Source organism: Papaver somniferum, chromosome 9, assembly GCF_003573695.1.
Source record: "Papaver somniferum cultivar HN1 chromosome 9, ASM357369v1, whole genome shotgun sequence".
NCBI classification, from domain to species: Eukaryota; Viridiplantae; Streptophyta; class Magnoliopsida; order Ranunculales; family Papaveraceae; genus Papaver; species Papaver somniferum.
The window spans coordinates 178,068,162-178,132,458 of NC_039366.1; the positions used below are offsets into that span (position 1 = coordinate 178,068,162).

General features: G+C 36.7%; 2 protein-coding genes across 4 annotated transcripts; both read right to left on the reverse strand.

Moving 5' to 3' along the window:
- Positions 1-47,841: 47,841 nt before the first annotated feature.
- Positions 47,842-53,160, reverse strand: LOC113309309 (CBL-interacting protein kinase 32-like). 3 transcript variants are annotated; one of them, XM_026557735.1, is made up of 16 exons: positions 52,699-53,158; positions 52,139-52,196; positions 51,694-51,895; positions 50,938-51,000; positions 50,582-50,653; positions 50,349-50,456; positions 50,162-50,242; positions 49,904-49,957; positions 49,664-49,789; positions 49,490-49,579; positions 49,251-49,373; positions 49,046-49,153; positions 48,830-48,943; positions 48,676-48,732; positions 48,497-48,571; positions 47,842-48,334 (listed from the first exon to the last, which is right to left on the reverse strand). In XM_026557735.1, the coding sequence occupies exons 3-16, from the start codon at positions 51,862-51,864 to the stop codon at positions 48,257-48,259; spliced, it is 1,320 nt and encodes a 439-aa protein (XP_026413520.1). In that variant the 5' UTR covers positions 51,865-51,895; positions 52,139-52,196; positions 52,699-53,158; the 3' UTR covers positions 47,842-48,256. The 3 variants fall into 3 exon arrangements, with proteins under 3 accessions (XP_026413520.1, XP_026413518.1, XP_026413519.1); XM_026557733.1 differs by having other exon boundaries at positions 49,490-49,789; positions 52,699-53,160; XM_026557734.1 differs by lacking the exon at positions 52,699-53,158 and adding an exon at positions 52,537-52,556 and having other exon boundaries at positions 49,490-49,789.
- A 2,566-nt stretch (positions 53,161-55,726) lies between these two features.
- LOC113309310 (COP9 signalosome complex subunit 2) lies at positions 55,727-60,421 on the reverse strand. The gene is made up of 12 exons (XM_026557736.1): positions 60,295-60,421; positions 59,669-59,761; positions 59,275-59,353; positions 58,719-58,959; positions 58,521-58,595; positions 58,303-58,437; positions 57,141-57,328; positions 56,947-57,015; positions 56,765-56,855; positions 56,504-56,638; positions 56,254-56,366; positions 55,727-56,145 (listed from the first exon to the last, which is right to left on the reverse strand). Exons 1-12 carry the CDS (start codon positions 60,302-60,304, stop codon positions 56,052-56,054), a joined length of 1,323 nt encoding a protein of 440 aa, XP_026413521.1. The 5' UTR covers positions 60,305-60,421; the 3' UTR covers positions 55,727-56,051.
- Between the last annotated feature and the right edge of the window lie 3,876 nt (positions 60,422-64,297).

Below are 64,297 nucleotides of genomic sequence, written 5' to 3' on the forward strand. Positions count from 1 at the left end.
AATCCAACATTTTCAACTTAGATTATATTGGATTAGCAAAATATATACAAAAGAAACCAAAAAGTTTTAAAATTTATCTACTGGATTATATACAAAAAATTCACCATACACCAAAAGTCTAAAGAGTTGAGGATCAACCCAAAAGACAAAGTGTAGCGGTTTCAACAACTTCACACATGAAAGAAAAGCACGTGAAGTTGTGAAACCAAATGAGCTACCCCCAAACCTGGATTTTACAGAAGATACAATTTTGAAAACAAAATCGCGCAGTTTTGGGGGTTCATCATGCACAAGATCTAACTCAAAGTGAACTGTGCTATGGACGGGCAAACATGCAATTTCCAACTGTGGTTCCTCAGATGTATTATACTTAGAAGCAAAATAGTCCAAGAGGACTTGGGAAGCACACAGTTCCAAACCTAGGTTGGGGACTCTCAGAAAAGTCGGTTTGTCAATATGGGTACAAACCAAATCTAGGTTGGGTGGAAGGCCATCAGATTGTGACTTATGTAGGACGATAGGCACATCATTATTAATCAAATCAACATCTCCTAAGTCATCTACACATGTCACATCATGCTCACAATCATCAATCAAATTAGCAAGTTCACACTCAGAATCATCAACATCATCAACAGATTCATTCTCATGCATCGGCAAATCAGGAGAAATATCACAATGTGACCTAGGTAGAGAATCAGACACATCAAATATATTTTCATGCATATTAGTGTCTACAGAAGATTCAACTATTCCTATGTCATGCTCATCTTCACAGAATAATTGTACGAATCCCATGTCAATATCAAAATCATATGAATTACAATGAGTATTAGAAAGAACAACATTCATGAAGGTCGAGGGCGAGAAGCCATATGTTATTGAACCAACAGGTTCCACAATATTTTCATGTTCTTCTAACATATCATCATAATCATCATAATCATCATCATGGTAGCATGCATATTGGTCCTCATTAACAGTGGTGGTGTCATTAGTCGATTCATGTTCCTCTAAATTAGGTTCATATTCAACATCATTTACATGAATGGGACTAGACACTTCATTAGGGACAACATACATTTCCTCATGAATTTCCTCCTTTTGTAGGTGAAGCAAAATCTGATCTAAATATGCCTGAATTCGTGATGTAGATCTATCGAAGTTTTGCTCACTGAGTCTGAAAGCTTTTGTGGTGGAGTCTAAATTCATGGGAGTACAAAATTCTTCATGTTCAAATTGTGGTGATTGGTACATGTGTGCATGGTCATTAGGGTTTATAAAAGATTGATCGCAACCCTCAAAGGATTGATTACGGTCCCAATGACTACCATTCTCACAATTTATGGGCATTTCATACCTTGGATTTTCTCTAGATTGCCTAAAATTATGCAAAATATGACAATGCTCAACAGGGTGGTCTAAACTACCACATGCAGGACATGCATAGATTTTAGGTTGCCTAAGAAAATTAGATGTGACAGATTCCTCATGTGATTGCATTTCTAAAGCTGCGATTCGAGCTTCTAATTGATCGATCAGTGATGATTGTGTGAGTGAGGCACTAGCAAAATGTTCATTTTCACGTTGTGGCGAATGATGCATGTGTGAATAGTCATTAGGGTTCATGTATTGAGGCTCGGGACTTTGAAAATGTCCATAATAATTCCTATGACTATTGACATCATGGTCTATGGGAGGTTCATAACGTGAAGTTTGTCCACACGCAAGTTCTCTAAGGGATTTGTTGTATTCCCCAACTGTAGAAAAAGATCTATACATGATTGGCTCAAAAGCTAAGTAAAGAATGTACAAAGCTCAGAATTTGGTTTTTAATGGGTTTGGATTTTTGGGAAGAATTTGGTTTTTAATGTTGGGAGCAAGCCCACATTGGTGGGAGACATTTGGTTTTAATGGGAAAAAGAAAAATTTTGGTTTTTGTGTTGGGAGCAAGAATTTTGGTTTTAGTGTTGGGAGCAAGCCCACATTGGTGGGAGAAATTGTGTTGCCAAGGGAAGGTGAACTAAGCCTACAATGTGTATGCAAACTGAAGCCCAATGTAGCTTTTGAAATAGCCTAACTGTTGCTTGTTTGGTCGGAGGCCCAGTTGGGCTTTCAAAAGTTCAGTTTTTCTAATTTAAAACTACAGGCCCAAATCAGTCTAACATCACAAGCCCACAAGCAATTAAACAAACAAGCCCACAAGTAATTAAGATTACAAGCCCAACATAAAAATGGAAAAAATTATTACAAGCCCACAAATTAAAAATGGAAGCCCACAGGTTGGGTTCTCTTAATGGGTTTAGGCTTACTTGCTTAAGCACAGCCCAGCTGCTCAGTTTGGTTGCAAAAGCCCAGTTGGGCTTTGGATCATCCTAAGCTTTGGCTTTTCTGAGGCCCAGTTGGGCTTTGGTCAACTTGTGCAGCTTACAGCCCAGTTGGGCTTTGGTTCAGTTTCTGCAGCTTCTGCAGCTTACAGCCCAGTTGGGTCAACCCAACAGCAACAGGCAGCTTGGAGAAGGCAGCACCAGCAAGAATGGCTAGCTGCACCAGGTTCACTCCAACTGCACCAGGGCAGCCTAGCAGGCAGCAGTACAACAGTTACAGCTCCAGCAGAAACTGCAGCTTCACAGCAGCAGCTTCACAGCAGCTTCAGCAACACTTGCAGCAGCACAGCAGCAACAGCAGCTTAGCAGCTCCAGCAAGGGCAGCTGCAAGCAAGAGAAACAACACCAGTTCAGTGCAGCAACAATGCCTAACAGTAACAGCCCAACAGGAGTTTCAGCAAGCAGCAAGGCAATGCACCTGTTGGTTTCAGAAGAGAAGAATCAGCAAGCAAGAGCAAGAGCAAAGAAAGAAAAAGCAATTTCGCCGCTACCGAGTCCCCGGCAGCGGCGCCAAAAACTTGGTGGCTCTCTAAAAGAGTCACAGAAATGATTCCTGCAAGTGCACAGGGTCTAGTGTATAGAACAGGGCAAGCAGGGTTTGTCCACAGGGACAAGGTGGGCAAATATTTGCTATTTTTAGTTTCTTGCTTCTTTTGCTAACTTGTTCTTAGGGGCAGTGAACAATGAGGTTGTGTGGTGTTATTAACACCACAGTGGACAATTGATGGGCTGTAAAGACAGCAATGGAACAAGAGAAAAAAAAATTAAGGAAAACAGAAAAACAAAAGTGGACAGTGAAGGTGGATGAATGAAGATGTTATGGATGGAATAGGTGAGAACTAGGGGTTTGAATCCACCTTAACTTCTACAATGTATTCTCCTATAGAAAGTTAAACCCAACTCAACTATGATATGATTCCAAAGCACTAATTGTCTGATTAAGGCACAACTAGTCAAAAGCTTATCTATCTAGCATGAGTTGCAATTTATCAACAGCTTATGCATCTAACTACAATGCATACATGGCATGCAATGTGAAAGTAAGGTGATGACGAACCAAGTTCAAGTAATTCCTAAACTGGTTTAACATTCAAGAGAAATATGACAATGTACTACACAGCAGAGATTAAAGATTCATCCATTCCCTAGCAAGTAAAGCTAGAACATGTTAGACATTAATGGATGACATGATACACATAAAGATTAATTGAAATTGCAAATTAAAAATTAACCCTAAATTAACAGTAAAATTGACATTGGAATTAACCCAATTAGGGGGTATCTCGGCTAACCAAGAACAGTTTTTACATCTCACATCACTTCCCTTTTATACCCAAATAATCAAATTAGGGTTTACACCCATTCTCCCCAAATCAGAAAATTAGGGCTTTTTTAAATTACACAAAATTTACTTACAAACTCCCAAAATTTGCTCGACCCATGCTTCTTGATGTCCCTCTGATGCTCTTCCTGCTCCTATTGTCCCCTAATTTCTAGTTATTTTACTCACCCCAAAACCTAGGGTTTCAGAGGTTGTGAGATGAAGAAAATAACTAGGATAGGGTGTTGTCGGGTGTTGGAGATGGTAGTGGCAGTGATGGAACTGGTGGTGGTGAAGGAAGCTCGAGGTATGGTGGTGGCAGTGGAGGTGATGGTGGCGGTATGGGTGTTTCTGCAGAGGGTATGGAGGAGGAGAGGTCGATGGAAGAAGGGGAAGGGGATGTTTGGCGATGGGTATAGGGTTCGATGGCTAAGGTGTTGAGCGGGTGTATCAAGATGGGTGAACCGCGATCTGAAGCCGCTGGATATGGAGATGGTAGGTGGATCGGACGGCTAAGAAAGAAGCAGCTTGTATCGACCGTAGGATGTAAAATACAACGAAGTCTACGGTGCGAGATTAGGTTAGGTGTTGTAGTGTAAGGCGGAGATATCAAACTTTGATGAACAGCAAGGGAGCAACCGTTGGATTCAACTACCATCTAATCTGAAGGCTTGGAATTTCAGCGCTGTGGTGCTTGGCAGAGACTTCAGATTTTGATGCTCTATGAAGGAGCGACCGTCGGATGCTTCTGAGAACTGATCTGATGGCTGAGAACGGAGGCGCATTTGTGTGTAGAAAATGAGGTTGTGCGCACCATTCTTCGCGGTTTCCTTGCGTAATTTCTCCCGGCTTTTCACTACTTTTCTGCTCTTTTCGCTCCGCGACTCATCCGAACTTTATTTATTACCTAAAAATGCAAAATTAATTAATAAAAATATTTATTCTTGAAAACAATGAAAATACAGAATATGGGATAAAATGTAGAATTAATGCACAAAAGATGAGTTAAAATGCCAACAAAAAGGGATAAATATATGCACTTTTTAGCACTCATCAATAGGTAAGATATAAAAAGTAGTCACAAACATCTTCATCTCATCGTTTGTGATTCCACAATATCTTGTTTCGCTACCATACGACTAAGATTATTGTGAGGTGATTAATTTTTGTAGGTTGTTCTTAGGGAATATAAGTCCGGCATATCAATTGGGTCTTGTTAACCTTGATTTATCAAAAAACGGAACAAAACTCATAGGTATATCTGTGGAATATATATTTATCTATTCAATAGACTTTTCTGTGTGAGACAGATTGGTTTATCAAGTCTTCGACTTTGGGTCGTAGTAACTCTTAGTTGTGGGTGAGATCATCTAAGGGAATCAAGTGCGCAGAATCCGGCGTGTTCTAGAGGCGTAAGGAACGCGACTGTACCTTGATCAGTGTGAGATTGGTTAGGGCTCAACTACATTCCAGTCCGAAGTTAACTTGGAGTAGGCTAGTGTCTGTAGCGACTTAATACAGTGTGGTGTTCAAATCTGGACTAGGTCCCAGGGTTTTTCTGCATTTATGGTTTCCTCGTTAACAAAATTTCTGGTGTCTGTGTTATTTCTTTTCCGCATTATATTTTCTATATAACTGAAATATCACAGGCTGTGCGTAAGTTCAATCAATTGTGAATCCAACCTTTGGTTGTTGATTAAATTGATTGACACCTGGATATTGGTTTTGATACCATCCAAGTTATTTCTTATATTCAATCGGGATCACAAATTCCTATTTGTTTGATTGCAGATTGAATTGAGAAATTGAGATATAACTCTTTGATATACTTTTCTTAAGATTGAATCTGACTATCTAGTTGATTCTCTTGAAAATATATTGGAGTTAGTCCATACAGATTGCTATGTGAAATATTGGGTGTGGTTGTTAAACCCCTGCTTTTTCAGCTTAATTTTGAGAGTAATCAAAACGGGACTAGGTCCTGGGGTTTTTCTGTGTTTGCAGTTTCCTCGTTAGCAAAATATCGTTGTGTCTTTTACTTTGATTTCCACATTATAATTGTTATTATCATTAAGTAAAATACACAAGTACGTTAACTCCGTAATACTTGATAGTGATCCTATAGGGTTTGGTTATTACCGAACCTGTTATCAAGTAACACACTTTGTTGTTATATTGTCTCGATCTTTTTGTTAGAGCATTGCTCGGTCGAACTCACATGCGTTGCTATCTCAAGCATGTTTGTCAATATTAGTGATCAAAACTATAAGTCTTGATTACTAGCCTATTATAGCTAAAGGTCTCGGACTAGGATAGAAAGTGTAGTTGAGCTCAAGACTCCATGGCAATCATCATACAAGACGAAGGACTACTCAAGGAACTGGCGGATCTTCATCGACTAAAAGGTATGTGGAGACTTGAACTTATCTGTCACTCAAAAGTCTATATACTCTATCTCCTATTCTTGAGACAAAAGTCGTTTTGATATATAGACTTTCATTATACACATTTCCTATTTCGAGTCGAGTGTAACTCGCCTATCTATTTCTCGAAATATGTGTTGGTAAGCTTTCGCTTTAGCCAAATTCATCTTTACCTAGTGACGAATGTCATGTTATGTTTCAATCACTTTGGAAATTGTTCTGACGAAAAATGGTCTGTGAATAACGGCTATATAACGTCCTCTGAGAATGTTTCAATGATTGAAATGAGAGTTTAGATTACATTACCATTGGTAGGATATAAGCATTGTTGTGGAAACACATATATGTATAAGTCCTTATTCCTTGAACCAAAGTTTGCGAACTTTGTTGATCAAGAGAAACAGAATATGGCGTGAGCCAAGTCCGTGAACTGGCGGAAGTTCTCGACCCGAGAATTTCTGCTGGAGTTTGTGAACTCCTTCTGTGAGCTTAAGTTCGCGGACTGGGTCCGCGAACTTGATCAGATTATATCTAAAATCGGTTGTTCTTGAACTCATGTTTATATAAACTAAGGAATGTTTTTGCAAACCGTGGCTATCAAGTTCATGAACCGATTCGAGTGAATCAAAACGTTTTTGCTTCGATTGTGTCTTGTGTAGTTATAAAAGATATAAGCAATTGAACAATTCTCTAACTAGTTCATTTGACTTATTTGGACTAGTTATGGTGAAGAAGAATATGGTGGATATGAAAGTGATCATATGGCTAACCATTTGGTTAACTATTGTTGAACCAACAAATGTTAATATTTGGGAACGGTTACGTAAACCCAAAATTGGACATTTCATTTGTGTGTAACAAGATAAGTTTTCGATCCAACGGTTGAGAAATATTAGCTTGAATCTAATTAGGTTTTCATCTAACAGTGAATATTGAATGCTTTGTTAGCAAGCTAACATTGATTGCAAACCCTGATTTGAAAGACTATATAAAGGAGAACTCTAACAACTGGGAAACCTAATCCCCACACCTTACGTGTGATACTAGTTGCATAGCTGGAGTCGATTCTCCTTTAACCTTTGGTTTCTTCTTCTAAAACCAGGTTAACGACTTAACGACTTCATTGGGATTGTGAAGCCAGACCGATACTACTTTTCTTGTAGTTGTGTGATCTGATATTGCATCTTCTATCGTTACGAGTACAATTGTAATAATTGGCTTGAGATTTATATCTCTGATAGGCAAGATAGAAAAGTAATCACAAACGCTTCGTCTCATCGTTTGTGATTCCACAATATCTTTTTTCCTGCGTCGATTAAGATTATTGTGAGGTGATTGATAATACTAGGCTGTTATTCGAGAATATAAGTCCGGTATATCAATTGGTTCCTGTTCACCTTGATTTATAAAAAGACGGAACAAAACTCGTAGGTATATTCGTGGGAGACGGATTTATCTATTACCATAGACTTTTCTGTGTGATACATATTTGTTTATTAAAGTCTTCGACTTTGGGTCGTAACAACTCTTAGTTGTGGGTGAGATCAGCTAAAGGAATCAAGTACGTAGCATCGTGCTGGGATCAGAGACGTAGGAGCATAACTGTACCTTGGATCAGTGTGAGATTGATTGGGGTTCAACTACAGTCCAGACCGAAGTTAGTTTGGGGTAGGCTAGTGTCTGTAGCGGCTTAATACATTGTGTGTTCAATCTTGACTAGGTCCCGGGGTTTTTCTGCATTTGCGGTTTCCTCGTTAACAAAATTCTGGTGTCTGTGTTATTTCTATTCCGCATTATATTTGTTTGTATAATTGAAATATCACGGGTTGTGCGTTGTTCAATCAACTAGGCTATCTGACCTTTTGGTTGTTGATTTAAGTTGATTGACACTTGGATAATGGTCTTTGGTTCCATCCAAGTTATCTCTCTTTGATAAAGACTCGCAGATTTCTATTTGCTTGAGTAAAGATCAAATCGAGAGATTGGGATATAAACTCTTTGATATACTTTTTATCTAGATTAAGTCTGACTGTCTAGTTGATTCTCTAGAAAGTATATTGGAGTATGTCCATACAGATTGCTAAGCGAAATATTGGGTGTGGTTGTTGTACCCCCACTTTTTCAATTGGTATCAGAGCAGGCAAACACGTTCAAGACCTCACAAGTCTGTGTTTGTAGCGATCTGAATCTATGGACAGAGGTGTTATATCAATTAATGTACCACCAGTCTTCGATGGCTCAATTACTTATGGTGGAAAATTGCTATGCGAGCTTTTCTTCAAGCATGTGATTTTCAATCATGGGTATATGTTGTTAATGGCTATAATTATCCCGTCGTGGCAGTTGGAGATGTAAACGTTCCCAAGCCTATTAGTGAATACACCCCTGCCGAGATAAATGCTACAAAGAAAAATTCCGACGGTTTTAATGCCATTATACATGCCATTACCCCAAATCTTCAGCACCATGTGTCAAACTGCACTAAGTCGCAAGAAGCTTGGGATATCTTAGAAACCATTTTTGAAGTTAATGCCAGTGAAAAGGAAGCTAGGCTTCAAAACCTTAATTCCGATTGGGAAAACCTTCGTATGACAGATGAAAAAACATTTGATGAGTTTAATCACAAAGTGTCTAAAATTGTTAATGCATCTTTTGCATTGGGTAAGACTATTCCTGAAAAGGACATTGTGATGAAAATTCTCAGATCGTTGCCATCCAGATACGATTCTAAGAAGCATGCCATCGTTGAGGGAAATAACCTTGATAATCTCTCCATAAATATGCTGGTTGGGAAGCTTAAGATCTTTGATCACGAACATTCATCCAAAACTAAGGATGTTGCATTCAAAGCACAAAAGGACACTAAATTACTTGATAAGAGTAAAAAAGTGTATATATTTGAAGATGATCAATCTGAGACAGATTCATCAGATGAAGATCTTGACAAGTCAGTCTCGATGATCACAAGACAATTTAGGGATCTTCTATTGAAGAGAAGTAAACGGTTCTCCAGAGATAAGCCTAAAACATCAGTTGAACCTCATAATCGTTTTCCTCCTAAAAACAGGGAAACAAATGAAGCTGATGATGAGATATTCCTCAGTGCTTTAAGTGTAAGGGATTTGGTCATTTTGCAAACGATTGTCCAAATCGTAGAAAATACACTGGGAACAAAGGTCTTGCTGCAACTCTTGATGAAATGTCTGACAACTATGATTCTAATGAAGACGAGAAATCAAGTGTTGCACTTCTTGGTGAAACTATTTATTTTGATAATTGTAGCAATACATATATCAATCTTGATATTCTTTCAGAAGATAATCCAACTATTCTAGAAGAAAAAATTGACCCATTTCCTGGAAACTTTGTTTGTAATGTTTTAGGTTCCACCACGTGTCTAGCTGCATGCACATCTCAGAAGCCTGACTTTTATCCTAGTTTGACATGCTCGTATTATTCTCTAAAGGGTCATGAACTTTCAAGGTGTTACAAGTACAAACACCAATTAAGGCACGTCAACAAACTTCAACGAAGAGCAAATCAATTAGCAAATAAGCTTAAACTTGCTCAGAAGACCGTTGAGGTATGTAGGATTTTATTTTCGTCTAAGAAGTTAGTTTCCAAGGATAAACCAAGACCATTAGAAAAGAGAGTATGGTCGAAGCGCTTTGATAGACAGAGGTCTGTGGATTCCTCTCAAGAGGAAAATGGTGGGCAAATTGTTGTTCACCGCAACGCAACTTGATTGTGTTGTTTTGGAAATCTTGTCTCATGTGCATGAACAAAAGAGACATTGATTTTGTACCTCTCAGGCTTTAGGAAAAGTTTTCTTTATTCTTTTCTTAGTTTTTGTTCTTCCCTGTCTATTAACAAAGGAGGGTTATTATCGACAATTCTACTCTTTATAGGGTTGTGAGTTGGACGTGTACGAACCTGTTTAAAGGTTTCGAAACCCTACATTCTTTTTTTTCCTTCCTCAAAACCTCTTTTTATCTCAAGATTACTTGTTGAGTACAATTTGTGATTTCCTCTCACAAACCCACACATATGGATACTCCAAGCATGATGTCTTCTGATGGAAAAGATGTTAATATGATTTTTAAGCCATCAATCATGAAGGAAAAAGAGAAATCTTCGTTATCTCCTATCTTGAAAATAAAAATAAGGAATGTGAGGAAGCCAAGAGTTGTTCCTTCAAACTCTCAGAAGTTTTCTGGTGTTCTTGAAGAGTTGAAGGAGATGCAAAAGGAATTCAACAAATAAAGGCTTTTTGTGTATAAGACTCATGAGATTCAGAAGGCCCTGGTTCGACAACATCAGCCGAGAAGGTTTATTGATATAAACTCCTACCTTAATGAACCTTATGTCCCAATGGTTGTTGACGACAAGGAGTTCGGGGACGATAAAGAATTCTTCAAAGGTCTTATTGCCTAGTAAATCTTCTATTTTCTTGTTTTTATTAGAAGAATAGCTAGAGTTTGGAATAACCATTATTGTGATTACACATAGCTATGTCCAACGTATTCATCTTCTTGTTTTTAGATTTATTGGTTTAAATTCTATATTTGTTTGGAAGATGATTTTTGCAGTATTAATCTTTATGGTTTTATATATTGCAATTTTTTTATGGGATTTGTGTGTTTACGTCCGTGAACTTGACTATCCCATACCTTGTCAAAAGTAAAGTCTTTCGTATGTCGATATGCATGTATTGATAAAAGAATGAATAGACTTTTGAAAAATACAAAAGTTAAGCCTATTATGTCAATTATTGATCGAATATAGGTTAAAATCTTTTGTTTGCAAGGATTATGTCTATTGAATGTCGTTATGAGAATAGTGATGGAAAATAGAATGAATCCTTGTGTATTCCACAGTATTGATCTTCCCTGATCCATATTTTATGTATTACTGTGAGGCTACGTAAAGTGTCTTATGTTGAGCATTGAACAACCAAGTTGATTATTTTTATGATCAGCTATGTTGTTGTTCCATGAGGTACTTTATGTCGAGCATTTTCGACTAAATTAATCATCTTGTTTGGTTATTTAGTTGTTGCTCCGTAAGTTTTCTTATGTCGAGCACGACCAATTAAATTGATTAGTTTGGTTGTGTATTTTGATTAGATTAATTATGGGTTCTCTTGTGATTAATCTAATTGTATATTTTTGAGTCTCCATAAGTTCACTTATGCTGAATATTTGTCGATTAAATTAATCATGGGTTCTCTTGTGGTTAGTTTAATTGAATATTTTGGGTTCAAATTCATACTTGTATGTGATTTGTTATGTCTAAAGAAACCCTTCTTTTCTTTTGAAATTAAGGTCTCTCTTGTTGTTTTTTCGGAAATGACATTTTATAGGGGAGAGTTCTTTTGAACTTGCACTTAATTGCCAAATCTTTGTGGGGAGTGTGGCTGTGGAATATTTTAGGGGTTATCTTGTATCTTTACAAACTCCTTGATGAATGCATTTAGCTTCGGCTTTATGATTGCATCTAAATAAGATGATATACTTTTGCTTTCTTTCGGAAATTTCATTAGGATCCCGTTCTGTACCTTTGCCAATTTTATTGACAAAAAGGGGGAGAATTAATATGTAGTTCACACTACAAATACATATGGTTTTCGGATCATTATGTAAGGGGGAGTGGTTTCCATGTGAGATGGAGTATTGACTAAGGGGGAGTGATACATATCACCATAGTATTGTTGTTGAAGTTGTGATATAATTGAACTTTGACGTTGTGTAATGATACTATGACACTGTATAACAATGATTGAGAACTATTGTTTTCTCGTTGTTATAGCTACGGATTTTCAACAACGATGATGCTAAACTTACAACCTTTGGGATCATTGGAGTACTTGGAAGTGACGAGGATTTCAAGTAATATTGAATATTAGGCATGTGGAGTAGGACCTACAAAAGTTAATTTATTTATTTTTTGTATTCCATATGTATTAATAGTTTTGCCACTAAAATTGACAAAGGGGGAGATTGTTAGAGCATTGCTCGGTCGAACTCGCATGCGTTGCTATCTCAAGCATGTTTTTCAATGTTAGTGATCAAAACTATAAGTCTTGATTACTAGCCTATTATAGCTAAAGGTCTCGGACTAGAATAGAAAGTGTAGTTGAGCTCAAGACTCCATGGCAATCATCATACAAGACGAAGGACTACTCAAGGAACTGGTGGATCTTCATCTACTAAAAGGTATGTGGAGACTTGAACTTATCTGTCACTCAAAAATCTATCTACTCTATCTCCTATTCTTGAGACAAAAGTCATTTTGATATATAGGATTTCATTATACACATTTGCTATTTCGAGCAAAGTGTAACTCGCCTATCTATTTATTGAAATATGTGTTGGTAAGCTTTTGTTTTAGCCAAATTCATCTTTACCTAGTGACAAATATCATGTTATGTTTCAATCACTTTGGAAATTCTCTGACGAAAAATGGTCTGTGAATAACATTTATATAACGTCCTCTGAGAATGTTTCAATTATTGAAATGAGAGTTTAGATTACATAACCATTGGCAGGATATAAGCATTGTTGTGGAAACACATATATGTATAAGTCCTTATTCCTTGAACCGAAGTTTGCGAACTTTGTTGATCAACAAAACCAGAATAGTGGCGTGAGCTAAGTCCGCGAACTGGCGTAAGTTCTCGACCCGAGAATTTCTGTTGGAGTTTGTGAACTCCTTCTGTGAGCTTAAGTCCGCGAACCCAGTCCGCGAACTTAAGCAGGCTATATCTAAAATCGATTGCTCTTGAACTCATGTTTATATAAACTAAGGAATGTTTTTGCAAACCGTGGCTATAAAGTTCATGAACCGATTCGAGTGAATCAAACCGTTTTTGCTTCGATTGTGTCTTGTGTAGTTACATAAGATCTAAGCAATTGAACAACTCTCTAACTAGTTCATTTGAGTCATTTGGACTAGTTATGTGATGTAGTTTTTCGAGTGATAAGTAAAAGTTCGTTCAAAGACTTGTAGAGATTGATTTTAGACTTAATACTAGAAAATATATACAAAATAATGTCACGATATCGAGAGGTACTATGACTCAGGATTCCACCAATTTTCACATTCATATGGTTCAATTAATAATTCTAGACGTTTATAGCTCAAATAATAGTAATTTATTGACTCTAATTCATTGCCGAAAGTATATTTTGAAAGTACTGACTGTAAATCTAGAGCATGAGACATCAAAACATTTAAGCAAGCATGACCCATCAATTGAAATAACAATCACTCAATAAAAATCATAAATCAATTAAAAATCAATGACAGTAAGTCATAAAAGAAATAATAGAATTATCACACGCGTGAAGAATGGCTTCCTCTGTTGTCCCAGTATTGGGGTTTAGCTCTTCATGGTGAAAACACGCTCAAAACAATAACTCATGGCTGAATAGGTGTTTTATTGAAGAAAAATGGTATTACAGCGAATCTGTAGCAGATATAATTGTTACAGAGTCAACTGTTACAGAAATTGTTGAAAACTGAAGATAATAGTTACTAATGTACTGTTACAGGATTCCGAATTTAAGACCCTACAAAACGACTATCCTTTACAGTCTTATGTTCTTCAGCTTCGTCTTCTTCCTGCTCCTGCTGCAACTTCTCCTGCAGCTTGATTCTTAGCTCTGCAGCGTACCCCCAACTCCCGACTCGACCTCTCTGGGACTCGAACCTCCTCTATATACACATCAGGGACATAAAATCCCGAGAATCTCTTTGCCTTTTCTTCTCTTCCAAGTCCCGGAAATTCCTTTTTCACCTCTTTTTTTACGCTATTCTCTTAGCTTTTGACCCAAGCTTACTCTGTATATGGTAGAGACAAACCTTAGGGAAGATATTCTCTCCAAAAATCCCATGAAACTTCCATACAAAACTCCGAACTTTCCCGAGTATTATTCTCATTCCCTGTTTCGTTAAACTTCCCTTTCTAATCGAACTAAATCCATCGTCATCCCTGTTAAGTCGAAACAAACCACCAATCCCAATCCATTCTGATGAAAATATTCGAAAATATCTCTCCCAAATCTTCCAAATATATAACAAACTACCGAGAAACTATCCCGGTTCCCTGTCTTATTGTACATGACCATATCTCCTTTCTTTTTTTCGAACTGGAACCTCACACCAATCCTGTTTTACGTTAACAGGCCCAAGCAGCCCAAATACGAGACAAAAATCCAAGGAAAATTCGTCCAAATCGATTCCAGCATATTACACAGACGATAACTCAGTTTCCCGCCAGAATTCCTCTTTTAAACCGTGAAGAAGGGGGTGCCCCTAACCTCTGCTGGGGTGCCAATAGCCATGGGGTGTAAATAGTAAAGAGAATGCCCCTTATCCACTGGGTGCCCCTAAGTAATTGAGGTACCCCTTATCCAAACTGGGGGGGTCCGAATAGTAAGTTTCTCCCACGAGCACAAAAATAACTTTTCGAGCCAATTTAGCCGCAAAAGCTTATTTCTCCAAAAACACTTATAAAGACATAAAAAGCCAAAATAAGTACAAAATGAGCACAACAAAATAGATAAATGATATCAAAATAGACACATAAATGCGTCTATCAAATACCCCCAAACTTATTATTTGTTCGTCCTCGAGAAAATAAAATCTAGAAAATAAAATCCTAACTCATTGTCGCAGGCATCGTCGATTGCATTTAGCGTATGCAATAATCCTTTAAATCCCTAGGTGTCCCTAGTGGCCGAGTTATAGTCTCGGGAGGGTTTACAAGAGATATACCCACAAAACCTTTATACTCCAGAATCTTGGAAGGCACTAAAGAATCTTCTTGGTTGGCATACTTATTGACTACAGAAGGAAGTACCCTGATGCAAAATTCCAATTGTTGTACACGAGTTCGCACTCAAGCATACTAAAATGCATATATAAGTGACAGAGCTCTACTCAGATAGTCGCACTATGGACATCAATATCCGGAGTCAACAAATCACGTGGATAAATTAAGAAATGGATATAGAGAAAAATGTAGATGGTTTTGATGTTGACTAGGTGAATGTTGTTTCTCATATCTGTCTGAAGGCCACTGCCAAAATGAACCTATCCTAATGGACTGAGATACTAGTCTGACTAATATCAACACAACTTGCATATACAAGGGAACCAGTGTTCGATAATCCTAACTTTAGGTCAACACAACTGGCGTATACAAGGGTACCAGTGGTCGACTTTATTGAATTTATTCCGATTGGTCTAGTGGTCTGGTCTCATTTTTTTTTCTTTTTTCTTTTTTTCATTTTTTTCAACTTTTTTTTTCAACTTTTTTTGGGTATCTCAATCACTCTATTTCACCCTAGCAAGGGTAACAACTTGATTCGTGAGCCCCACCTAATCACTTAGAGAAACATATAAAAAAGAAAACAAAATAAAAACAGAAGTGAAAAGGATTCAACGAGATATGGCGAAACTACCATGTTTTTTTCTAACACCTGAGCTCTGTGCTTTTATGAATAGACTCTTTAGATGTTTCCATCTAATCAGATTAGTCCCTCAACTCCTACAACCAAGATGCTTCCATCCACTTAGATTGGTTAGTGCCATCCTTAATAAGCATAAATTTCTAGGCTCTAGAGTTTATTTATTGCAACTAAAAAGTTTCTCTCATACCCCAAACTTAAATCTAACATTGTCCTCAATGTTTTAATGATAAAATTAAAAGCATGAACAAGGAGAAACTGTTACCATTTGAATCAAAAGAGATAAGGAAAGATATTACCGTGTCGCCTGAATATTGGGTTACCTCCCAAGAAGTGCTAAGTTTAACGTCTTCAGCCAGACTAAGAAAGGATTAGTCACCTTATAAAATCATAAAGTAATAGCTGAAATATCCGTGGGTCATCAAAACAAAATAAAACTACCACAAATAAAAGGAATTTGCAACCTGCCAAGAAAATAAACAAATAAAGCACACCCTTGTCTAGTTTCCTGTTTAAGACAACTACATCTAGTTGTGGTTCAGGTTCAGGTTCTATAACTGGGTCCAAATAAAATATTTTCATGGGTTGGATTTCCTTGTAGCTAAGTTCCGATTCAGGTATTAGAGTCTGGAAAAACTCAAGTAAAAACTTAGAAACACATAATAATAACCTAAATAACTGCGGATCCTTAAAGTCAATAGGTTTTGACTTACTTAGATAACCATAATTGAAATGGTGGTCATTTTTAAACAAATGTGTCGATTCTAATATCCTAAAGTACTTAGGTTTAGTATCAAAACTTAATAGCTGGTACATTTGAAACTCATACGTTCCCACATTTGGAAAAAAAATATTTAGTGGGAAAACAAAGTCAATTTGGGTATCATAGCCTGGGTAAACCACATCAACCAGAGGATGGGTTTCTAAGAACTGAACTTCCCTATGGACATCACTAGGTTCAGAAACATGTGTATGAAGGTAATATTATAAAATGGTTGAGGCACATATGTCAAGTCCCAAGTGAGGGACCTTTCTAAGAGTTAAAGCATATGGAGAATGATAATCACCCTCAAACTTAGAGTTTTCAATGTCTCTAGAAAGACTGGTCACAACTTCCCTAATTTCAAGGTCATCAGATTCCTGAAAATGGTCAATTGATTCTTCTAAGGATTCTTCTAAGTCAGGTTCATCCTCACTCATCTCTACTAGTTCATTTTCTTTGTCTAAGACTAATGTTTCTAAATCACTAGACTCTAAAATAATATTCTCAGAAGAAACTCGTTTCTCTAAACCATTATTAGCTTCGTAATCAAAAGGAAATACTACATCGTCTAAAACGGGGGTATCTCTAGTCAAATACTCGTCCTTATGAATAGGTGAATAATTATTACAATTATTTGCATTTGAACTAGAAACATTATCATTATAAAGCTCAATTGGAGTAACAAATTCCTGATCACTATGCCTACTTATTTCAAATTTTTCATCAACACTATCCTCATCATAATCATCATTATAATAACATGAAAATGGTTGAACCTCATCTAAACAATTAATGTTACTAATTTTATCCTCGTCGTCTTGATTATGCAAATAACTATCCTCATTTTCAAGGGTATTATTGGAAACACTATTGGAAATTAAGATTATTTCGAGCTATTCTTTCGTTCGTCTCAGCTATGAGCTTGAGGGATTCCTCTATAGAAAGTTTTCTTTCGTCATAAACTAAGTTATTCATCTCAGCTATCCTACGTGTCGACTCCTCTAATTTCCTGAGGGACTCTTCTAAAGGAGAAATATAAGAATTTTGCTCGTATGACCGGTGCGTGTGTGGATAGTAATTGGGCTCATCATGGTATGAGCCATATCCTTGAAAAGGTTGATGTTCCCAACCACTATTCACAGTATGGTCATAAAAAGAATAATGTCCATTTTGATCAGTCGGATAATCATTGTATTGGCTATTGTAATACCAGTTCGACATACTTTTGTGTACGTGCAAATGCAGGGTCGACTAAAATTGGGTAAGCTCCGGTTACCTACAGCAAAATATACCCAAAGGTACGAGGCTGGGGTTTTTGGACTTTCAGCTGGTAACTCCCATAAGGCCCAAGGCACGGGTTCAACTTACTAATCCACGAGTTTTCCTAAATTCGGTAGTCTGACGATGCAATTGGTGTGTGCACGTGTGTTAACAAAAGAAAACCCACTGACAGGGGATTCGTGTGTGGATAGAGTCTTACCTCCCGTACCAGACGGGCGATGAATCGTTGAAGTCGACTCAGGCCACCGACTCCAATGTCAGTGACGAACCCGAGGGACCGAGACAGTATCGTAAGCGTCGTCCTTCCCTGCAAACAGTTTATATTTAAATTTTAACCCTTCCTTAGGGTTTTAAAAATATTATCCAAGTCCAAAAATAAAAATGTCCAAAAAGGAAAAGAAAAAAATTACAAAAACCCTATTTACAGTTTCTAAAAATAAAACAAAATAACTATATACAAAATCTTCTTCTTCACTCCTATCGGATTCCTCTTCTCTTTCCTTCTTTGGCGATGCTTTCCTTTTATAACACTTTTTCTTCCCTTGTAGCTTCGCTCCAAATCTGAAAAGAATCGAAAAATACCAAAACACGTAAAAAGAACAAAAAATATTAAAAATAAAAATAAACCTAAAACAAATCTAAATACAAGTCAGCGTCGGCGGCGCCAAAAATTGATGTAGTTTTTCGAGTGATGAGTAAAAGTTCGTTCAAAGACTTGTAGAGACTGATTTTAGACTTAATACTAGAAAATATATACAAAATACTGTCACGATATCGAGAGGTACTAGGACTCAGGATTCCACAAATTTTCACATTCATGTGGTTCAACTAATAATTCTAGATGTTTATAGCTCAAATAATAATAATTTATTGATTCTAATTTATTGCCGAAAATAGATTTTGAAAGTACTGACTGTAAATCTAGAGCATGAGACATCAAAACATTTAAGCAAGCATGACCCATCAATTGAAATAACAATCACTCAATAAAAATCATAAATCAATTAAAAATCAATGACATTAAGTCATAAAAAAAATAATAGAATTACCACACGCGTGAAGAATGGCTTCCTCCGTTGTCCCAGTATTGGGGTTTAGCTCTTCATGGTGAAAACACGCTCAAAACAATAACTCATGGCTGAATAGGTGTTTTATTGAAGAAAAATGGTATTACAGCGAATCTGTAACAGATATAATTGTTACAGAGTCAATAGTTACAGAAATTGTTGCAAACTGAAGATAATAGTTACTAATGGACTGTTACAGGATTCTGAATTTAAGACCCTACAAAACGACTATCCTTTACAGTCTTATGCTCTTCAGCTTCATCTTCTTTCTGCTGCTGCTGCAACTTCTCCTGCAGCTTGGTTCTTAGCTCTGCAGCGTACTCCCGACTCGACCTCTCTGGGACTCGAACCTCCTCTATATACACAGCACGGACATAAAATCCCGAGAATCTCTTTGCCTTTTCTTCTCTTCCAAGTCCCGGAATTTCCTTTTTCACCTCTTTTTTTATGCGTATTCTCTTAACTTTTGACCCAAGATTACTCTGTATATGGTAGAGACAAACCTTAGGGAAGATATTCTCTCCAAAAATCCCACGAAACTTCCATACAAAACTCCGAACTTTCCCGAGTATTATTCTCATTCCCTGTTTCGTTAAACTTCCCTTTCTAATCGAAATAAATCCATCGTCATCCCTGTTAAGTCGAAACAAACCACCAATCCCAATCCATTCTGATGAAAATATTCGAAAATATCTCTCCCAAATCTTCCAAATATATAACAAACTTCCGAGAAACTATGCCGGTTCCCTGTCTTATTGTACATGACCATATCTCCTTTCTTTTTTTCGAACTGGAACCTCACACCAATCCTGTTTTACGTTAACAGGCCCAAGCAGCCCAAATACGAGACAAAAATCCAAGGAAAATTCGCCCAAATCGATTCCAGCATATTACACAGACGATAACTCAGTTTCCCGCCAGAATTCCTCTTTTAAACCGTGAAGAAGGGGGTGCCCCTAACCTCTGCTGGGGTGCCAATAGCCATGGGGTGTAAATAGTAAAGAGAATGCCCCTTATCAACTGGGTGCCCCTAAGTAATTGAGGTACCCCTTATCCAAACTGGGGGGGTTCCGAATAGTAAGTTTCTCCCACGAGCACAAAAATAACTTTTCGAGCCAATTTAGCCGCAAAAGCTTAAAAACACCTATAAAGACATAAAAAGCCAAAATAAGTACAAAATGAGCACTAACAAAATAGATAAATGAGATCAAAATAGACACATAAATGCGTCTATCAAATACCCCCAAACTTATTATTTGCTCGTCCTCGAGAAAATCAAATCTAGAAAATAAAATCCTAACTCACTGTCGCAGGCATCGTCGATTGCATTTAGCGTATACAATAAGCCATTAAACCCCTAGGTGGCCCTAGTGGCCGAGTTATAGTCTCTGGAGGGTTTATAAGAGATATACCCACAAAACCCTTATACTCCAGACCCTAACTATCTACGTAGAACCTTGGAAGGCACTAAAGAATCTTCTTGGTTGGCATACTTATTGACTACAGAAGGAAGTACCCTGATGCGAAATTCCAATTGCTTTACACGAGTTCGCACTCAAGCATACTAAAATTCATATATAAGTGACAGAGCTCTACTCAGATAGTCGCACTATGGACATCAATATCCGGAGTCAACAAATCACGTGGATAGATTAAGAGATGGATATAGAGAAAAATGTAGATGGTTTTGATGTTGACTAGGTGAATGGTGTTTCTCATATCTGTCTGAAGGCCACTGCCAAAATGAACCTATCCTAATGGACTGAGATACTAGTCTGACTAATATCAACTCAACTGGCATATATAAGGGAACCAGTGGTCGATAATCCTAACTCTAGGTCAATACAACTGGCGTATACAAGGGTACCAGTGGTCGACTTTATTGAATTTATTCCGATTGGTCTGGTGGTCTGGTCTCATTTTATTTTTTTTCATTTTTTTCATTTTTCTCTTTTTTTTTCAATTTTTTTTTCTCAACTTTTTTTTGGGTATCTCAATCATTCTATTTCACCCTAACAGGGGTAACAACTTGATTCGTGAGCCCCACCTAATAACTTAGAGAAACATATAAAAAAGAAAACAAAATAAAAACAGGAGTGAAAAGGATTCAACGAGATATGGCGAAACTACCATGTTTTTTTTCTAACACCTGAGCTCTTTGCTTTTATGTATAGACTCTTTAGATGTTTCCATCTAATCAGGTTGTTCCCTCAACTCCTACAACCAAGATGCTTCCATCCACTTAGATTGGTTAGTGTCATCCTTAATAAGCATAAATTTCTAGGCTCTAGAGTTTATTTATTGCAACTAAAAAGTTTCTCCCATACCCCCAAACTTAAATCTAACATTGTCCCAATGTTCTAAAGATAAAACTAAAAGCATGAACAAGGAGAAACTGTTACCATTTGAAGCAAAAAAGATAAAGAAAAATATTACCGTGTCGCCTGAATATTGGGTTACCTCCCAAGAAGTGTTAAGCTTAACGTCTTCAGCCAGACTAAGAAAGGATTAGTCACCTTATAAAATCATAAAGTAATAGCCGAAATATCTGTGTGTCATCAAAACCAAATAAAGCTACCACAAATAAAAGGAATTTGCAACCTGCCAAGAAAATAAACAAATAAAGCACACCCTTGTCTAGTTTCCTGTTTAAGACAACTACATCTAGTTGTGGTTCAGGTTCAGGTTTTATAATTGGTTCCAAATAAAATATTTTCATGGGTTGGATTTCCTCGTAGATAAGTTCCGATTCAGGTATTAGAGTCTGAAAAAACTCAAGTAAAAACTTAGAAGCACATAATAATAACCTAAATAACTGCGGATCCCTAAAGTCAATCAGTTTTGACTTACTTAGATGACCATAATTGAAGTGGTGGTCATTTTTAAACAAATGTGTCGATTCTAATATCCTAAAGTATTTAGGTTTAGTCTCAAAACTTAATAGCTGACACATTTGAAACTCATACGTTCCCACATTTGGAAGAAAAATAATTGGTGGGAAAACAAAGTCAATTTGGGTATCATAGCCTGGGAAAACCACATCAACCAGAGGATGGGTTTCTAAGAACTGAACTTCCTTATGGACATCACTAGGTTCAGGAAAACGTGTATGAAGATAATATTGTAAAATGGTTGAGGCACATATGTCAAGTCCCAAGTGAGGGACCTTTCTAAGAGTTAAAGCATATGGAGAATGATAGTCACCCCCAAACTTAGAGTTTTCAGTGTCTCTAGAAAGACTGGTCATAACTTCCCTAATTTCAAGGTCATCATATTCCTGAAAATGGTCAATTGATTCTTCTAAGGATTCTTCTAAGTCAGGTTCATCCTCACTCATCTCCACGAGTTCATTTTCTTTGTCTAAGACTAATGTTTCTAAATCGCTAGACTCTAAAACAATATTCTCAGAAGAAACTCATTTCTCTAAACCATTATTAGCTTCGTAATCAAAAGGAAATACTACATCGTGTAAAACAGGGGTATCTCTAGTCAAATCCTTTTCCCTATGAATAGGTGAATAATTATTAAAATTATTTGGATTTGAACTAGAAACATTATCATTATAAAGCTCAATTAAGGTAACAAATTCCTGATCACTATGCCTACTTATTTCAAATTCTTCATTAACACTATCCTCATCATAATCATCATTATAATAACATGAAAATGGTTGAACCTCATCTAAACAAGTAATGTTACCAATTTTATCCTCGTCGTCTTGATTATGCAAATAACTATCCTCATTTTCAAGGGTATTATTGGAAACACTATTGGAAATTAAGATTATTTCGAGCAATTCTTTCGTTCGTCTCAGCTATGAGCATGAGGATTCCTCTATAGAAAGTTTTCTTTCGTCATAAACTAAGTTATTCATCTCAGCTATCCTACGTGTTGACTCCTCTAATTTCCTGAGGGACTCTTCTAAAGGAGAAATATAAGAATTTTGCTCGTATGACCGGTGCGTGTGTGGATAGTAATTGGGCTCATCATGGTATGAGCCATATCCTTGAAAAGGTTGATGTTCCCAACCACTATTCACAGTATGGTCATAAAAAGAATAATGTCCATTTTGATCAGTCGGATAATCATTGTATTGACTATTGTAATACCAGTTCGACATACTTTTGTGTACGTGCAAATGCAGGGTCGACTAAAATTGGGTAAGCTCCGGTTACCTACAGCAAAATATACCCAAATGTACGAGGCTGAGGTTTTTGGACTTTCAGCTGGTAACTCCCATAAGGCCCAAGGCACGGGTTCAACTTACTAATCCATGAGTTTTCCTAAATTCGGTAGTCTGACGATGCAATTGGTGTGTGCACGTGCGTCAACAAAAGAAAACCCACTGACAGGGGATTCGTGTGTGGATAGAGTCTTACCTCCCGTACCAGACGGGCGATGAATCGTTGAAGTCGACTCAGGCCACCGACTCCAATGTCAGTGTACGAACCCGAGGGGCCGAGACAGTATCGTAAGCGTCGTCCTTCCCTGCAAACAGTTTATATTTAAATTTTAACCCTTCCTTAGGGTTTTAAAAATATTATCCAAGTCCAAAAATAAAAATGTCCAAAAAGGAAAAGAAAAAAATTACAAAAATAAAACCATATTTACAGTTTCTAAAAATAAAACAAAATAACTATATACAAAATCTTCTTCTTCACTCCTTTCGGATTCCTCTTCTCTTTCCTTCTTTGGCGATGCTTTCCTTTTATGACACTTTTTCGTCCCTTGTAGCTTCGCTCCAAATCTGAAAAGAATCGAAAAATACAAAAACGCGTAAAAAAGAACAAAAAATAATAAAAATAAAAATAAAAATAAACCTAAAACAAATCTAAATACAAGACCGCGTCGGCGGCGCCAAAAATTGATGTAGTTTTTCGAGTGATGAGTAAAAGTTCGTTCAAAGACTTGTAGAGACTGATTTTAGACTTAATACTAGAAAATATATACAAAATACTGTCGCGATATCGAGAGGTACTAGGACTCAGGATTCCACAAATTTTCACATTCATGTGGTTCAACTAATAATTCTATATGTTTATAGCTCAAATAATAATAATTTATTGACTCTAATTTATTTCCGAAAGTAGATTTTGAAAGTACTGACTGTAAATCTAGAGCATGAGACATCAAAACATTTAAGCAAGCATGACCCATCAATTGAAATAACAATCACTCAATAAAAATCATAAATCAATTAAAAACAAATGACATTAAGTCATAAAAGAAATAATAGAATTACCACACGCGTGAAGAATGGCTTCCTCCGTTGTCCCAGTATTGGGGTTTAGCTCTTCATGGTGAAAACACGCTCAAAACAATAACTCATGGCTGAATAGGTGTTTTATTGAAGAAAAATGGTATTACAGCGAATCTGTAACAGATATAATTGTTACAGAGTCAATAGTTACAGAAATTGTTGCAAACTGAAGATAATAGTTACTAATGGGCTGTTACAGGATACTGAATTTAAGACCTTACAAAACGACTATCCTTTACAGTCTTATGTTCTTCAGCTTCATCTTCTTTCTGCTGCTGCTGCAACTTTTCCTGCAGCTTGGTTCTTAGCTCTGCAGCGTACTCCCAACTCCCGACTCGACCTCTCTGGGACTCGAACCTCCTCTATATACACAGCACGGACATAAAATCCCGAGAATCTCTTTGCCTTTTCTTCTCTTCCAAGTCCCGGAATTTCCTTTTTCACCTCCTTTTTTATGCGTATTCTCTTAACTTTTGACCCAAGATTACTCTGTATATGGTAGAGACAAACCTTAGGGAAGATATTCTCTCCAAAAATCCCACGAAACTTCCATACAAAACTCCGAACTTTCCCGAGTATTATTCTCATTCCCTGTTTCGTTAAACTTCCCTTTCTAATCGAACTAAATCCATCGTCATCCCTGTTAAGTCGAAACAAACCACCAATCCCAATCCATTCTGATGAAAATATTCGAAAATATCTCTCCCAAATCTTCCAAATATATAACAAACTTCCGAGAAACTATGCCGGTTCCCTGTCTTATTGTACATGACCATATCTCCTTTCTTTTTTTCGAACTGGAACCTCACACCAATCCTGTTTTACGTTAACAGGCCCAAGCAGCCCAAATACGAGACAAAAATCCAAGGAAAATTCGTCCAAATCGATTCCAGCATATTACACAGACGATAACTCAGTTTCCCGCCAGAATTCCTCTTTTAAACCGTGAAGAAGGGGGTGCCCCTAACCTCTGTTGGGGTTCCAATAGCCATGGGGTGTAAATAGTAAAGAGAATGCCCCTTATCCACTGGGTGCCCCTAAGTAATTGAGGTACCCCTTATCCAAACTGGGGGGTTCCGAATAGTAAGTTTCTCCCACGAGCACAAAAATAACTTTTCGAGCCAATTTAGCCGCAAAAGCTTAAAAACACCTATAAAGACATAAAAAGCCAAAATAAGTACAAAATGAGCACTAACAAAATAGATAAATGAGATCAAAATAGACACATAAATGTGTCTATCAATTACCCCCAAACTTATTATTTGCTCGTCCTCGAGAAAATCAAATCTAGAAAATAAAATCCTAACTCACTGTCGCAGGCATCGTCGAATTGCATTTAGCGTATGCAATAAGCCTTTAAACCCCTAGGTGGCCCTAGTGTCCGAGTTATAGCCTCGGGAGGGTTTACAAGAGATATACCCACAAAACCTTTATACTCCAGACCCTAACTATCTACGCAGAACCTTGGAAGGCACTAAAGAATCTTCTTGGTTGGCATACTTATTGACTACAGAAGGAAGTACCCTGATGCGAAATTCCAATTGTTGTACACGAGTTTGCACTCAAGCATACTAAAACATATATAAGTGACAGAGCTCTACTCAGATAGTTGCACTATGGACATCAATATCCGGAGTCAACAAATCACGTGGATAGATTAAGAGATGGATATAGAGAAAAATGTAGATGGTTTTGATGTTAACTAGGTGAATGGTGTTTCTCATATCTGTATGAAGGCCACTGCCAAAATGAACCTATTCTAATGGACTGAGATACTAGTCTGACTAATATCAACACAACTGGCATATACAAGGGAATCAATGGTCGATAATCCTAACTTTAGGTCAACACAACTGGCGTATACAAGGGTACCAGTGGTCGACTTTATTGAATTTATTCCGGTTGGTCTGGTGGTCTGGTCTTTTTTTTATTTATTTTTTATTTATTTTTTCATTTTTTTCAGTTTTCTCTTTTTTTTTCAACCTTTTTTTGGGTATCTCAATCACTCTATTTCACCCTAGCAGGGGTAACAACTTGATTCATGAGCTCCACCTAAACATTTAGAGAAACATATAAAAAAGAAAACAAAATAAAAACAGAAGTGAAAAGGATTCAACGAGATATGACGAAACTACCATGTTTTTTTCTCTAACACCTGAGCTCTGTGCTTTATGAATAGACTCTTTAGATGTTTCCATCTAATCAGATTGGTCCCTCAACTCCTACAACCAAGATGCTTCCATCCACTTAGATTGGTTAGTGCCATCCTTAGTAAGCATAAATTTCTAGGCTCTAGACTTTATTTATTGCAACTAAAAAGTTTCTCACATCCCCCTAAACTTAAATCTAACATTGTCCTCAATGTTCTAAAGATAAAATTAAAAGCATGAACAAGGAGAAACTGTTACCATTTGAAGCAAAAGAGATAAGGAAAAATGTTACCGTGTCGCCTGAATATTGGGTTACCTCACAAGAAGTGCTAAGTTTAACGTCTTCAGCCAGACTAAGAAAGGATTAGTCACCTTATAAAATCATAAAGTAATATCCGAAATATCTGTGGGTCATCAAAACCAAATAAAGCTACCACAAATAAAAGGAATTTTCAACCTGCCAAGAAAATAAACAAATAAAGCACACCCTTGTCTAGTTTCCTGTTTAAGACAACTACATCTAGTTGTGGTTCAGGTTCTATAACTGGGTCCAAATAAAATATTTTCATGGGTTGGATTTCCTCGTAGATAAGTTCCGATTCAGGTATTAGAGTCTGGAAAAACTCAAGTAAAAACTTAGAAGCACATAATAACTAGGTCCCGGGGTTTTCTGAATTTGAGGTTTCCTCGTTAACAAAATTCTGGTGTCTGTGTTATTTCTATTCCGCATTATATTTGTTTATATAATTGAAATATCACAGGTTGTGCGTTGTTCAATCAATTAGAATATCCGACCTTTTGGTTGTTGATTTAAATTGATTGACACTTGGATATTGGTCTTTGGTACCATCCAAGTTATCTCTCTTTGATAAAGACTCGCAGATTTCTATTTGCTTGAGTAAAAATCAAATCGAGAGATTGAGATATAAACTCTTTGATATACTTTTTATCTAGATTGAGTCTGACTGTCTAGTTGATTCTCTAGAAAGTATATTGGAGTTTGTCCATACAGATTGCTAAGCGAAATATTGGGTGTGGTTGTTGTACCCCCCACTTTTTCACTTGTATCCATAGTCAAACACACAAGTTATCTTGTTGTTGTATTGTCTCGATTTCGTATCCATAGACGATCACACGAAGTGTCAACCGAATTGTCGTTTTGTCTCGACTTTGTCCATAGACGATCACATTCGGTGGAGGAATTATAGGTTGAAACAAAAAGATTGTGGTGTATTTGGGTACCCTCGTCTTTTCAGTAAGTCCAGATTTTGAGGATAGGCAGACTTTTGTCAAGTTGCCATCGATTTCCATCACCTAGATCTATCGTTTGATCTCATCATCTGTTTAGATCATAAATTAGGAAATCAATCATAAGCTTAATCTGTGGGAGTCAAATTTGGTTTAAAGTCTTCAATTGAGTTGAAACAACTCTTAGTTGGTGTGAGACCGTCTAAGGGAATCAATTGCGTAGAGTCCTGCTGGGATTCAAGAGGCGTAAGGAGTGCGATTGTACCTGAATCAGTGGGAGACTGAGTTCGTCTCAACTACATTCCAGACCGAAGTTAATTGGTAGTAGGCTAGTGTCTATAGCGGCTTAATAAAGTTTGGTGTTCAATCTAGACTAGGTCCCAGGATTTTTCTGCATTTGCGGTTTCCTCGTTAATAAAATTTCTAGTGTCTATGTTATTTCTTTTTCCGCATTATATTGTTTATCTTTATAATTGAAATATCACAGGTTGTGTGTTGATCAATCATAGGAGATAGGTGCGACCTTGTTTGTTATATAAGACTTGATTGATCCAAGGACATTAGTCTTTGGTACCGTCCAAGAACTCTCTTTGTAGTTAGGTTCACAAATTCAGTTCTGTAAACGTTCTAACAATAAGAGAGAGAGATATCTCTAGACACTTTCCTTGATTGAGTTTTTACTCTCGAAGTTGTGTTGAGTTAGTCCATACAGATTTTCTATAAAAAATTTGGTGGTGTATTTTGTTATCCCCAATGTTTTCAATTGGTATCAGAGCAAGCAAACACGTAAAGACCTAATAAGTCTGTGTTTGAAGCGGTCTGACTATACGGACAGAGACAAAATATCTAAAGACGTACACCAGAACTCCTTAAAGGTTCTTCAGAGACTATCTTCCTTAAGACTTAATGTCTCACAGAATGATCTCGATTCAATCAAGACCCCCAATACTTTGATTGATGGTGAAGAATCAACAGGAAAAAATAAAGAATCCTATGCAAAGGTTAAAAACAAAAAACGTCATGTTAAGAGTAAAAAGCTATGTTGTCTTAAACGATTGCTAAACAGTCTGTTTAAGGAATGCAACGTAAGAGGGTATGCAGATGAAGATCTTTTTATGGCTTTCGAAAAAAACATTTGAGTTCTTGGAATACATTGCAGTGATTATAAGTAAGAAGGTGCCTATTCGTGATTCTGTCTCTGAAAAAATTGTTATCAGTGTGGGAAACCTGGGCATGTCAGAAAAACTTGCACACTTGCTGCAGTTTTGACTACCTTGGATGGTATCAGTATATCATCTCTTGATCACCATGAGGATGAAGAAACTAAACCAAAAGGCTATCACACCAGATTGAGTTATGAGCAGCTTGGTCATCCTAACTCTTGTTAGCAAGATTTTGTTCCTATCCCATCATGTATTACTTGAGATGGGGTAGTTGTTGTAAAGGGTTGTTTCTGTTGTTTTTTTTTTACGTTCCATAATATGTCTACTAAGTGTTGAAACTCATGATCATGTAACTGATCTCTGGTAAAGGAAGAATCTTGTAATAAATTATGATCATAACATCACCTGTTGTTGAGATGGATCCAACTTTACGATGTCAGAAGATCGTTATAAAATACGAGCCTTCTATTCTTGTGAATGTCAATCTGTTATCTTGTGCTCTAGATATTTTTCATTCATCTAAGGATAAGATTAATCATCCTATTAAAATTGATAATTTTATCAATTTTTGGATTGACCCGGAAATCAACATCTTAGTATGATTATATCCTCTGACGGAATATTTAAAAAAAAAATAAAAAAATAAATATGGATGTCTTTTGAAGCTCCACACCCGAACCTGGCCAAGACCAATAAGGCTTTATTAAAAGAGTACGCATACTCCCCTACTCCTCTTCTTCCGTGAGTTCACGAACAGGATTAAAAATTGAGGTTAGGGTTTCCGAACTGGTGTGATACCTTCATAATTTGAGTTTTTAATTCACAATTTATGGGTCTTTCTCCTTGTTACAAGGAAGTGCATCAAGAAGGAGAAATTCAAGCAATCATCTTCAAAAGGATCTATTCAACTAAGATCAAATATATTCTCTTTGTATTTACTAATCGGGAAATATGAGAATAACTAGAGGTGTTAGTAAGAAACCCAAGATTAAAGATATCCTTGAACAGAATCTCAAGGAGGAACCTAGGGTCCTTCTTGTTAACAAGGATTGTTATGAAACTTATGAGAAAATTTCAACTAGAGAAATTTTACTAGAAAATAAATTAGAAGAAGGGTATATTAGAATGGAAGATCGAGCTTTTTTTGATAAATATGAACTAGGAAATATCTTTAGCGGTGTTGGAAAAGGATTTGACCTACTTACTAGAGTATTTTATGCAAACATTTATGATGTTGGTCTTAGTAAGTTAAGCTTTAAAACAATGATTGGAAGAGGAAAGATTGTTGTTAATCGAGAGTTAATTTCAAAACTCACAAATACTCCTCTTGGAGATTTTCTACGTCCAAGACCCAAAGAAGAAAAACCATCTCTTGAAACCATTTCTCTTGAACTTTGTGATAAGAATATTGGTTGGAAAGATGGGAAGCTTCCTACTTCGGAGCTTAGCATGCCTATTAAGGTTTTTGGTAAGTCAGGTATCCCTAACATTTGTTCATCCACAATTGGGGATTCATATTGGAGTCATGATTTTGCAGAGTTAGTTTATTTCCTTAAAACGGGAACTAAAAATCTTGACATATGTGGGTTGATCATTTCTCAAATGGTATCAATGACGGCATCCAAGAAAATATTAGCGTTTCCTTGTCTCATTGGACACATCTGTGAAGAGGACGACATTGACCCAATTGGAAATTTCATTGGAGCTCCCACTTTAGTTCGTGAAAATACATTTAAACGTATGAGAACGAATGAGAATAAAAGAAAAATGGCTTATTTCAATTCTTGACGGTTCTTATGATCCAACAACCTTGAGTCTTCTTCAACAAAATCACAAGGGTGTTTGCAAGATCAACTCCAAGGTAAAAGGTATACAAAAACAATTATGTTTGATTGCTACAAAATTTCCCGACATCAAGGACGAAATAGACAAGATTCAAGCTTCTATGGGTGATTCCCACAATGAAGAACATGAGTAATCCTTTGAATATTTTTCTTGTGTTATCTAGGAAACTTCTTTTGAGAATTTTATTCTTGAGAAGGATAACTAGGTTCGGTACAGAAAATGTTGTGATTACACATAGCTATTTCCAACGTTTTTCATCTTGCATATTTTTAGATTTATTTATTTAAATTCTAGAGTTGTTGGAAGATGAACTTGCCGTATGTAATCATTATTAGTATAATTATTACAAAAGTCTTATGAAATATTTGTGCCTTTACGTTTTCGTGAATCGAGTTAATATTTCATATATGCTCAGAAGTTAAATCCATTATGTTTTTATAAACGGAAAATAAAACAAACTCTTTGAGAATTTTCTCGCAGTACTGATCTTCTTGTGATCACACTCTTGTATTTTGCTACTTGACACACTCCGTAAGATTCTCTTAAGTTGAGTAAAATCGAGTAAAATTGTCTCGTTGTTCGTAACTGTCCTTGAGATCAATTTATGTCTATACCATGGATACAAATCCTTGTGATTTGTTAATATCCGACAAAATCCTTCTTTTTCACAAAGTAAGGTCACTCATGTTGTTCTCTCGGGAATGACATTTTATGGGGGAGAGTTCTTAAATGAACTTGTGCTTAATTGTTATATCTTTGTGGGGAGTGTGGCTGTGGAATTATAAAGGGTATACTTGCATCTTTTTAATCTCCTAGGATGAGCGCTAAGTATTTATTACTATGTGAAATCATCTGAATAAGTTGATATGAGGTGTTGCATTTTAACTTGTTATTATGTAGTATCTCCATCTTCTTTAAACTTGAGATATATTTTGGTCGTATTCATTATAATCCCGCGATTTTCGTACCTTTGTTAATTTTATTGACATAAAAAGGGATAATTATTTAGTAGTTTCATACTACATATATATGGTTTACGGATCATTATGTAAGGGGGAGTGAATCATTTAAGCAATAGGTATACCTATTATACAAAAGATGTAAGTATTGATTAAGGGGAAGAAACATATCACCATAGTATTACTTCAGAGTTGAGATACAATTGAACTTTGGAGAGAAGATAATAATACTATGTTTCTGTATAACAACAAATTAAGAATATTATTTTCAAATTTGTTATCGCTATGGAATCGGTTCTTGAACAACAACGATGCTAAGTTGAACACATTCAGAACCATTGCAACTTGGAACAACAAAGAATTCAAGGAGAGTTGAAGAAACCAAGGAAATCAAGGCATATTGGATCGATGAGTTTTTCAAACTTTATTTTTGTTATCCATATGTATTAAATAGTTTTGTCACTAAAATTGACAAAAGGGAGAGATTGTTAGAGCATTGATCGGTCAAACTCGCAAGTGTTGCTATATCAAGATTGTCATCAAATTTAGTTGTCAAAACTATATCTTGATTTCTAGCCTACAATTAGTTAACTCTCGGTCTAGGATAGAGGTAGTTGAGAAACGAGCCAGTCATCATTTGCGTTCTACCATTTGAAGGCGAAGATCAACCGAAGCTTTTGGAGAACTTCACCAACAAAAATTAAGTGAAGACTGAACCACCTATTTCTCAAGTTATATTCATATTTATATCCTTGAGACGATTGTCGCATAATTAATTAGACTAGCATGCATAGACAAGAACTTCGAGTCGAGAACTAATTATTTAGTTTACGAATTTCTCGAAGTATGATGACTAAGTTTAATGAAAATTTGTTCATACTTGATTAAATTTCGGTGGAGAAAAATTTATTGTTCGGAACCAAATCATGATTCAAGTTTATCATTCGAAAATAGCCTGGAACAGTGATGTGTCATTGATGATATTCAAGAATGTTTCGAATTTATTTAGATTTATAGAACTACTATATTCGGAATACAAGACAGTGTTATCAGTCTTACAAACTGAGAAAATTGTTATATGTCTGAAGCCGTAATACATGTACTTGTATTACGTAGCGGAGTAGTTATATATATCAACTTTCAGATTTGTGTGGTAAGCATAATCGTATGCAGATCATGAAAAGTCTAATTTTTTCGTGATCCAGATATGTATATATATTCGTAAACAAACCATTTTGGAACCGCGGTAAGGGAACCGGGTTAAAGTATCAAACCGGTATGCGAGCGAATACAGTTTTACTTTCTAGAACAAGTTTAGTATCCAAACCGGTACACAAACTGAAACGTTCTGTAAACTACGGAACCGGTAAATGCCTTGAGTTTGCAAACCAGTACGTGAACTAAAAAGTTCTGTAGACTCCGGAACTTTGAGTTGGTTCAAAGTTTGCAAACTCGTACGTGAACTGAAAAGTTCTATAGACTCTGAAACTCGGTAATTGCATAAGTTTGCAAACCGGTACATGAACTGAAAAGTTATGTAAACTCCGGAACTCCGTAATTGCATATAAGTTTGCAAACCGGTCCGCGTACTGTGACTCAGCCGACTCACGAACGGCTCAAGTATTTGTACCTTGTACATTTACAAACTATGTCGATTATGATTCAATTGCGATTAAATTATTTCTATGAAGTAATTTGCATTTGATCAATTCTCTGATTAACACTAGACTCATTTGATCACATAATTGTGACTCAAGATTAATGTCTTGATGAACATGAAAATGAGTGTTAAGCTTTTAAGTTCAAACCGGCTAGTTTCGGCTAACCATGTTGGACATAGTCTTTTTACATGGTTCGGTTTACCTAACCAGAGTGTATATCTTGTATATGTGAATAAGATTCAAAGCTTTCATCTAATGGTGGATATTGTTTGCTTGGTTCCAAAGCTATCTTATCTTAAACCTAAAGCAACCTAGGCTTTGAAGTCTATATAAGGGGAACTCTTGGAAAATGGAATCTTTGAATCCCAACACTACTTTTTGGTGTGTCCTAGTTGTATCTAGAGTCGTCCTATTCAGAAACCCTTCTAGGGTTTAGCGACTACAAAGACTTCATTGGGATTCGTGAAGCCAGGATTAGTTATCTTTTATCTTGATAACTCAATTATCTGATCTTGATTGTTTGTAGATCCTTGCTCCAACGATCAAGATAGATAGTAACCATCAAAGTTCTCTTCGTCTCAGACTTTGTTGATTCCGCAAGTTTTATACTTGTGAGGTGAATAATAATCTAGGCTGCACCTCGGGTTGCATAAGTCCGGATTTTGAGGATAGCCAGACTTTTGTCAAGTTTCTATCGATTTTCATCACCTGGATCTATCGTTTGATCTCCGTCATCCGTTTAGATCGTAAATCAGGAAATCAATCACATGATTAATCTGTGGGAGGAAGATTTGGTTTAAAGTATTCAATTGAGTTGAAACAACTCTTAGTTGGTGTGCGACCGTCTAAAGGAATCAATTGCGCAGAGTCCTGCTAGGATTCAAGAGGCGTAAGGAGCGCGACTGTACCTGAATCAGTGGGAGACTGAGTTCGGGCTCAACTAAATTCCAGAGTAGCGGCTTAATACAGTTTGGTGTCCAATCTGGACTAGGTCCCGGGGTTTTTCTTCATTTGCGGTTTCTTCGTTAACAAATTTTCTGGTGTCTGTGTTATTTCTTTTTCCACATTATATTGTTTATCTTTATAATTGAAATATCACAGGTTGTGCGTTCATCAATCACAAGAGATAGGTACGACCTTGTTTGTTGGATAAGACTTGATTGATCCAAGGACATTGGTCTTTGTTACCGTCCAAGAACTCTATTTGTAGTTAGGTTCACGGATTCAGTTCTTTAAACGTTCTAACAACAAGAGAGAGAGAGAGAGGCATAACTCCAGAAACTTTCCTTGATTGAGTTTTTACTCTCGGAGTTGTGTTGAGTTAGTCCATACAGATTGCCTAAAAAAAGTTGGTGGTGTATTTTGGTACCCCCAGTGTTTTCACATAGGACCCATAAAAATAGTTTATGAGTAATATGGTGCTTGCATCATTTTGGATACAACACATTTTTTTTAAACAATCTTCTAATAAGATCTTTGGTGGATAATAAGAAAATTGACAAGATTTGTCTTTAATTAGCAAAGATTAAAAAAAAGTTACAAAATTAAAATGACTAATATATCTATGATATAAAAGAAAAAGGGAAAGTATGCGGAGAAATTGTTTATGGAGATATGAAAGTGATGGTTGAAACAACTATAAATAATAATTCTAAAATAAAGTTGTTTACTTGATTTTTTCGGGAAAATACAAAGTAAGTATCTTATCTATGGAGAAAGAGATGGTATAATATATAATAACTGATAATCGTTCAACTAATCATCACCAATCAATAATGTAACGGAATCATGATCTCATTTTTCATCTTTTTTAATAAACTAACTTTTAATTTATATATGCACATTAGTTCGTAGCTATCACATTATTATTAGTTTATATTAAAAAAAATATTATAAAACAAACAATACAAAGAGTTATTTTTTTCATTTGCTTACAAAAGGAAAAGAAAAGAAAAAGAAAAACAACGATAAAGAAAGATTAAGTGTAACTTCAAACATAGTAGAGATGGTAGAAGAAGGATTGTGAGGATTTCACATGATCACCATGCGTATCATATCGATCCTCACTGATACAAATACGAACGGTAGTATCGTTAATACTAACCGAAATCCGACCGTCACTGGCCGTTACTGGCCAAAACTAAGGTTTTGTCAAACTAAGGTATTGTCGCCTTCCATTATATTGAATTTGTATATATTAGACATTTACATACACTTTCATGTACGATGATAAGTCAAGTAAATTTGCTGGAACTATCGAATTTGAAAAATATTGTAATTCAAATAAATTATTATATTAGATTTGATTAAACATATTCCATTGAGAGAGAAACCCCAACTTGAATGTGGGGAACAAATGACAATCATTTTTTCAAATCAGTGAGAACACGTGCAAGCTCTAATAACGTCCACTGCAGTCAGTATGTATCTGTATGAATCAAGCGATACGGGTCGATACGATTCTTAAACAGTCAATATCGGCAAATACAAAATGGATGTTTAAGGATACCGATAAACTAAGGATCTTGTATTAGTGTCGATCACAAATACAAATACGTAACGGTTGATACACACATGTATAATTCGATAAAGAAAACCATGATTTAACCGAGATATTATTCAAAACGCTAACTTTGCGAGAGTGTTGATCAGCTCATTGGCCTCTCATTAGATGTAGAAGAACTCTAAAGAGTTGGACTGAGTTATGAAGGAGTTAATATCTTGGATGATGTTTCCAATTCTCTAAGAGATGAAACTACATTGATTATTTATGTTCAGGATGATAGATTTAAAGTCCCCTAAAATAATGTAGCCTTTGAACTTGTATTTTGTTCCATTTGGGATGCTAAAAGAGTTTCTTAAGCCGATCCACAACCAAGAAAAGTGCAACTTGAGTCTCTAGCCACAACTGAGCAGATGACTTGATTAATGTGATTGCATCATCAAATTTAACCTTGACTTTTTGTTCGGGGTGTAGGGATCTAGATGACGGCCCGTGGAATAGTGTTTTTTCTTGTTTTAGCATCCATTTCATTGTCGTCTTCATAGTAAAATCTCGAAAAGTATTGTTAGCTTCATTTAAAATTATGTTAATTACAACTGAAGTTTTTTCAAAGAACCATCTATTTCTTGCTTTCCAAGAAGTCCATAATAGGTTAATATTAGAATAATGCTCGGTCGGACTCGCAAGCGTTGCTATCTCTAGCTTGTTTGTCAAGTTTAGTTGTCCAAACTATAAGTCTTGATTTCTAGTCTACTTATAGCTATGTCTCGGATTATGATAGAATGTGTAGTTGAACTTTAGACTTCACGGCGTTATCGATTGAAGACGAAGAACTACTAAGGGGAGCTTTTGGAACTTCATCAACAAAAGGTATGTGGAGACTTGAACTCATCTATCACTCAGAAGTCTATTTCTATTATATCTCCTATTGAGACAAAAGTCATATAACTATATAGACTTTACATTATACAAATTTGATATTTCGAGCTGAGTTTAAGTCGCTTACATATTTCTCGAAATATGTGTTGGTTAGCTTTCGCTTTAACCAAGTTTATCTTTTATTCTTGACGAAAGTGAAAAAAATGATCATGTGAAAATCGCCCGGTATCATGTTATATGATTTGTGTGAGACAGTCATTTGATGTAGACTCAGAATGTTTCGTATTGATCATTTGATCACTTGAAAATTTCTTTGAAGCTAATAATTTGTGTGAGACAGCTATTCTCGTCTTCCAAAAATGTTTCAATGATTAAAATGGGAGTTTTGAACAATTAACCATTGATTGGATATAACACAATATGTGTACTTGTATGCTAACTGTTGCAAGTGTATTCCAAGTCCGGGAATTTAGTATGCATACCCGTATGCGTACTGATTCAACAGTTGAAGTCCGAGAACTATAGCATGCATACCCGTATGCGTACTGATTTTAACTGAGTTCGGTCATGAACGACAGTATGCGTACCCATTTGCATACTGGCGAAGAAGACCAAGTCCGGGAACTTAGGTATGCGTACCCGTTTGCATACTTGAGTGGGTTAAGTTCTAAAATCGGTGAAGTGTGTTTAAAACCAATTTTGCTTCAATTGTGTCTTATATACTTCTATGAGAATATAAACAATTGAACAACTCTGTAACTAGTTTCATTTGAGTCATTTGAACTAGTTGTGATTAAGATGAACAAGGTTGATATGAAAGTGTTAATATGGCTAACTATGACATTGGGCGTGTGACACTAACTTAGGTTAACTATTGTTGAGCCAATTAAGTGTACACGTTTAGGTATGGTTACTCATATCTAAATGAAGGTACATTTCATTTGTGTGTAACAAGCTAAGACAATCTAACGATTGAAAGATATTAGCTTGAATCTAATCAAGTTTTCATCTAACGGTGAATATTGAATGCTTTTTTACCAAGGTAACATTGATTGCAAACCCTGATTTGAAGACTATATAAGGGAGAACTCTACCAACTGGGAAAACTAATCCCCACACCTCGTATGTGATACTAGTTGCAACTAGAGTCGATTATCCTTTAACCTAGGTTTTTCCTAAAACCATCATAGGTTAACGACTTAAAGACTTCATTGGGATTCTGAAGCCAAACCCAACTATTTTCTCTGTAGTTGCGTATTCTGATCTTACTTTGTTCTATCGTATTGAGTACTATCTTCTCTAAGATTTTCTCGAGATTTAATCTCCGATAGATAAGATATAAAAAGTAATCACAAAGCTCTTCGTCTCATTCTTTGTGATTCCACAATATCTTGTTCCGCTACTATACGATTAAGATTATTGTCAGGTGATTAATATTACTAGGCTGTTCTTCGGGAATATAAGTCTGGTGTATCAATTGGTTCATGTTCACATTGATTTATCAAAATACGGAATAAAAACTCGTAGGTATTTCTGTGAGAGACAGATTTATCTATTCAATATATTTTTCTGTGCGAGACGGATTTGATTATCAAGTCTTCGACTTTGGGTCGTATCAACTCTTAGTTGTGGGTGAGATCAGCTAAGGTAATCAAGTGCGTAGAGTACTGCTGGGATTCAGAGGCGTAAGGAACGCGACTGTACCTTAATCAGTGTGAGATTGGTTAGGGATCAACTGCATTCCAGTCCGAAGTTAACTTGTAGTAGGCTAGAGTCTGTAGCGGCTTAATAAAGTGTAGTGTTCAAATCTGGACTAGGTCCCGGGGTTTTTCTGAATTTGCCATTTCCTCGTTAACAAAACTTCTGGCGTATGTGTTATTTCTTTTCCGCATTATATTTTCTATATAACTGAAATATCACAGGTTGTGCGTAGTTCAATCAATTGGTAAGTCCAATCTTTGGTTGTTGATTGAAAGTGATTGACGCTTGGATATTGGTCTTTGGTACCATTCAAGTTATTTCTCATATTAATCCGGCTCGCAGATTTCTATCTGTTCGATTGCAGATTGATTTGAGAAATTGAGACATAACTCTTGGATATATTTTCCTTGATTGAGTCTGACTGTCTAGTTGATTCTCTTGGAATTGTATTGGAGTTAGTCCATACAGATTGCCTAAACGAAATATTGGGTGTGGTTGTTAGACCCCCGCTTTTTCAATTGTTATCAGAGCAGGCAAAAACGTTTAAGATCTCATAAGTCTGTGTTTGTAGCAATCTGACTTTATGGACAACTGTGTTATCTCAAACAACGCATCACCAGTTCGGAAACGTTTTGACTTGGTTCAAAGCTCTGTTTCTCCTAAGAAATCTCATGCATCCTCTTCATGGTCGGAAACTGTGTATAACTGGGAAACACGCCTAGATAAACAGTTGGATGATCTTTCGGATAAAAGTGATTCAGACGATGGATACGATGTTGATGAGGAAGTCTCTCAATACATAAAGCTTTTTGACCATCTCATAAAGAAAAAGAAGTCAACATCTTGCTTGGCTGAGTTTCTGACTCCTCTTTGTATAGAAAACAAGAAAATGAGAAAGCTCTTTAAAGGCTACGATGGTGGATATAATCTCCTAAAATCTCTTCTTAAAGATCGAGAAGAAGATGTGCGTTCAAAGAATTATGAATATGAAAATCTTCGTCGAACGCTCTTTTTGTAAGAAGAACTTGCTGAATCCGAAGCTAAATATAACTCTCAACAAAGTTGTTTTAGAGACAAAGAAAACGTTTTTCTCTCCCGAGAGAAACAATTGGAGGATGAGCTTTCTGCTACTCAGAACAAGGTAATTATACTGGAAGAAAACTTGAAAAAGTTTAATCTTAGTTCAACAAAATTATCCACTATGCTGGGAGCCTGTAAGAAACATCGTGATGCACGAGGTTTGGGCTATGAAGGAATGAACGCTCTAAGCAGTAGCAAGATTAATTTTGTTTGTACTAAAAGCAACTTCCTACAGAAAACTTGCTCTAATGGCAAAAGTAAAAAATTACCTTATGCGGAAGAAGCCTCAATAGACAAAGGAAGTCAACCTCTTACTCATATGAGAAATATTAATAACATTCCCTTCAGATGTTATTATTGTGGAAACAAAGGTCATCTTGAAAAGAGATGTCGTTTTCGTTTGCGGAATGAAAAACTTCATAACATTCTTATTCGGATGTCTAAGGAAGTAACAAATAAATGGAACAGAGTTTTAAGATTCGTACAGAACATTGGTTGGTAGCCTGGCAACAAGTTGGGCTCCAACTCCTTTTTGAATAACAACACCTAATCTATGAAAGATAAAACTGCCCAATCCATTACTAGCATCATTGCTAACTAAACAATTTTTCAGACGCTTAAAAAAACACAAAGTATCAACGCTAAACGTCCAACAAGCTAGGAAGGAAGTAATCAAACCAGTTTCTCATATTACTGGTCCTAAACGTCCAACTCTCAAACAAGAAAAGTGTTGTGATGAGCCAAGTCTTTCCTGTAATGATAACACAAAGGCTTCTACAATTGTAAAAAGAATTGTGTTATACGGACAAATGAATACTTTGTTGATCCAATGAGTAAGAAAACTTCTTCAAACTCTTCTTCTGTGACTAAAGTAAGTGTTGGATCAAAAGCGCCAATCGTTCCTGAGTATATTCATATCAACAATCGTGTTTCGGAACTAAAGACCAGTATAAATAGATTCAAGCACATCATTAAGAAGGCGAGGAAGGCGACAACTTCAGGTATCTCTTGCCCTCCTCTCGTTAATTCTCTTGAGACTAACTCTATTTACATTCCTGATGATACTCAATAAAGAAAAATGAAAAATGACAATACCCTTTATGAGTTATATGCTCGTCAAATTACAACTTGACTGCTTACAAATGTGCATCCTCTTTGAGACCATGTGAGGATGCTCATAATTTTCAAGAAGATCTTCTTCTTGACAAAGTGGTCTTTGTTGTATCTGTTGTTTTTCAGTTAAAAAATAAAATGATCATCTTACTGTTGAGCCTTGCTCCCGTTAATTATTACATGATGTAATATAATTGATCAATAACTCTTGAGATTCTCTTTGTTGCTCACTTTGAAAATCTATGTTTCTCTCGTTAATGACAATTGATTTGTTGACTTCAACAATTACCTTGTGCTCTATTTTTGAGCTAAGTTGTTATGTTTTTAGAATTTGTTTTTATCAAAACATACTTCTAAAAATAGGCTCCATTTGGTTCCTTGGTTTTTAACCTGGTTCATAACCACGAATGTTCGTGCACCCGACCCTTACCGAACGTAAACGGGTAACCCTAGGGTTTCCCTATGAAAATCTCGTATATATATCATGGACTCCTTCTGATATATACTCGTTCTATAACATCAATAATTCTTGAGATTTTATGGTGTGCACAATGGATGGATGCAAAAAGGATGACAAAGTTGAAGAGGGCAAAGTCATTGAGTTTCACGAGAACCCTATTTTCAAAACCTGCTACCATGCAGTCGATCATGAAAACGATCTTCCAGTTCAGATGTCATCTCAATTGGTTGGAAATCTTCTTCGAGATTTTGAGGTTATTCGTGGTCAACTTGAAATTGCAACAAAGAATCTTGAATTTCTGAAGATTGAACTGAAGAAAGCAATTGATGAACTTTTTTTTATTCGATCCTTGGTTGCTGATTATGTTTAAAGTTTTATTTTGTCTAGGAAACTTCTTATGAGAATTTATTCTTGTGTTTTAATAAGGATAACTAGGGTTTGGAATAGCATATATTGTGATTACACATAGCTATTGCCAACAATTTTCATCTTGCAATGTTTTTAGATTTATTTATTTAAATTCTAAGTTATTTGGAAGATGATTTTGCAGTAATAATCTTTATTGGTTTCATATATTGCAAATAATGTTATGGGATATTGTGTTTACGTCCACGAACTATGATTGTCTCGTATATGTCAAAAGTTAAGTCTATTGTGTCATTATGCAAATATTGATGGAAAATAGAATGAACTTTTGATGTCAAAGATTAAGTCTATGGTATCATTATGCAAATATTGATGAAAAATAGAATGAATCTTTGAATATTCCGCAGTATTGATCTTTCCCTGATCCACTTCTATGTGAAAGTATTGTACAGCTCCGTAAGTTTTCTTATGTTGGTTCATTTGTGGTTAATTTAATTAAGTTTTCTGGATACAAATTCATGTTTCATGTGATTTGTTAATGTCCAAAGAAATCCTTGTTTTCTTGCAAAAGTAAGGTCGCTCTTATTGTTCTTTCGAGAATGACATTTTATGGGGGAGAGTTCTTAATTGAACTTGTGCTTAATTTCCAAATATTTGCGGGGAGTGCGGCCGTGGAATATTGTAGGAGTTATCTTGTATCTTTATAAACTCCTTGATGAATACACTAAGTTTCGACTATGTGAAATCATCGAAACAAAGTTTATATGTTCCTTTTTAGTCATGAAGTATCTCTATGAGAATTTCATTATGACCCCACTAGTTTCCGTACGTACCTTTGCCAATTTATATTGACAAAAAGGGGGGAATTATTATGTAGTTCACACTACAAATACATATGGTTTACAGATCATTATGTAAAGGAGGGTGGTTTTCATTGTGAGATGAAGTATTGACTAAGGGGGGGTGATACATATCACCGTATTATTATTGTCAAAGTTGTGATACAATTGAACTTTGATGCTGTATAATAATACTATGACATTGTATAAAAATAATTGAGAACAATTGTTTTTTTATTGTTATGGCTACGTATCTTCAACAACTATGATGCTGAGTTGAACACGTTCAGAATCACTGGAGTACTTGGAAGAAACGAAGATTTCGAGTAATGTTGAAGAACCAAGGAAATCAAGCATTTGGATGAGAAGCTACAAAGTTTATTTATTTTGTAATCCATATGTATTTATAGTTTTGTCACTAAAATGACAAAGGGGGAGATTGTTAGAGCACTGCTCGGTTGAACTCGCAAGCGTTGCTATCTCAAGCTTTTTTGTCAAGTTCAGTTGTCAAAATTATAAGTCTTGATTTCTAGTCTACTTATAACTATGCCTTGGATTAGGATAGAATGTGTTGTTGAGATTTAGACTTCACGACTTTCATCGATTGAAGACGAAGAACTACTAAGGAGATCTTGTGGAACTTCATCAACAAAAGGTATATGGAGACTTGAACTCATCTATCACTCAGAAGTCTATTTCTATTATATCTCCTATTGAGACAAAAGTCGTATAAATATATAGACTTTACATTATACACATTTGATATTTCGAGCTGAGTTTAAGTCGCTTACATATTTCTCGAAATATGTGTCGGTTAGCTTTCGCTTTAACCAAGTTCATCTTTTATTCTTGACGAAAGTCAAAAGATGATCATGTGAAAATCGCCTGGTAACATCTTATATGATTTGTGTGAGACAGTCATTTGATGTAGACTCGGAATGTTTCGTATTGATCATTTAATCACTTGAAAATTTCTTTGAAGCTAATAGTTTGTGTGAGACAGCTATTCTCGTCTTCCAAAAATGTTTCAATGATTAAAATGGGAGTTTTGAACAATTAACGATTGATTGGATATAGCACAATATGCGTACTTGTATGCTAACTTTTGCAAGTGTATTCCAAGTCCGGGAATTTAGTATGCATACTCGTATGCGTACTAATTCAACAGTTGAAGTCCGGGAACTATAGCATGCATACTCGTATGCGTACTGATTTTAACTGAGTTCGGTCATGAACGACAGTATGCGTACCCGTTTGCATACTTGAGTGGGTTAAGTTCTAAAATCGGTTAAGTATGTTTACATACTCATGAACAAATACATTTATATAATAAAGAATGCAATATTTACAAACCGTGGCTATAATGTTCATGAATTGATTCGAGTGAATCAAAACCAATTTTGCTTCAATTGTATCTTGTGTACTTCTATGAGAATATAAACAATTGAACAACTCTGTAACTAGTTTCATTTGAGTCATTTGAACTAATTGTGATTAAGATGAACAAGGTTGATATGAAAGTGTTCATATGGCTAACTTAGGTTAACTATTGTTGAGCCAACTAAGTGTACACGTTTAGGTACGGTTAGTCATATCTAAATGAAGGTACATTTCATTTGTGTGTAACAAGCTAAGACAATCTAACAATTGAAATATATTAGCCTGAATCTAATCAAGTTTTCATCGAACGGTGAATATTGAATGCTTTGTTACCAAGGTAACATTGATTGCAAACCCTGATTTGAAGAATATATAAGGGAGAACTCTAGCAACTGGGAAACCTAATCCCCACACCTCCTGTGTGATACTAGTTGCGACTAGAGTCGATTCTCCTTTAACCTAGGTTTTTCCTAAAACCATTATAGGTTAACGACTTAAAGACTTCATTGGGATTCTGAAGCCAGACCCAATTATTTTCTTTGTAGTTGCATGTTGTGATCTTACTTTGTTCTATATTGAGTACTATAATCTCTAAGATTTGCTCGAGATTTAATCTCCGATAGGTAAGATATAAAAAGTAATCACAAAGCTCTTCGTCTCATTCTTTGTGATTCCACAATATCTTGTTCCGCTACCATACGGTTAAGATTATTGAGAGGTGATTGATATTACTAGGATGTCTTCGGGAATATAAGTCCAGTATATCAATTTGTTCCTGTTCACCTTGATTAATCAAAAGACGAAACAAAAACTCGTAGGTATTTCTTTGGGAGATAGATTTATCTATTCAATAACTTTTCTGTGTGAGACAGATTTTTTTATCAAGTCTTCGACTTTGGTTCGTAGCAACTCTTAGTTGTGGGTGAGATCAGTTAAGGGAATCAAGTGCGTAAAGTCCTGCTGGGATTCATAGGCGTAAGGAACGCGACTATACCTTAATCAGTGTGAGATTGGTTAGGGCTCAACTACATTCCAGTCCGAAGTTAACTTGTAGTAGGCTAGAGTCTGTAGCGGCTTAATACAGTGTCGTGTTCAAATCTGGACTAGGACCCGGGGTTTTTCTGCATTTTCGGTTTCCTCGTTAACAAAACTTCTGGTGTCTGTGTTATTTCTTTTCTGCATTATATTTTCTATATAATTGAAATATCACAAGTTGGGCGTAGTTCAATCTATTGGTAAATCCAACCTTTGGTTGTTGATTGAAATTGATTGACGCATGGATATTGGTTTTTGGTACCATCAAAGTTATTTCTCATGTTAATCCGGCTCACAGAAATCTATCTGCTCGATTGCAGATTGATTCGAGAAATTGAGATATAAGTCTTGGATATATTTTCCTTGATTGAGTCTGACTGTCTAGTTGATTCTCTTAAAATTATATTGGAGTTAATCCATACAGATTTCCTAAACGAAATATTGGGTGTGTTTGTTAGACCCCCGCTTTTTCAGTTAACACCCAGGCAAAAGGTGTGAAACTAGTCGGTTTTGGTTAACCAACTAGCAAGCACATCTGAAATGGATTGGATGTTTGAATCTGACCCAACCCTAAAATTTAAATGTGAAACAAATAAGAATATTTTGTCATTTTGATTCGCTGGCAATTTCATATGAGATAATCGCAATTTTCTTCGTTCTCCACACATAAGCAATATTTAACGTTTATTCCATCAAAAAAAATTCTCCATGTTATTCGGGAAACCAACACCATTATGTATAACCTCCAAATGTATGTGATTGTTTCGGGGTAAAAATTGATTCTGGTGTAATGGTGTAATGGGTGTATTCTAAACTGCACGTCTTAGACCGCCAGACCAATACCCTAGTGAACAACCCCTTATTTGTGACATTTTTGATGCCTCATATGATTTTTTTAGTAGAAAATACTACTTTAGTATGAAATCAAATGCGACTTGCGTAGTCAAGCTAACTAGTGATTTATCATGCTTGTCTAGACATGCCTGACAAGTCTTGATGAATCTGACAAGATTTATGAGGCTCGTATGGAGCAAGCAGACTAAAATAAATATGTACTTATTTTAGGCCTTATGTCAAGTCTCTGAGAATTTCATATAGGATGTGGGAGTTCACGAGTACCAATCAGTAGTGTCATGCGCAGGTCAACAAGTGATGCCAAAAATGGGCGTTGAGTGAGTCAAACACGGTTTTTCATGATATCAACGTGAGGTGATGGATGGTCATGAAAAAGTGAAAAAGAAAATACATAAATATGGTAATAGTCAAATATATACAGCAAGACATATGTGTGAAGCCATGAAAATAAGATATTTTTGGGCAGTCTCTATGTTAAACTACTCTTGGCCAGTCGCATGTGCATGAGTAGTCACGAATGATAAGCCAAATTTTATGGAATTATGGCTTGTTGTGCAAATATCGTGTGATAGGCGTCCAAAATCAGTGTGTGGCACACTTGGAGAGTCATGTGAACTAAAACTGTTGAAGTATGTTATATGTATCAATGACACAAATTCGATGCTCAAAGAAAGTCGCATATGTATTTCATATGATTGCAACACTTAAAAGGCGTTGTCTACCTCGAGCTCACATGTTGCAACAACTTTACAGTACGTGGTAGTCTCTATAAGTCAACTTCAACACATTTTGCAACATCCATACCGTTGTTCTCGCGTTGCAACGATATTTGCAACTATAATAAGAGTTACATAGCTTTGACCTTTTGAATTGATCACTTTCCACGTGCAACTTTCTTGGACAGTCGCACGTGCTTTTCACACATTTTCACTGACTTGACTGGCCAACTTTGGTTGGCTACAAATAGCATGTATGACCAAGTTAAAGGGCAATCACTTGGTCGGATGAGAAAGATGGATGGTCGACCAAGTAGGTTGGATAGGATTTCGAGTGAGATGAGAGTCATGTTGTTCAGATGGCGGTTAGATCAAGAGTGAAATGGTTTAGTCGATTGAGTTTATTCAGGAAAATGAGTCCAGCTGTATCAAATTAAAATAAAGAAAAACTCCACTAAATTCTATCACCCGCTTTACTCATATCAAGTGTTCAAAATAAAAGACTCCATAATCAAGTTAGAGTTGTGCATAGAAGAAAATAATTGTTAAACAACTAAACCATGTAAAAGAACAAAACAGAAGACTCCATAATTAAGTTGGAGTTGTGCATAGAAAATAATTTTCAAACAACTAAGCCATGTAAAAGAACAAAGACTAATAGATTGTCAATTTTTCTCTGTCAACCCAAGACATTTATCAGACGAGCGCTTCTAAACATTCCGAGGAAAAAGACAAAATTAAAACCGTCTCCTCACAATGAAACTGAGCCCAACCTTACGAGATTAGCAGAGGGCCATTTTTGGGCTCACCGTGGAGAAAATGTGATGAGACGTTCTTATTCTGTTTTTTACCTCGGTACGTTTAGAATTTTTGTTATCATATTATCTTTGTTTGAAGAGGGAGGATCCACTCACACTTCTATTTTCATATTATCTCACGTTTTGAGGGTCCTTTTTCCTAAAAAATCCTTGATAGTAGGGGATTTGAAATTAATATTTTGGCGACATATTCCCCCATATAGTTTTATGTTCCTACCAAAAATGAGCACATTACGAAGTGTATAACACCAATATTTGCTACTTTGAAAATTAGCCGTCGAAAATTAACGGATTTTCAACCGTTAAAATTAAAATCGGTTTGCGAGGTTTTAAAATTAAAATCGGTTTGCGAGGTTTGGTATTTGAAAATGTATTCATTTTTGGTGGAAATATAGAGCTTTATAAGAGTAATATAACCCCAAAATATTCTCTTCAAATCCGCTATTTTAAGACTTTTTTTAGGAAATAAGACACCCAGAATGTGAGATAGTGTGGAAACAAAAATGCGAGGGGTTGAAATACGGCTCGGGGTTATCATATTATATTTGCTTGAATTGCGATCTTTGTTCATTGTATGGCTCGGGGTGCAGTACTTCTGGTGTTTCTTTTTGGTACGTGTCAATAACTGAGGGAAGAGGCAAGATTTTGCAACTTCAACTAGGAACCGACAACACTATTCCATACAGACAAATGCTTGATTGGCCCGCCAAGTTGATATATAGAGCCTCCTCCGTTGAATCATGGGACTTCGTAGGTTGTCTTTTCTTTGGTACGGTGGGTATTCCTGTACTAGGTCCAAATTAATGCATTTCACTCTATCAGCATCTGAAATCCCCCTTCCCATATCAGACAATTCGGGATTCAAGTCACAAGTCTTTCTTCTAAGCTTAGCTTAACATCTACCCTCTGATATAGACATAGTAACCTAACCATCTTTAATCTTTAATATCACCTAACCTCTCTTTCAAGATCACTTTTCTTCACTCACGTCTATGATCATATGCCTAGCAAACGAACCTCAATCTATCGCATGTAATCTACGTAAAAACAAAGCACAGACACTCCCTCCTGTATTTTAAAAGAGAGCATAACATCTCAAGGAAAACTAACATATACAAAAAACCTCTCTTGCTTATTTCATATATGTATACACATTCAAGATCAGCAACAAATGCCAAACAACAATGAAAAAATTACATGACTCACAGGCTTGGGGGAGAATCAACTAATTGATGCTTTTCCAATTAAAAAAAATAACTGAACTTGAAAAAGCAGCAGGGGAAAGCCATATGCCTCCCTCCCTCCCAGTAGTCCTAAACTTGAAAAATCCGAAGTATTCTCTACAAGGGAACAGTCTCACAAAAATAATAGAAGCAAGGCAGAAAAACTTTTCTTTTCCCACTACTGAAGTTCGGCCGAGAATAATAAATGATCCATACTACTAGAGCTCTTGAAGTAAACTGTGCATCTATATATATATATATATATATAATATGTATACATATCAGGTTTAATTCACACTTTGGTCGCCTTCCGTAGCAGATCTCCAAACAACATCCTTGAGAGACGTCGACAGCTTTTTGAAGAACTGAAAATAAGTAGATATTATTGAGCAAAAGAGAACATGCGCTTTTGGTAACTTTGAAAGCAGATGCTCACAAATGAAAAATCATCCCAAAATAATAATGAATCGGTAGGAAGAGAAACGCTAACTTATAATCGGAGAACAAAATATGTTAGTGTTGTTTACCTTGTGGAACTCCAATGTGTCACCTTTTGATTTCCGTACCTCGACCATATGAAGTGATGGTGCAACTTGAAATACCTGATTACAAGAAGAGGAAGTGTAAGAGAGGAAGAAATATAAGATATTTTTAGAGAAATATATAGTTAAATAGCAACTGTTAAAATGCTGTTTCCAGTCCAGACCTGAGTGGCGACATTAAGGTTTCCTTTTCTCCCTGCTTTAATATTTTCTAACCTCATCTGGAGAAGGAGAAAATAGGAGTCCGAGTTAACTAAAGGTTCAAACTTCAATACTTTCCATGTCCCATGAATTATACTAGCATGTTTATTTCCTTACCTTATAGTTTTTCTTGTGAACGTCGAACCCAAGGGGCCTGGCTGCTTCTTCAATTTTACTGATGATCTCGTTAGCAGGACACGTTGACGTAAACCTTGTTTCCCTCTTAATTTCCTACCAAAAATGAAATTAACAAGAACACAGTCCGAATTACATGGCTAAACTCTCTTACTGTCACATGCAAGTGAGCACAAATAGAAATAGATTGAAACAAACCTGCTGCTCAAACAAATTTCCAAGATCTAGACCCTTTGACATGGAAATCAATTCGAAGGCATTCATAGCTACTGGTTGTTCTTCTCTTTTCTCAGTCACATGATATTCCTGGAATGGTGCCAAAATATAAATAAAAATAATATCAATTGTAATATTGATTATAGAATTTCCACATGAACTGCCATCAATATTATCTTTGACTCACTTCCGAGTCCTTAAAAACAGCATCGACATCATCCAAGTTTGTATAATCTTTCTCCTCAAACACTGGTGGCTTAAAACCTTTCTTGAACCACGGATCCTCCAAAAGCTCAGGGATTGTGATTCGCTGCAATGGCCAGTGAGTATTATTAGTTCATACAATGATTACAATCCACTTTATATATGAGAATCGTTACTATAATCTAGATTATAGATGTTCAAATACACATAAAGTTTACTTACAGTCTCAGAGTCAGGATCCAAGATTCGAGTTATTAGTTTCCTTGCATCAAAAGAGAGCCAAGGAGGGCAAGTGAACTCTGCGACCGAGATCTGCACATAAAGAGAATAATTTAAACATGGAGATGTTGCAGCGGCAGAGATTAAAAGGGTAGTTTTGACATGGAAAAGGCTCACTTTTTTATATAGATTCATAAGATTAGAATCATCAAAAGGCAAGTATCCTGATAGCAGTACAAATAGGATGACCCCACATGACCACAAGTCTGCTTTTGCTCCATCATACCCTTTATCCTTGAGGACCTAGGTTTGACAGACATATTATGAGACAAAAGTTGCACTAAAGAATATGAAGGTACTGCTGAGACGAAAGAGAAGGTGATGGAATGAGATAGTATACAAGAGCTTGACCATTACCTCAGGTGCGACATAATTTGGAGTTCCACATGTAGTGTGAAGCAAACCGTCATCCTGCCAAAAACAATATTCTTTTCATTATACATACACTGGTACTTTTGTGACACTAGCATTTCATGTAAACCATGCTTAGAAGAAAACTACTCTAAAATATGTAACAACAGAGCATGACTACTGTAATTTTGTTGGTGCAAAGACCAGAAAAAAATTCTTCCATTTGAAAAGGAAATGCATGCTTCAAAAAAATTATATAATCACCTGGACATGTTGGGATATTGCACTCAATCCAAAATCAGAAATTTTGAGGTTTCCGTGGACATCAAGTAATAAATTTTCTGGCTGAACACAAGCAAAGAAGGAAAGGAGGCATAAGGCATTGTTCTTCATAAAAGCAACTAGGAGTCAGGAATGAGAAGAATATGGAAGAATCGGGCCGTATTTTCACCTTTAAGTCTCTGTGGTAAACACCCCTGCTATGACAATAATCTACAGCATTAATAAGCTGCTGGAAATACCTCCGAGCTTCATCTTCTATCATCCGGCCATGATTAACCTTTGACACAAGTAAGTCAAAATAAGTGATCAATATACTGAACACACCAGTAACATTTAATCAATTTGGCTTTAGCCACAGAAATTTGAGGCCTAAATGATTAGCTGAGAATTCACAATACATACAATTTTATCAAAGAGTTCTCCTCCAGTAATAAACTCTAGAACGATAAAAATCTTTGTTTTGCTCCCCATAACCTGCAGCCAGAAAAAACAGCAGGGTTTCCTTAATTTAGATCATGTGTGTTACACCAAATCTGTTGCCATCAAACAGACAAAGAACGAGTTTTCTCTTTACTGCATGCCCAACTGGTTTTAATAAAGAAACACGAAGCTTCCACATGGCTCCTGGAAGAGCTGTAGAATTCCACGGAATGCGTAACCAAAAGGATACCATACCCATGGGCTATCACATCAGTAGTGATAAAGTTCCTAAAGCCTAAATAAAGATAGACAAGCATTAAGTAAAAGCACAAAAATACCTCAAACAAGCGAACAACATTTGGATGTTGTATTAGCTTCATCGTTGCTATTTCTCGCCGTATCTGCAAGACAATATGGAGATTAATTGAGAAACATGATATGCTAACAAAGTCAATTTTCATTTGGATAGCCATGATAACCATAAATTGCAAGACAATATCTATATCATTTGAGAACAAGTCAAAGTATAAAATGCCATAATATATCCAACACCTGAAACATCACTTCTTCCGACTCTGTAATAATATCCAAGGAAGCTGTTCCTTAGATTAGTGTGACGTGACATTAACAACCTAAGTGTGTTATTATGATGTCAGGGGTTGAGACTGAAATATATCAACAGCAAACAAAAATCAATAAGTAATTTACGCATGGCAAAATATCTACACATATACAGTTCATGAAGTTATTCATGCAACTTACATGGTTTAAAACTATTCCTTCTCAGGTATCGAGTTTAGGTAGGTTTTCAGATCCATTAAAATGAATAAATTCATTTTAAAAAAAAACTTTTTGCTGGATGATAAAGATATTTATTCCTTAAATCTGATTTCACATGGCATTTGGAAAATTGTTGAAATGCCATACTCTCGTGTGAGCTAAACTTGCATCAGATTCACAACTACATGGTTTGCTTCTGAAGCAAGTTCGGCCAAAGCTGTAAATTTTGCACAAAATTAAATAAAAGCAACAAAAGAAACAATTCAAGGAAGCAACGGAGAAATGTGTGGATGGTAATGATATTGGAAAAAGACCTGTTCAGACATCTTGTGCTTGAGAACTTTCTCTTTGTCAAGGATCTTTATAGCTACAGGTTCCCCAGTTTCAGAATTCTTGGCAAACTTCACCTTAGCAAATGTCCCCTCCCCGATAGTTCTTCCAAGCTCATATATACCCACTTTACGCTTGACTTTAGCTCCGCTCATTCTTTGTATTATAGGAACTCAGAAGTTCTCCCTGAAACGGAAGGAGAAACAGAAAGAGCATTAAGCATTCAAATAACCCAATTAAGCAGTTGGCAAAACCATAATCACTACAAAGTAAGCAACCAAATCCGAATAATAAGCAAAGAGTGCACACCTACAAAATATATGTCAAGACTACAACTTAATGGAAAACAAGCAGGTCCTATGTTTTGAGAGCAAAATGAGTGATAATAAAAACCAATTGGGACACTGTACAAAGACAAAGAAAGCCTACCTCAAAAGGAATCGTTCAAAATTGGTCCTAGGAAGTTAGATTTCAGAATGATTGTCGCCTGTGAAAGACAAACTCAAACATTAAAACAACCATGGAATGATCAAACTAGACATAAACAAAAGACAAACTAAACCCACCAACTTCTCTTGAAAAACCCAAAAGAATTATGTCAACCAAAAGAAACAAGAATGCAGTGTTCATTCAACCAGTCATTAAACACTCATTCCTTGAATCATTTATCAAAATTTCCAAATCAAACAGTAGTATCAATAGCCACCTTCTTAAAGAAATCAAAAGCGAACCAACTACTTCATAAAATAATAGCAACACGGAGTTTACACGATCTAGAAGCACTTAAAAGCAATCTTACAGGAAAAACATCTACCCCAACTACTTACTCAATTCAAACCTTCGGATCAACAATTCAAATTACAAAATTTTGGTAGCTGAAGAAGGAAGGACTTGAAACATATTCCAAAAACTTTAGCAAAATATAAACAAGTAATTTGAGAAGGTTAATTATGTATCAGAACTGCCATAATCCAGAAAAGAAATTATACCGCCTAATGGTTTCAGTGGTGACGTGATGATTTCAGAAACAAGAGACAAACGGAAATTGATTTCACAAATTCGTCCCGCCACAATCTCCTTAAAAATTCCAGAAAATTATATACTATAAAAAACAAGAAACAACCTAAGTGTCTGGATATTATATAGTCACTGGCTCACTCACTCACTCACTCACTGTCTTAGTAGATTAGGATCAACAAAAATGATGATGGGAATAATGATGAAAAGGAAAGAGGAAAGCGCTGAGAAGAAGGATGGGTTGGCAAATTGTAATCCGACCCTTGAGATATATTTGGGGCCAGGAAAGGAACTCTTAAAAATCTACTGCTCTTCAATAACAACAACAACTACCAAAACGATAAGCGAGTACCGAGTACTACTTCGAATTCATAACTTACTGCAACTTCTACTGGCTACGAGAGAAGGAGAGAAGTGAAAATGGAGGTTGTGTTGTGACTAGTGACAGAATCTGGTCCATTCCATGTGTTTTTTCTTAATCTTTCTCTCTCTACGTGGACAGGACAGATGCCAGCAAAGACACACACCACATTTCTCTTTCTGGATAATTAATTATAGCGCATTGGGATGCGGTATATACGGACGATAGGATACTCGCTCTGTTGCTGCTGCTCAGTACCCATATTTCGTACTACGAATCTTACACAATCGACCATTATTTTTCTAGGTACAATCAGGATTTTATGTTTCCACCGTTCACCTTCAACAACCTCTGGTCCTCTGCATAAGTCACATGTCGCAGCGAACGAGCGATTCCTTTGTTTATATTTTTGTTCGATTGGGAAGAAGTATATGGGATTTGTGATTCACTTTTTGCACTAAGAACGGGATTTGATGCATGTGCTTTGGTCATGGACTCCGTTAAACAGAAAACAACAAGAATAAGAAAAGAAAGTGTCATTTCACCATCCATAATTTGTAAATATTAGGCGCATTGATTTGCTTCCATACAAAATTTATTTTTTTTATTTTCTTGTATCTAGCTAGTCTCCCCAAAGACTATACGGAACATGGAGCTGGCTTTTAAGATGTTTCGGTTGCCGCTGTCGTCACGCATTAAAAAACAAACATCCAGCGAGCTGTAAAAGTACAAAGATCAGCGTAACCAACTTCCCATCAAAAAGCCGGGAACTAGTGCAGAAAGAAGAATGAAGTGAGCTAAACACATTTGATCCAATTACCAAATCCACTGGATTGAATCGGATCCGAGAGGTTTAAAACTAGAAAATTACAGCATTCCACCAAGTACTAAAGTGTGGTAAATAAACATGAAAACTCTAAATAAGCTCAAACAGAAGAGCCAAAACAAAACAACCACCACCACCGACAATATCATCGCTTCTGCGCACATGTGATGGTCCTTTATGTGGAGTACCATATTGTCTTCGTTAGGCCCATAGGCAATGGTACTCTTCCTAGAGTTCTTGGCTTGTTTATGCATACTTGTCCCAACACGATAAGGGAATATCGTAGAAACCTTGATACCAGTTATAACAGGGATGTTCAGCTCATTATGAACATCATGCCCCAGTTCTTCACCAACATTACACTAACATTTAACCCTTCATGTGTCCATCTAATCTCATAATCAGATGATTAGATTTTTAAATTTCTGACGGGATGTCACTACTTCGATGGATTAAGTTCAACGTACCAACTGATTCGCCATGCCTTGGAAGTTAACAGCATGTTAATGAGCATATTCCCTCCTAATCCTACTTTAGCGTCACTTTCTTCTTCCAAGATTACTCTATTATTGCACTTGAAATTAGAAAAGCAAAGCTCATTTGGGGCAGAATTTTTTATGAAAGTAACTTTCTTAATGTCTACATTTTCTTGTTCGTTGGCTCTTAAAAGTTTAATTAAGTGATACAATCAATTTCACCCAGTTTTGGTGAGAACACAACCGGGTGTTATCAAATTATATGGGAAAGCACTAAAAACGCGAAAGCAGCACATATTTTACTATTACATATTTTACTATTTAACTGAAGAGATGATGTTGACCATGGGAAAATTATTGTAAGATAGGGACACGAAACAACTCAAGCCACTAACAGTGGCCATTAATTGGCAATTCTAAGCCCAAGCATGAGAATAATACGATAACTTAAATGAAAATCTCTGAAACGTTAGGCAGTTCACAAGTTTTGGGGATGAGCAGCATTTTGCTTAATCCACAAAATCGACGTTTCCAGCTCAACATTATAAGATTCGACTTATTGTTCCATTTATCATTAATTGACAAGTCAGGTGACAGGTCCGTAAAATGCCACGTTGCATTATCATCAACTGGCTCGTCAGTTCTGCAGCGCCCCTAGTCAACAGCAATTCGAATCAGTAAATTGAGTCATTGGCATCCAATACAAAGTTCCCAATCATCTCGATCAATCAACCCCCAACAATAAAACCATGCATATGTGGCCATAGAGAAAGCGCATAACTATCAAAGGATTCTAACATAGAAATCTAGTTCGCATATGAGAGATTTTGACGTGATCGACAATACAAACCATGTATAACCTCAAGACATTCTAGCGTTGCCACGTTCAGCTATATGAATATGAAAATGTGGAAATTGTATCGGCTATACGTCGACCAGTTAATTATGAGAAAATTACGTCTCCGCCATCCTACTTCATCATGAGAAAACTTTGAGTTTCACTTCGGATTTGGTATGCCATTTATAACACAACCAAAACCAAACGGAAAACATGTTCTATAAAAATCGCTCTACCAAAGAGCTACCACGTTTGTTCGTCTTCGGAGTATATATTTTGTCCTAGACATTTGTTCTAGTATTTCGACCTCCTCTTTTTTTTTTTTTTTTTTTTTTTTTAACTTTGTTCGACAATGACGGATTCATGTCTATCTGAGGTATATTTGGCTGGCCTATCAAGTGGGCTGAAAGCAACAATTGGTATGACTGAAAAAACGTGCATAGGAAAGGCTTGTTCCGAAGTCATAGAGAAACCTTGTGCAGTCAAAACAGCAGTGACGGAATGAAGGCGTCCAATAAGATCAAAGAAAAACTTGACTAAAAAATACAGCAAAACAAGAAAATGAACAGGAACTGACAGCCAAAACAAAGTTCTCCACTCCACTGCCATTTTTTGGAAGTTCTGATCTTAAAAGACCAGACAGTAGTTTCCAAATTCCGAAAGTATATAAATTCAATAGATACTCTCTATAAAAATCCCACTGGTTATTCAAAAACTGCCTTAACTATACATGGAGTGAAGCAAAATATGGTGGAACAAATGTACCAAAAACTGCTTGAGTTACTTTGAACAAGAGTAGCAGAATCTGTCCCCTTCTTTTTCTTCTAACAGCCTACTCGGTTGTTGATTGTTTGGTACAGAACCTTCAGCTGTGTGTTCCATTTCTCTATGGCAGCATATGTTTTAATGCCCTTGGACCTGCACATAGTTTCCAACAATAATTGACAATTGTGGTTTAGGTATCTTCGGCGGAGAAATTTGAAAACTACTTCAGATGTATAAAAAATAAGTTTCAAGAAACCATACCTGTCACTACGCTCTAGAAGGCGGTTCACTTGATCAATGTGACCCTGGACACGGTTATCCAAGATTAATGAAACAAGTAGCTGTTCTACATCTTTTTCGGGCACGTTGAGTTCCTGAATTGTAAACATGTTAAAAAAAATTGAGAGCTTTGCATATTGTTTGCAGATTCAGAAAGAACAAGATGAGCACTTGTAAATATATCTGCTTCTAATTGATGTTGCTCCAAGAAATAAAACATAAATTCATTTACCTTAGATATGAAGGGAATCCGGATCCTAGTGTAAGGTTTGATGAGCTTGAGCAAAACTTGGGTTCTGATATTCTTCAAAAGGTCCTCAATATAATTTCGAATAAATGGATCATCCATAATTGTCCTTCTATTACTCTGGAGCACAATTAATTTTGCAGACAAAGAGCCCATATGAATAGTGAAGCGCAGGAGGGAGAAGACAGAGTTTAGGAGAACATGACCCAACACCAAAAATAAAAATGGTAAAAAATAAACCCTTACCTTGAGAATTTTCTCAAACTCCAGAATCTCATTTCGTTGATAGGCTGCAATCAGATTTGTCATGGCCAAGATCTCAGGATCATTTGTGTATCTGTATAATAAGAAAGAAGTTAGTAACCAAAGTAGCTAACCCATCAACATCTGAAGAAGGTGAACAAGTAAATTCTTTAATAAAAACTTACGGCTTTGCTTCCTGTGCATCAAACGGGTTCACTTCAGATTCCATAAGCATGTTCGCCAAAACTAGGTACCTGTTTGATGAAAGCAACATCACAATGGAAGATTACATCATAATTTCATCATTTGTGATGAGAAAGAAAATACTCAAGGTATATACTAAGTATCCTTGGAATGAAAGACTGAGTTTGGACAATACTTGAGGCATTGGATGCGTCGCTGATTTCCAGCTTCATCATAGTTCTTAAAAGCTTCAAAGAAATCTGTGGCTGCCTCAGCCCATTGGCGTTCTGCCATGTGCATTTTCCCACCACACTCATGAATGATCCCCATAATCCTTGGATGCGGTATTGCAGATTTGATGGAAAGAGCCTTCTGATATAGTTGCTGCAATCAAGAGTTCATCCGTGAATCATAAGTAGATGAAAGGTTAACTCCCTAGTTTAAGATTGATATTGAATAATTTTGCCATGCTTTCACCAAGAAACAAGGATATCAAAAGTGATCAAAACAACTCAATTCTAGTAATATTTAAGATCCGGTGCAGCAACATCAAAGGGTAGATAGGGTAAATTTGCAAACATCTAATGGTGTGCTTCCCAATGGCATTCAAGTTGCTCAAAACAATAATTGTATAATCGGGTATTAAATTATTCAGTGTAAATCCTGAGAAAAAACATCATATGTAGAGAATTTGAACGAGCAAGCAGAGCAACAGAGCATATCATCGCTTGACAATATTTTATAGGAGTTCCACGTCATCTACATATATATGTAATATAAGGAAAAGGTAAGCAAAATAAAAAGTAGGAAAATTCTGTCAATCCAGCTAACACCATATCCCATCTGAAAGATGCTAAGATTGGGTACAAGAAACGCCAATTAATGAGGTGCACTTGTAAGAAAATATGATCCTGAGTATAATCACCATTCCAGGCTTAATCTATACATGATGCAGCACCAACAAAAGCCTAATGCACACCTATTCCGACCTTACTTTTTATCTCACTACGTTACTCACTGTTAGCTCCGATTGATTCAGACTGGCACCCAGTAATAGATGCAAACACAACCTTTGGGAATAAAAATGCATTCACATCTCAAGTGATACACCTTAGTTAATTGAAAGCTATAGGTTTGCCTTTGTTAAAATGGTCTGATCTACCAAAACGAAAAACCATTTACTTACTAGAAACAAACGCAGAAGACTAGGAATGTTAGGGACACTAACTTACTAGAACCAAGCGGAAAAGACTAAGCAACGTTAGGGGCATTATATTTAATAATACAGAGAACACATTCTTATTAAAAATAACAAAAAAAAAATATCCAACACAATGACACATCAACAGGGCTCTTACCTTGAGTTTTTTATTATTCTTGGTCTCTGTGTACATTTGAATCTCAATAGCATACACTTCCAAAAGCTGAGTTCCTTTCTTTTGGTCATCTGTCCCATCTTCTTTCCGACAAGATTTGTGAAGCTCCTTCAAGATCTATAGTTGTACTAACACATAAGTATGATGCCAAATGCATAGGAGAAACTGAATTAAATGAAACAGCTTGACCAATCAATTACCTTATTCATTCGCCCATATTCACCCATGTCAAACCAAATCTTGCAGAGTTTTAAATTCGTCTTGAACCACAATCTCTGTAGGAAAAGGGAACAAGCATTGTAACAGATCTTTCTTTTTTTGGATAAAAGTAACATATTTCATCTTTCAGACAATAACTGTGTCATTTGAAAAGTATGTAGCAGAAGATATTTATCTACCTCATTCTTTGCCTCTTCAAGGGCCCTCAATGTGGTCTGATAAAATTCCTGTAGAAGATCAAAGTTCTGGCTAGCTGTCCCAGAAACAAAATCCATTATGTTGTTGATACATTTTTCACTGTAATTCCGTGTTACAGCTGACTTGATATAAGTTAACATCTCCCTATAGGATTCCATCATCTCTTTATACTTCCCCAACCGATAGTACAGCTTAACAGTTTGTTTTAAAGCTTTGAAACCCCTGAAGAAATAATAACGAAAACTCATTGTTAAGTACTCTATTAAACATCACCAACAATAACATGAATTCTCAGGCGGGGAACTTAACTTAAACTGTGTAAGGTGCTAGAGTCTGCCTTTTAAACGAATTATATAAATATATATTTACATACAGCTATGGATAGCATACAATTTAAAGATGGAAACGGTCGACATTGATAAATTGAAAGAGTCAAAGGTCGAGCAAGCATGTTCATGAAACTTTATAGTTCCTTCCACATTTGAACCATCATCTAATGGGACACCTTGATGTGCAGCAAGCTTGGGAGAAACTTACCATTCTGCCTTATCCGGTTCCATCTGCACCACTTCAGAAAATCCTTCCAACGCTCCTTCAGGATCGGTTTCAACCAAACCTGCAACAAAATTTAGATATAAATTTAGTAGGAATGGTAAGTTAAAAACTACAAAGTTCAAATTCAAAGTAAAACTTTCAACTTTAGCTGCTCCTAGGAAAATAGTTCCAAAGGTACAGGCAATAAATCTGGTAATTACATGTACAGAGAATTTCGTATTGTAACTTCAAACAGTATCCAAAATATATCACCTAATCCTAGACAATAATCTAGGGCCCTGAATAACACCAGCAGACTAAAACTTTGCTCAGATAAGAAATAAAAAGTGTGTATTGAACCGAAAACTCCAACACTTCAACTTTTAAAAGGAAGTACCTTTAGAGTTGTAATATTGGTTCTCAATATCAACATCTTGCTCCTCCGGTTCCTCCTCAGAGTACTCAAATCCATAATCTTCCATTTCTGCATCTGCACATAACAACAAGAAACATATCTTAAAACACTTCTTCAACAGTTGGAGAGCAAGCTCAAAACATATATCATGAACAACTAAAACCCTAAAATTCATCTATAATACTATTTTTGCTGATAAAAAAAAGAAAAAAAAAAACCTAAACTTAATTAATCAGACTCATGATATGAATGTACATACACCGTAGCATTAGAGGCGTTACCAGCAGTTCAACAAAAACCAACAAACTGAATTTGAAAACATATCGACGCGTCGATTACAAAGACGCTATAAGAAACCCTAAAACATGTTTGGTTGACTATCAAGAATTTGTATCAACATAAAACCCTAATGAGTAAAATTGAGCAGAACCCAATCAAAAAAAAAAAAAAATCAAATTAAACACATTCACAAAAACCCTTTGAGTTCATCAAACATGAACAAACGAGATAGAAGCAAATCTGGACTTTTGATATGTTAAAATTGCTCATAAAAAAGAAGAAGAAGAGAAACCCTAAATAACAATCAGGGTAAAGAAGAAAAGACTTACCAGAACCCATGGCTAAGTAACAAATCTATTCTCAGTAATAGAGAGGGGGCAGCGTTCGAGTTTAGCTTTCTCTTTTAAATAAAAGGGAAAAAAAAATAAAAAGTGTCTTCTGAATCAAGGAACGAAGATCGGAGGATGGACGCTTCCTTTCTATAGTGCCACGGCTTGATAAAGGCGCCTTATATTTTTTGATAGGCTGCCCGCGTTAAGTTCCTTTCCTTCCGGAATGTTAAGACTTACCATTGAAAAACGGGCCACGATGTCACAAACGATGACCGTGCTGGATAGTCCAGAGCCCACCCAACAATTTAATAGGGTTCAGCTGGAGAAAAAAGTTAATCGGAGGTCCCAAAGAGATTAAAACATGAAAAACGCCTTTTAGACACGTCACAAAACACGATCTCAAAATTGCCTAAAAATCATAATCAAATTATTAGGGCATAAAAAATCAAAAACCTGAACTGAAATCAAACATTTTTTCCCCTGAAAAATTAAATTCTCTGAAATCAAACATAATCTCTTAAATTGGTTACCGCAACTCATCAACAATAACCAGCATTGGTTTGTTCAACAATAACCAAAATCAAAACCATATTCTTTTGAAATCCGAAAAAATAATCAACTAAAATGGTTACCACAAGAGGAATTAACAGAACAGTCAGATAAAAAGAAGTAAAGGTATTATATTTTGATTCTAGTACATATCAATCAAAATGTCTTATATTTAACTTCTGATTTTACTATTTTCTTGAAAACTATTTTCTCTTGTGTATGATCGATCAGTGCAAATCAGTATGTACTGATAAACCGTTACTTTATGCTTGAATGGTATGTTCTCCAGATATGTACTAGGTAAACTGTAGTTTTTGCTTGAATATTGATATGTACTGGTGTTTATAGGCAAAAACCGTTTCTGCTGATTTTGGTAATTTCGGTGAGTGAATGATAAACAAATCTAACCCTAAACAAATGTACTGCACGAGAGTACTTTAGATTCGAGAGATCAATCTATACAAATCTGGCCTAAACCAAGAAATGGTTGTTCCGGATTTGCTTCGGTCACAAAAAGGAGGAGAAGGGCTGGTTTAGGGAGGGAAGCGAAGAGAGTGTTGAGACCAGAGCAAATTTGGAAAAGTAGTACTTGACTTGTATCAGAAGATGAAAGCTTTGAGAAAGCTAGCAAGAGTTGCCTTTCTGAGTGTTGTATTTCTCCCTGACCAAAAAATTGTGTTTTGGTGGAAATAGGTAAAACCTATTTATACAAGTCCAAGTGAAACGTACTCTGGCCTCGTAAGAAAAGAAACGGATGAGTTAAATGGGAAGAGGTGGTATCGCCTGGTATTGATGGAATTGATGTTCCATAATGAAAGAGCGTTTCACCATTACTTCCTGCATTTACTAACCGTTTTATTCTTATTACACCTTCTTGAAACGGGCATTTGTGTATGTCGCACGTTGTACACCGCCAAACCAAAACCCTAATGAGCATCCCCCAGTTTGTGACATACGTTTTGATGTCTCGAGTGTTTTCGTGGAAAACATGTAGCATGTCGCTGGTGTTTGATAAGTTGAGCTTGAAAGACTTGCCGGCTCAGTGGCGACCTTCGACGGTCGAGGTTTTGTATAAGAGGAATCGTTGCCTTTGATGTAGGCGTGGCATGCCAAAGTGAAAGGGTTGCACGACATGTGCCAATGGCATGTGTGGCATGCCTCGGGCCTGGGTTGCACGTCGGGTGCAAGTGGAAGTGCCAAAGTGCAAGTGTTGCACGGCATGTGCCAGTGGCATGTGTGGTATGCCTTGGCCCTAGGTTGCACGTCGGGTGCAAGTGGAAATGCCAAAGTGAAAGTGTTGTACGGCATGTGCCAATGGCGCATGTGGCGGATTTGGCCCTAGGTTGCACGGCTTGGCATGCCAGATTGCAAGGGTTGCATGGCATGTGCCAATGGCGCGTGTGGCGTCTTTGGCCCTAGGTTGCACGGCTTAGCATGCCAGGTTGCAAGGGTTGCACGACATGTGCCAATGGCGCGTGTGGCGGCTTTGGCCCTAGGTTGCACGGCTTGGCATGCCAGGTTAAAAGGGTTGCACGGCATGTGCCAATGGCGCGTGTGGCGGCTTTGGCCCTAGGTTGCACGGCTTGGCATGCCAGGTTGCAAGGGTTGCATGGCATGTGCCAATGACGCGCGCTTTTGGCATGGTTGCCATTTTGTGCAATGGTGGTGCGTTTTGGATTTTTGGCATGGTTAACGTGATGATTACGCGTTGCTTTGCGGTTTGGAACGGTTGCTACATCTAGTGCAATGATTGCGTATTTATTTGTGATTTGGCATGGTTGCCATATTTAGCGCGACGGTTGCGCATTATTTGTGGTTTTGGCATGGTTGCCATATTTTGCACAATGATTGCATGGTACATGCAATTGCTATGTTTTGTGTGATGAGTGCACGGTGCGTGCATTTGGCATGTTTTCCATGCTTTTGCGCAATGATTGCACGGTACGTGCAATTGCTATGTTTTGCGCGATGTTTGCACGGTACGTGCATTTGGCATGTTGCATGACATGTGTGAGTGGCATGATTGCCATGCTTTTGCGCAGTGATTGCACGGTACGTGCAATTGCTATGTTCTGCGCGATGATTGCACGGTGGGTGCATTTGGCATGTTTTCCATGCTTTTTGCGTAATGGTTGCGCGGTATGTGTGAATTTAGGGTTTCGCGCATCGAAACCCTAATTTAGTATTTGAAAAAAGGTACCCTGGTGATTTTTACATAAGCACGTTAAATGCTCTAATAAATGTGCTAGTGTCACCGGTGACGTCATGCTATACGTGAGGTTTTACGATTTTACCCCTTGTCCTAAAACCACCATCAACATTAAGTCCCCTGCTTAACTTGGAACAGGGGCCTTGTTGCGAGGTAAGAATAAGATGGTGATAGACGAGGATAGAACTAAGACAGTAAGTCGTGAAAGAGGGCCGAGAAGATTTGTCTGACCTTTTTCGAGATGTAAGTGGAATCTGCAATCCTTGGATCCGGTAGCTTTGCACAAATCCCAGTATGACTAGGTGTCTTTTGGGCTAGGCTTTGGAATGCGAGGCGGAGCTGCTAGCGTAGACTGGTCACGAATGGGGCTTGTCATCACACATGGGATTAGAATGGGCGTGTGCCGTTTGGCAGAGCATGACATTGGCAAAGCATGGTGTCGGCAGACTGCTCGGAAAGGCATGGCGTTGGCGCAGGAAGGAAAGCGCGGGTCGCTTTGGCAAGGCACGGCGTGGGATAGGAAGGAAAGCACGGGTTGCTTTGGCGCCGGCGCAAAAGGAAAGCGTGGATTACTGGGGTCGCGGCAAGGCTTGCTCTTGTGGGCCCGATTTCTTTTCCTTATTCAAAAATCAGGAAGCGTTACACCCAAAAAGGGGATTACTTCTTTTCTCATGATGCGCCACCGGATTCGTGTCCGGGTCTTGATGCTGGTAGGGACATGCAACAGTAACGCCAGTAGGTACATTCCTAAGATTTACGTTTCTTTTCTTTATTTCCTGTTTAGAATCCGAGAGAAACTTTTGCTGAGGCTAAACTTCCGACTGTAACGTAAGCCCATCTTGTCTGCTTAAAATCTGCTTCTCTCTTTTCCCCTTTTTTTTTAGGGTTGGTGCGACATATATTGTTGGTGAAATTGTACCGTCTTCCTATTACCAGTGCAGAGGTGGGGATCGCTTGGCAAGGAAAGCGCGGACTGTTGGAAACGTGCAGGTTGAGCATAGCGTTGGCATGATGCTGGCGCGGGAAAGGCGCGGACTGCTTGGGCGTGGCAAGGATTTTCCTTGCGGGTCCAATTCTCTTTCTTCATTCACGACTTCAATAGGGAATCCTTTCCTTATCCAAAATCTTAAAAGTGCCATGTCTATGAAAGGGGGTGTCACTCCTCCCTCCACGTCATGTTGAAGGTTTTGCTTTCCTCCGTCGGTGCAGGTGGTGAAACATTGGTAAGCGCGTTCCTGGTAC

Coding starts and splice junctions, on each gene's coding strand:
- LOC113309309 (XM_026557733.1), bottom strand. CDS start 51,864: ATGAGCGGAGCTAAAGTCAAGCGTAAAGTGGGTATATATGAGCTTGGA. Junction 50,457..50,581: donor GAGAACTCTTTGATAAAATT/GTATGTATTGTG, acceptor CTTGTGTCAAAG/GTTAATCATGGCCGGATGAT. Junction 50,243..50,348: donor TTTACCACAGAGACTTAAAG/GTGAAAATACGG, acceptor GCTTGTGTTCAG/CCAGAAAATTTATTACTTGA.
- LOC113309310 (XM_026557736.1), bottom strand. Junction 58,960..59,274: donor GAACCGGATAAGGCAGAATG/GTAAGTTTCTCC, acceptor TTATTTCTTCAG/GGGTTTCAAAGCTTTAAAAC. Junction 56,146..56,253: donor CTTCTAGAGCGTAGTGACAG/GTATGGTTTCTT, acceptor AACTATGTGCAG/GTCCAAGGGCATTAAAACAT.